The 70,018-nt window shown below is 53.6% G+C and overlaps 1 protein-coding gene across 4 annotated transcripts; it reads right to left on the bottom strand.

Annotated features, from left to right (window-relative positions):
- Window positions 1-22,716: 22,716 nt before the first annotated feature.
- Window positions 22,717-55,566, bottom strand: CYTH4 (cytohesin 4). Of its 4 annotated transcripts, none has more exons than XM_057486389.1 (13): window positions 55,431-55,566; window positions 48,013-48,095; window positions 46,759-46,823; window positions 45,691-45,757; window positions 44,127-44,245; window positions 43,009-43,089; window positions 41,541-41,653; window positions 39,491-39,639; window positions 33,826-33,937; window positions 32,425-32,501; window positions 31,993-32,064; window positions 31,334-31,495; window positions 22,717-24,418 (listed from the first exon to the last, which is right to left on the bottom strand). In XM_057486389.1, exons 1-12 carry the CDS (start codon window positions 55,447-55,449, stop codon window positions 31,337-31,339), a joined length of 1,116 nt encoding a protein of 371 aa, XP_057342372.1. In that variant the 5' UTR covers window positions 55,450-55,566; the 3' UTR covers window positions 22,717-24,418; window positions 31,334-31,336. The 4 variants fall into 4 exon arrangements, with proteins under 4 accessions (XP_057342372.1, XP_036747256.1, XP_057342371.1 ...); XM_036891361.2 differs by lacking the exon at window positions 22,717-24,418 and adding an exon at window positions 27,670-28,428 and having other exon boundaries at window positions 31,341-31,495; XM_036891365.2 differs by lacking the exon at window positions 22,717-24,418 and adding an exon at window positions 30,314-30,435 and having other exon boundaries at window positions 31,341-31,495.
- Between the last annotated feature and the right edge of the window lie 14,452 nt (window positions 55,567-70,018).

Genomic DNA, 70,018 nt, shown 5'->3' on the forward strand with positions numbered 1-70,018 from the left:
CAGAAGATTGGAGACTGACGAAAATTAGGCTTGGGGTGGATTAATGATTGTGCATTGAGCATTGACTCCCCTATACAGAAATTTATTGTGGTTAACAACTATTTGATCAATAAATATGAGAGATGCCCTCACAAAAAATATATATATATATATAAACACACTTCCAATTGTAAAATAAATAAGTAACCGGGATGTAATGTATAGCATAAGGAATATAGTCAAAATATTGTAACAACTTGGTATGGTGATAGCTGGTACCTAGAATTATCATGTATATAAATGTTGAATCACTGTGTTGTACACCTGAAACTAATGTAATGTAATACTGTGTGTCAACTACCCTTCAATAAAAAAAATATATATATATATATATATATATATATACATAAAATTTACCATCTTAACCTTTTGTAAATGTGCTGTTGTCTGGCACTAAGCAGATTCACAATGTTGCACAACGATCACCACCAGCCATCTCCAGAACTCTCCATCTTCCAAATTGCTCACTAGACACTAACTCCTTATTCTCTCCTCCCTCCCTTGAGCTCCTGGCAACCACTATTCTACATTCTGTCTCTATGAATTTGCCTATTCTAGGTGCCTCACATAAGTGCAATTAAACAATATTTGTCCTTTTGTGTCTGACTTATCTCATTTAGCATAATCGATGACCTTTTCTAACAGATGAGTAAACTGAGGCACAGAGTGACCACAGGGCTTTGCCCAAGCTGTGTGACTCATCCCTCATCCTTCCCACCACCTCTTTTCTGTTCCCACACCCTGTGTGTGTCCCAGTTCGCTTGGCACTCCCCTGTGTCACTGAGGAAGAGAAAGAGGAGCTATGAGTCCCGGGGTCCCAGGACGCTGAGTGACTCCAAGTGCCAGGCTCACACCTGGGGAGCCACCATCCGGGAACCACCCAGCTCTACCTGGGAGGGGCCAGGGGTCGGGCCAGTCCAGGGCTTGATGGGGAACGTGCCAGGGACAGTCAGGCCCCTTGTAAGTCCCAGGGTCTCTTCTGAGGCTGACCTGGTGACCAGACCCTACGGGTGGCTTGGGGCTATGCTAACATCAGCCCTCCCCAGGGTAAGGGAGGGGACAGGCTAGCAGCTAACAGCACAGCCTGAGGGGCTGCCTGGGGCAAAGAAAGGCCTGATCCTGGTCTGGCCTCTGGGTAACCCACACTTCCTGGCATAGTCTCTGGGCCTCCCTTCTGAGCCTCCCAGGCTTAGTGTGTGTGTTCTTAGAGAAGGCCAGGGTGGCCAGGGAGCTTTTAGGAATTACAAAACACATTTAGGCTTCATGAGCTTGGGAGTACAAGCAGGTCAGGCATCTGGTGAGGGAAGGGAAGGTGGAAAGATTGCCACCAGGCCTCACTCACCTTGGTCTGACACTTAAGGCTTTTTGCTATCTGGCCCAGCCCCTGTGTTCATCTGCTGTCCCGTCCAGCGGGACCTAGTTATTTGTGGGGACGAGGGGGATCCGACCTGAAAGAAAATGGGGGCGAGAGAAGAGCGAAGGCAAGACAGTATTCTGATCAAGCCCTCAAATTTTATTGTAAGACGGGGGTACATATATACTAATGTTCAGGGGCAGAGTGGGCCATAGGATACTTGTAAGCAGGGGATTGGCTGCACAGCAGGGATGGCGCAGCGAGTTATTCTGATTGGCATATGATAATGGGGAAGGAGGGGGAGAAGAGTATCTCTTGGCGCGCGCGGGCTTTCTTGTTGGCGCGCGCGGGCTCGCAGCTAATCTCCAGGAAGTGAAGCAGGAACCTCATGAACTGTGGCCATCTTGTTGTCTTTGTGTGGCTCCCAACATCTCCTCCCTTTCTATTTATTTCAGAAAGGTGGGCCTTAATCGAGTGAGGGAATAGAGGCCTGGCTCCTCCAGCAGGGTAACATTTCGCAAATGCTCTCGGTATCTTTTAGGGAGGAGAGGCAGAGCTGAAAGCCAAATTGATCTTAATGTATCAAGGCTTTATGTACATATGGATACCAACCTCTATGCAAGCCAGGCATATTCTCAGGGAGGACCAGAGAGGTTCTAGGAAGAACCCTCCCTTGCGGTACTTTGTCTCGCACTCATCTCGATGCCCATACCCTCATAGTTAGGGGTCTGTCTGGTTCTGGCCGACCAGCATATGGGCCACATTAATTACGATGCCAGAATTGATGGTACCATGGTTGAGGCGTCTGTAAGGTTGAGAACTGGAGGCCGGGAGCACTGGTTGGTTCGGTGTCAGACTCTTCATCACAGGCTGTAAGTCTGTGATAATGAACAGCAACCGCTGGCTTGACGAGCTGGTCAACCTGCTCTCGAATAAAGGCTGTTAGTTTTCTTAAGGCCCAAGGGCCAAGAGACACTAAAAGGAGGAGTCCTGCCAAGGGTCCAAGGATGGTGGGGATCAGAGTTGTGAGCCATGGGGACTTAGTGAACCAGGACTCAAAGGGACCTTGGCTAGCTTCTCGCTCTCTCTCTGGTCTAGCTTTTCTCTAAGCTTTGACATTGAATCTCTTATTATTCCGGAGTGGTCTGCATAAAAACAGCATTCTTCTCTTAAAGCTGCACACAGTCCTCCATCTTTTAGGAGCAGTAGATCTAGCCCCCGTCTATTCTGCAAGACGACTTCAGAAAGGGAAGTCAGAGATTCTTCAAGTTTGGTAATAGATTGTTCTATGGTTTTTAGATCGTCGTCAATGGCGGTTCTCAGCCCTTCATAGTTTTGGTTCCCCTGGATGATGGCAGCTGTCCCTGTTCCTACTCCTGCTGCAATTCCTACTCCCACTAATGTGGCTAGGGTCAACGAGACTAATTCTCTCTTGTACCTATTTTTAGGGTCGAACTCAGTGACAAATGAGGGATCATCATGATATATAAGTCTCGGCACTAGTTGAACCATAACACAGAAATCATGGGAGAAATTGAAAACAGAGGTGGAAACACACGGTGTTAGTCCAGTGTTACAAGCCCACCATCCTTGACGGGGAGGGACTAGATATCTAGATTCACTCGAGGTAACTATGGGTATGGTGTTATTACACAGACTCTTATGGGTTGAGGGAATTGTTCCTAAACATGTAGCTTTTCCAGTTACCTCAGTCAGGGTTAACTTCTGCATGCCCCAGCTACAGGCTTCGTGGCTGGTCGTATTGTTAAAATTGCCTAACAATCCTAGTCCTTCATAGTAAGGAGGTGAAGAGGAAAAGCATAACCAACAGGATTTGGTAGTATTTGGGTTGGTGGTATTTAGAACTCGGAAAGCTCCTTCAAGGAGGTTGAGAAGGCGCTGTCCGGTGCTAGGAAGGAAGGCGGTTTGGTTAAGAGTGGAGACGAGGGAAGGGGTGGCAGCGTCTGCAGGTGGGGCTAGGGTCGGCGCAGGTGGGGCTGGGAGACGCGGCTGGTCTCGCAAGACAGCGTTGGGTCCTACTGGGGCAGCTGGAAGGGTCTCGACTTTGAGCTTGATAGTAAATATGAGGCCTTTATCATATCCATATTGATAGTATCTGAGCCCCCACTGTCGTCCGGTGACCCAAGCCCCCCAATCATATTGGCGCCCTTTATCACTGAATGTGATATTTAAGGGGTTACATAGCCCTGTCTGCTCACAGTTGGGGGATGTGTGGTTCCGGACTACGGTAAGGAGGTCCCAACTGGACACGGGGTTCCAATAAACATTACCCGTAGTTTCACAGCCCCAAGAGCTACAGTAAAAGGATTCTAAGCCCCCACACTGCCGGGCTTGTTGACGGGTTCGTCCGTCACGGGGGCAGACATAGAAGGTAGTGGTTTTTATTCTATTGCGTGCTCGAGGATAACTACACCCGCTGTCACCATAGGAAACTTGGCTCTGGGCTGCAGAATAATCGTGGTCGGGTGGTCGAATTATGTGGGCCTGTCTCCAAGGTATATTAGGTATGTCCCAGGTCTCTAATCCAGCAACTAGGGCGCAAACATCAGGGTGCAGGGACGGCCACCAGGTCTTGGGGGGGGCAGTCTTAGAAACAGACCACACTGCCTCTCCTGTCTGAGAAAAAACTTGCCATGTCAGCACTTTGGGTTCATGGGGGTTAGGGTTCTGGAAGGTGGGACGTAACTGGGTCAGGAGAATGAGAATTGTTAGTGACATGATCAATACTATACAAGCGAACCTTTAAGAGGATTATTAGTCTGAGTTAATCGCCAGTCTGCGTCTGACGGGGGGTTTTTCCTCTAGATGTGGAGCGTATCTCTAGGAAGAGATGTCGTTTTCTTCTATATCTGTGGGAGTGGTCAGGAGGATAGTGAAAGGTCTCTTCTACTGTGGCTCAAGGTTTCTTGCCTGGTGCTTCTTCACAGAGACTAGGTCTCTTGCTTGGAACTGGTGAGACACTGAGAGGTCTTTTGGCCTTGCTTCCTGAAATTAAACAGAAAGGGAAGGCTTCTCAGGGGTTAATATGCCCTGGACTGGAATTATTATTGTTTTTGCCTCTATTTGTGTCTAGGAGTTTAATGAGCCTATCTGGGAGCCATCGGGCATTTTGTGCCTTAGCATCATATATACAAGCATGTCCTTTCCCCCATATGAGCACAGGGTCAGGCCCGTGCCATGTGTTGGTCATCGGATCTCTCCACATAGCCTGTGCATAATTATCTGCCGTGGAGGGATGCCAAAGGCGATCAGCAGCGGTTTTACCCGCGGAGTCATAAGTAAGGAAATTAAGAACAAACAGTGCATGATTTAGGAGTGTCTTTGCATTACCTGTTTTCGGATAGAGTACTTCTCCCCCCGACTGAAGTTTGAATAACATGTTTTTAAGGGTTAAGTGGGCTCTTTCAACAATGCCTTGGCCTTGGGGATTATAGGGAATTCCTGTTATGTGCTTAATACCTAACTGCGCACAGAACTGTTTAAAGCTAGAGCTGGCGTATCCAGGCCCATTGTCAGTTTTTAAGATTTTAGGTGGTGGTAGATATGCCAGGCATGAGAGAACATGGGTAATAACATTTTTAGTTGCCTCTCCCGTTTGCAAGGATGCACATAGGAAACCACTACATGTGTCAATAGACACATGGATATATTTTAATTTACCAAAGGGAGGGTAATGAGTGACATCCATTTGCCATATCTCTCCTGGAACCAACCCCCGGGGGTTGATTCCGTTATGAGGCTCTGGGAGGAGAGTTAGACATCCTTGACATTGCCGAACTATTTGGCGGGCCTGTTCTCGGGTGATTGAAAATTTGAGTCTAAGAGTATGAGCATTGAGATGATGTAGTTCATGAGCCCGTTGGGCTGCAGCCAAGGGTGAGTCTGACGTGACAGAGGCTACTAATTGAGTCGCCAGATCAACTCTGTCATTGCCTTTGGCAAGCGGCCCTGGAAGGCCAGTGTGAGCGCGTATGTGCCCGATGAAAAAAGGGGCATCGCGGTTTAGAATTAATTTTTGCAATTTTGCGAATAGGGGGGAAGCATTTGTAGAGGGACGTATGTAAGGCACTGTCTCTAATAGGGGAACAGAGGTTGCTACATAGGCACTGTCAGTGTAAAGGTTAAAGGGGGCATCTATTAAAAGCTCAAAAACTTTGATTATTGCAGTTAGTTCAACAAGTTGTGCAGAAGAGAGGTCTGTCTGTATTCGAGTAACTTGCCCATTAATACTGAAAGCGGCTATACCGGAGGAGGACCCATCAGAGAACACCATTACGGCCCCAGCAATTGGCGTGGTTTTAGTCCTCTTGGGAAAGACAACCGGGGTCTTTTGAAGGAACTGGACTAATCTGTCTGCAGGGTAATGATTGTCTATTGTCCCTTGGAAGGAGGTGCAGCTAATTGCCCAATCATCATCATGTTGAATAAGCCATTGTAATTGAGATGTATTGTATGGGAGGGTTATAACTTCAGGGTCTCTCCCAAACAACTTGAGAGCTGCCTCTCGGCCTAAACGTAAGAGGGCAGCAACTAATTGAGGATAGGTAGCTAAGACTCTAGGGGGGGAGGCTGGCAAATGAACCCAAAATAGTGGATGGTTTTGCCAAAGGACTCCTGTAGGGGAGAAGGGGGTAGGGAAAATGAGCAGCCACAAACTTAGATGTGGAGAGAAGTAGCTAATGGTCTGTTCAGAAATAGCCCGCTCTACAATGGTTAATGCCCTTTGTGCTTCTGATGAAAGCGAGCGGGGGGAGGAAGGATCAGGGTCTCCACGTAGGACATCAAACAAGGGCTTTAACTCTCCGGTGGTCAGCTTTAGATAAGGCCTGAGCCAGTTGATGTCTCCTAGCAGACGCTGAAAATCATTAAGAGTGTTTAAGGAGCTTCTCTTTAACTGAATTTTTTGAGTGAGGATTTTATTAGAAAATAATTCAAAGCCTAAAAAAAGTTGGGGGGGGTGGACCTGGACTTTTTCTGGGGAAATTTGTAGTCCTCGATCTCGGAGGGCAGTGACTAGCTGTTGACTGGCCGCATAGAGCTGTTGCTGGTCAGGACCGGCAAGAAGAATATCATCCATATAATGGATAATATACAAAGTGGGGAAGAGCAACCTAAAGGGGTCTATAGTCTGGGCTACAAACTTTTGGCACAGAGTGGGACTGTTGGCCATTCCTTGTGGGAGAACTCTCCACTGAAACCGGGGAGAAGGCCCTACACAATTGGTAATGGGTATACTAAAGGCAAAACGTTTGCAATCATCAGGATGCAAAGGTATGGAGAAAAAGCAATCTTTTAGATCAATTACTAATTTGACATACCCTTTAGGGATGGCTATTGGAGAGGGAATTCCCGGTTGTAATGCGCCCATAGAGACCATAGTCTTATTAACCGCCCTGAGGTCTTGTAGGAGCCTCCACTTGCCTGATTTCTTTTGGATTACAAAGATTGGGGTGTTCCAAGGGGATGTAGAAGGTTCAATATGTCCAGCAGCCAGCTGTTCCTGCACTAACTCTATGGCTGCATTTAATTTTGTAGTGGTAAGGGGCCATTGATCGATCCAGACAGGAACATCACTTTTCCAAGTAATCTTGTCTGCCTGGAGTGCAGGAGGAGCAACGGCCCTTACGAAAAATGTTTTTCAAACCCTAAACCTGAGCGGTCTATCTTAGGCGTGGCCAGTATCGGGTTGGGATCTCCCTGTTTTAGTTTGCCCAACCCCTGACCAGGGAGGTAACCCTGTGAAAGCATCTGCTGTGTTACAACTTCATTAGGGCTACACATGATGACCTTCATTTGAGAGAGGATATCTCTTCCCCAAAGATTTACCGGCAACCCAGGAACTACGAAGGGTTGAATAAATCCGGTATTTCCTTCTTCATCTTCCCAGTTTAATAACTGTGAGCTCTGTAAGGTATTTCTTGACTGCCCAATTCCTTGTAGATGGGTCAAGGAAGCTTGTAAGGGCCAGCTGGAGGGCCATGAAGCCTGAGATATGACCGTAGAGTCGGCCCCCGAATCTAAAATTCCTTCAAATACTTTTCCTTGGATCTTAAGTTTAAGAGTGGGGCGTTCTTTAGTAATAGCTTGGATCCAATATAAGTCTGAAGAACCTGGGGTAGAGGAGCCTCGCTGCTTATGAATAGCAGGGTGAGATGTACTTAAAGGGAGGGGGAGCGCCTGCGCAAGGCGCTGACCTTTCATAATGCTGACAGGGCACTGGGGGGCACTAGCAAGAATTTTTATTTCTCCAGTATAGTCATTGTCAACTAAGGAAGGGTGGACAATAAGGCCGTTTATTGTGGTGGAAGCTCGCCCTAAAATTAGAAAATAAGTATCTTTGGGAGGTGGGCCATAAATTCCTGTGGAAATAATTGTAATTCCCTCTTCAGGCGTTAATATTGTTGAGGAGGAGGCACAGAGGTCAAGTCCTGCACTCCCGGGTGTGGCCCGATAGAGGGCGGGAGTGCTACAGCTAGGCTGTTCCCCGAGGCCGGCTGAAATGGAATTGGCTGGGGGGCCCGGGGCTGGCCCCTCAGCCCGTTTCCCTGAAAAGGGGGGGTGAAAGGATTTGTGGTACTGTAAAAAGGATTTGTTGGATTGTTACGGCACTCTTTGGCCCAGTGCCGCCCCTTATGGCAGCGAGGGCAAATACCGGGGACTGACCCAACTCTAGGAGGAGGAGCTGTGGTAGGGCATTGGCGAGCGAAATGGCCTGGCTGTCCACATTTAAAGCAGTTACGCATAGGCGGTGCGCCCCTGGGGAAGGAAGGAGGATAAGAAACCGGGGGAGTTTGAACAGCGGCACCTACAGCTAAAAGGGCTTGGACTTTAGATGTAAAAGGATCGACATCTCTACACATTCTCAGCATTTCATCAAGAGTTTTGTCTCGAGTCTTACCGCGGAGGACGGCTCGACATGCCGAATTGGCGTTTTCATAGGCTAGCTGTTTTACAATCTTATCATTGGCAGCCGCGGAACCAAGGGTCCTTTCGGCGGCCTCTAACAGTCTGCTAACAAATTCGCTATAGTCTTCTTGCGAGCTTTGAGTGATCTTAGTTAGAGGAGTGTTAGCAGTCCTGGAAGCAGGAAGTGATATCCAAGCGCCCAAAGCGGCATCTTTCACTTGAGATAAAAGACCAAGGGGAAGGCGCTGCTGCCTGGTTTCAGAGATATATCTGCCCTGTCCCGTAAGCTTATCAAAAGTCTAGGACGCTGTTGGGGAATGAGGGTCTTTTACATTGGCAGCAGCGATGGTCTGACAGCGGTCAGCAAAATCTGCCTTCCAAGTTAAAAACTGACCACGGGTAAGCACAGCCTGGACTATACGCAGCCATTCACCTGGGAGTAAATGTCCTCTTCGAGACAGCGAATCAAGAACAGAAAGGGTAAAAGGGGCATTGGGGCCATAAGCTTTAACGGCCGCGTTCAGCTCTTTTAAGCTTTTGAAATGGATTTTGTGAAATTCTCTAGGGCCATCAGCAGGCTCGGCCGGCTCTGGCTCAGCCTGCTCCTCTCCCTCACTTTCTATTTCCTGAGCAGCAGGGGCGTCTTCGCCGTCGCTTTCAAGATCGCCCTCCTCCGGGCTATGTGTTGTGGAGGTGGGGCCAGAGCGGGCGGAGGCCCGGGTAAGAACAGGAAAGAGCAGTTTTTTAGGTTGTTTTTTAGGTTTTGTGGCTGTAAGCGGTTTCTTAGAGAGGCCCCTTTGCGAATATAATGCGGGACGAACTGGTTGGGAGACAACTAATTTTTGGAGATGGCAAGTTATTCTTTGTTCTACTATCTGTGCTATTAGGTCTTCAGTGCTGGTAGGGGGGCTAACAGGACCGGGAGCCGGAGGGGGTAGCGGAGGGGCCGACGGGGGCAAAAAGGCCGGGGCGCAAACATTGGGAGGCTGAATAGAGGGAGTGTAAGAGGCTCTTTTCAAAACTGGGGGTGTGTAAGAAGGGGGGTTAAGCGACGGGGCGGCAAGAGGCCAATCTGGGTTGTGATACTTGGCCGCTTCGTCTTCTAGTTCAGCCGCGTCTTTCGGATCTAAAGGCTCGCCATTTTGGCTCTTAGTCACGACTGGAAAAACCTTTTGTGTATCGACAAAGTCCGAATCTCGAGGGAGAGGCGGATAAATGCAACATTTGGGAGGGGTATCATGGAGGGCACCGAGCAAAGATGGTGTCGGGCTAGGGGAGGGGGATTTAGCTGATTTTGGGGCAGGGGGATCACTCGAAAGAGACGATTTTGAGGCCGCCCGAGATAGGGGGCGGAGGCAATATTCTGCCACTGACAAGAGTTGACGTTTATCAGGGTCAGTATTTTCAACAATATCTCTGATAAGACCCCAATAGGAAAATACTGAAACAGGAACAGAGTCAGGGCCGTTTTTGATAAGATAATCATTTAAATCTCTACCTACTTTCTGCCATTTTTTAGGATGAATTTCGGGGCCATTAATGATAAACCACGGACAGACTTCATCAACAAAAATAAAAAACTTTACCAAGTCTTTCTTTTTAACTCGAACTCCTCTCTCCCTAAGTGAACTTTTTAGGTCTCTTATGAAGACCGCTTCTTTACTTAATTTAGTTCCCATTTTCTTGTAAGGCGGCCGGTACTCACCAGGGACGACGACCTCCGTGAGCGGCGAAAGGCGTCTCCTATTGTTTCATCAAGAAGGGGTCTGGCCAGACGATATCTTACTCGGGGGTCCGCCTGCGAAGGATCCGCGCCTCGAGCCCCACGTTGGGCGCCACTTGTCCCGTCCAGCGGGACCTAGTTATTTGTGGGGACGAGGGGGATCCGACCTGAAAGAAAATGGGGGCGAGAGAAGAGCGAAGGCAAGACAGTATTCTGATCAAGCCCTCAAATTTTATTGTAAGACGGGGGTAGATATACACCAGTGTTCAGGGGCAGAGTGGGCCATAGGATACTTGTAAGCAGGGGATTGGCTGCATAGCAGGGATGGCGCAGCGAGTTACATTCTGATTGGTATATGATAATGGGGAAGGAGGGGGAGAAGAGTATCTCTTGGCGCGCGCGGGCTTTCTTGTTGGCGCGCGCGGGCTCGCAGCTAATCTCCAGGAAGTGAAGCAGGAACCTCATGAACTGTGGCCATCTTGTTGTCTTTGTGTGGCTCCCAACAATCTGCAAAACCAGCCATCCACTCATCCTTCCATAGATTCATTCATTCTTCCATCCAAGAAGTATTGACTGAGGATGGCTATGCCCACACCCAGGCAGAGTGTCAGGCACTGGGGACACAGGCACAGCTGTGCAAAAGACACATGTACCCTCCTCGCCTGCAGTTCCTGAGCCTGCAGTCCAGTGGCAAAACCCAATATTTAGCAAACAATTAGATTATATGTGATCACAGGCGTGCCCAGGGCTTTGAGGGGGAAGTCAGGGCCTTGTGAGGGACTAAGAATCAAGCTAGATTAAGACTGGGAGATGGAGGAGGGCTTCCCTGAGAGGCTGCTGAGTGGGGGGATGGGTGGGCCAGCTGGGCAAAAAGCCCTAGGAAGAGTGTCCCAGGCAGAGGGCACTGCAGCGTGTAAAATGGCCCAGGGGTGCAAAAGAGCCTGGTGAGATCAGGAACCGGAGGAGGGGAGGGAGCAGCAAGCCTAGCAGACAGTGGAGGGCACTGGGGCTGGGGCCTGGACGCTCAGAATCTCATAGGGGATGGGTTACACAGGGGAGCAGGTGGGTTAGAAGGGGACGTGGAGGGCAGATGCCCTCAGGGGACAGAGGAAGGAGGTGTATCATTGGAGTCTAAGGACCACGGAACCACGACAAGCATTTCCAGTGGGAGCTGGAGCCTTGGACGGTGGAGCCATGCCCAGGGCAGACAGAGAGAGGAGAAGTACCCTGGCTTCTCCCTAACTCCCGCCCTCCAGGCTCCCAGCAGGGTCTCCCACTGGCCAAATCCAGCTGGAAGCTGATTGATATGGGGAGCCCAGGAAACCTGGTTTGTGTGTCCTTGAGCCTCAGTTTCTTCATCTGTTAAAAGGGTCAATCACACTGCCCTTGCAGGTCTGTGGTAAAGGCAGAAGGTAAAGTAGGGGGCCTGTTTCTCTGCTGGGCACTGGTGACACTGAGTGTGGCCTGGAGCGTTTGGTCCTCTTCTGCCTGAAGTTTGACCTGCAGAATCTGCTGTCATTCCTCTGCTCCTTCAGCGGTCACTGTCACAGTGGTCCTGGAGACTTAGAGATGTGTCAGACCCCAGCCTCTATGTCCTCAGGTCGGTTTGGGGCTGGGCTATGGTGGCAGACCACACAGGCTGCCCTCACAAAAGGTGGGCAGGTGAACACTTTGAGCTCCTGGATGGAGAAGAGCACATGGGGGACAGGGTTGGTGGGTGATGCTGTGGTACCTTCAGAATGGTCTCCTGGGGTAGGAGGCTGCACCTTGAAGGTCATCTCAGGCACAGGACCCATATGGCACATTCCAGGAGCCAGGCTAGTGTGGGAATGGGGACTGTATAGACAGGACTGCATGGAGCGAGGCCCAGTGGGACCAGGCCTGCAGGGCCTAGAACACAAAGGTGAGTGGTTTGACTCAAGGCTATGGGAGTCACTGATGGTTTTGTAAAGAGAGAGAGAGAGACCAGGTAGATGTGTGCTGGGCAACACCTGTTAAGACCCAGCCCAGTGTCAGGCCCCTAAAGACCTGCACTGTGGGTGGTGGCCTGGAGGGAGTGAGGCTGGAGAAGGGGGACCAGTGAGGAGGGTGCTTCTAGGGGGTATGAAGACTGAGTCCTGTGGGTTCCCAGCCAGCCCCACCCCCTGGGCCAACTAAATGGGGCAGCTAGGGCCATGCCTCTGGGAGCAGCCTGGGAGATGCTGCCGCCTGCTTTCTGGAACAGTCCCCAGGTCCTGGACCAGCTCCACCCTGCCCTGCATTGCGGCCACGTCCCACACCTCACACTGGCCCCAGGCACCAGTTACTAGTTTCCATCTCTGGGCACATTCTTGCCCAGAACCTGGCATGGAGAGCTGGAGGTGGGCGGGGGCAGGGGTGGAAGGCTGTCGATGAGAAGACGGAGGGCCAGGGGGCCAGCGGCTCTGCAGTGTGCAGTGATGGCTCCTCGTGATGCTGTGACAGGCTGTGTGCACGCTGGGGCCATGTCTTGAAAGGGGGTGTACAGGGGATTCTAGTGGTCCACTGGGGCTGCACCCCTGTTTTTATGACTTCCTCAAACCTGTCATCATTCATCAAAGGTTAAATTGGGACCCTGCAGGCCCCAAAAGGGGGTGGGCGTCCCTGAAGTCAGGCTGGGAATCCTCTCACAAGGGGAATCCTGCGGGCTGGTGGGAGGCGCTCCCTATGCTTTCTCGTGGCCACACTGCAGCCTCGCTCCCCTGTCACTCGTCCTCACCGCAAACCCCGCCCCCGGCCCCCCTCAGCACGGAGGTAGGTGGGGGAGGGGCAGAAAAGCTTCAGGCAGGGAAGGGCTGCAGGGAGCGGAAGAGGAAGAGGAAGGGAAGGAAGCCAGAAGTGGGGGGGAGCAAAGGGGCTGGAAATTGCTGCGGGCCAGAGAGCTAGCGCTCCAGCAATGACGATCAAAATGCGACAGTTTACTGAGACTTCTGTGTGTCTGCTTCACACTATCTCAATGATCCGAACATCTCCAGGAACTAGTGTCACTTCTCAAGTTCTGTTTTGCAAATGTTTGCATTTTACTTAATTTATCCGTTGGAATTGCTAATGCATTTATATATTTCAATGTTTAAAATACAAGAATGTGCAATGCCGGGTCTCCCTCTCCTGGTCCCTTTCCCGCAGGGACGGGCTCACCCACCCCCCACCCCTGGTGGCTGCAAGCTTCGCCGGCTGCGACTTCCCTTCCTTTCCAAGGTGTCTGTGCAAAGACAAGCCAACACATGAAGAAGAAAGCAAATATATACACACACATTTCCCTCCTTTTAACCCATTAAACGTGGCATTCCAACACCTGATTCTAATTTTTTTCCCACTTAAATCTATTTCACAGCGGGGGCCACTTCTAAGGTTCGTCGAGAGGTTAAGAGATTCATCAGGGGTCGCACAACAAGGACGGAGGGGTGGGCAGCGACCGCGGTAAGCCGAGTGGACGGATTTCGGGGAAGAGGCGGGAGCAGGAGAGGAGCTCTCGGGGAGCGAGCAGCGAGCGGACGCGCCACGGGGCTGCGGGTCCGGGGAGCGCGGGGCCGCATCAGCGGCGGGAGCGGCAGACGCGGAGGCGTTCGGGCGGGCGGGCTCCGTCTCTGGCCGCCTCCGCTCCGGCGGGTGCAGGCGGGAGGGCTGCCGGCGCCTGCCTGGAAGTCCTCCTCCGCGCCCGTCTCAGTTCTCTAGGGGCGGGTCAGGTCCTGGCCCTCCGCGCCCCTCCAGGTCCAGCCTCTCAGTCGGGTCTGGGAACCTGGCCGTCTGACCTCGGACGGCGCCTGGGAAATGGGTGTTAGTGTGCGCGCGGGGGGTCAGGAGGCGGATGACGGGAAGTGGACGAGGTGACAAAGGGCCTTTCGTCCATGGAGGCTCTGAGGCCACTCTGCGGTGCCCGCACCCCCACTGGTGTCTCCCCACTCAGTGCACCCGCGATCCTTGCCCCCACTTCCCTGGCTGGGAGGCGGGGCGGCTCCCAGCCCCCCGCGCGTCCGCTTCCCAGCGGCTCTTGGGCCCAGGCTGCAGGTCGGTGTCAGGGCAGCCTCCGCGTCTCAGAGCTTTAGCGAGGCCCTCGCGGCGTCCGGCTGGGGAGCTCTGGGCCTGGGGCGCGCGCTGCCCCACCAGGTCCCTTGTGCACCTCCCGGTCCTTGATCGCTACCGCCGTCGACCTCGGGTTCGAATCCCGACAGTGCAGTTTCTCCCTACTTGCTCTGCGAGGGGCACCCCTGAATCTCGCTTTGTTCACTTTGGGTGGAGAGTAAGGGAACTCCTCTTAGGATGGTTGAGAAGATAGAAAAGAGTAATCCATGTCTCTTGCTTAGCTCAGTGTCTGGACTTAGTAAATGGTCACTAAATGTCCGCCAGAGTGACGATGGAGATGATGATGGAGATTCCACCTGGCCTGGCTGGAGGATTCTTCGGCAGAAGGGACTTGGGGCGACCTCATGCAAATTCCCAGCTCCCTCTATGTTCCTGATGCTGAAGGTCTATAACCAACAGTGGAGAGGGCATATGGTTCCCAAGTGGAAATTTGGGGGTTTTGGCTCTGACCTGCTTAGCAACCTTTATTCTCCGCGGCAGTGGGTGCCACACCTGGGTGTCCCGTCCCCCCTTTCATTCTTTGCCTTTACCCCCTGTCTTCGAAATGTCTAAGCCGGAAGGGCCGTTAGGTCATCTGGCCCAACCCTCTGGCTTGCTGGGTGACCCCGATGGAGACACTTACCTTTTGTGGGCTCACATTCACATCTGTCAGCTGAGGGGGTTGCACTAGCCTGGCAGTTCCCAAACCCCAGCCACTTGTTAGAGTCATCTGAAGAGCTATTAAAAAAAATGTCAGCTCCTGGACCCCTTTTCAAACCTGGTGAACCAGCACCTCTGGGATATGAGCTGGGGAATCTTCAGCCAGCCGAGTCCTGGCCCCAGACCTGGGTAGGGAGCCACAGATCAAAGGGCCTCTAGCTCTTGACTCAGAGCTCCTCCCCAGGTCCCTCCTGGGACAGATGGGAGGACCCTGAGACCCATCTGGGGGATGGTCATATGTCCCCCTCCCAGCCTTGTCTTTCTCCGGGCCCACTGCCCAGCCTTCTGCCCATTCTCTTGGGCTGAGATGAAGCATCAAGGAGCAAACTGGCCCGGGACTGGTGGAGGCTTGAGGGAGAGGACAGCTGAGACCCTGCCTTATGAATGTCCGTGGGTCCTCGCCATCTGGGGCTGGGGGCGCTGCCTCACTTTTTTGAGCCCACAATTGTAGGAATCTCTTGAGCGCTCCTTTAACACTGCAGGTGCTCACAGGGCCCCCTTCCCCCAGGGTACCTGGGAAGTGGTGGGGGAGGGGCAGACCCAAGGGCAGAAAGTGGCTCCTGTGTCTTGGCCTTGAGGAATTTGTGTTCTGGGCCTGGCTCCTCTTAGGAGGGAGGGTTTGAGAGAGGAACTGATTGAAATGTACTTTTCGTTTCGGGAAATTAAAGTCCTCAATTTGAGAGCATGGTGGCAATTAGTGTTTAATCATGGGAGGTAGGGTAGAGCATAGGGAAACAGTCCCAGCTCACAACCGGGTGGGCTGATGATCAGCCTTGCTTCTTCCTGGGGCCACTGAGGCTCATCCCTCCCCTTCTCAGGGCAGATTAAAGGTGTAATTTGATGAATCAATTTGTTTTCTGAAGGAGCAAAGAGGGAAGAAATATGATCAGAGTAGGAATCAAGTTGCTCCATCCTGTCCTACAGGAGTCATTAGGAAGGAGGGCAGGGAGAAAAGGCAGATCTGAAAGACGAGGCCCTGGTGTCTTCTTTCAGGTACTGCACCGAAATAATGCCCTTTGAAGTCTTACAGTCCCTCAAATCCTGGTTCTGGCATTTACCAGCTCTGTGACCTTGAGAAGTCCCCATCACCTCTCTGGGTCTCCATTTCCTCACCTCCAAGAGGGGAATGACACTGCAGGGTGACTGGACTGACATTTGTAAATGTGCCCCATGCAGCATCTGGCACATAGTAGCTGCTCAGTAGAGGTGACAGGAGAGTGAATGCTGGGTTTAGAGTCTGGCTGGCAGGGAGAAGAAGGCAGCTGGAGTCAGGTTGGGTGGGGCTGGGACAGTTGACCCCTGCGGAGCTGGGCCAACGGGCTCTCTGTGCAGCATCCTTTGGGTCCCAGCAGATGGCACACTAGTTGGGGACTTCTAGGCAGAGGGCAAGAACTCTATACATTGGGCAGCAGGATCAGTTGAATGGTGCAGGATCCCAGCCTGAGGAGCCAAAATAACCTTTTCCTTCCTCCCAGAAGTCTCCCATCACCCTAAACCAGGCTGGGTCCCCCAGCCCATCTCAGCATCTCTTTGACTTCCTGTCTGTAGCCCTGTGAGTGCCGATGGGACTGTATGTGTCGGTGGGCGCCTATGTGCCAGGTACAGAGCAGGTCCTCAGTGCTGAGCACTATGGAGACCCAGGCAGCAGTGGCACGGGGTAACAGGCTTTGGCTGCGGCTGGACTGGCCGGGAGACACTGGGCTACCGCAGAGGGGGCTCATGTCTCAATCAGACAGAATAGGGTTCAAATCCTGCCTCTTCCTGGCTGTGTCTGGGGGCAAGTTGCTGACTTCCACTAAATCTTTGTAACTTACATTTTCCTGGACTGGTTATTAATAATAGCAGCATTTGCCTCCTGCCTTCTCCCAGCGAGGGTGACCTAGAAGAGCTTTTGTTCAGCTCCAGTGATGGTTTTGGGCATTGAGAAGGCACGAGGCCCCTCCCTCCATTTACTGAGCCACATACCAGGCCCTGTGCTAAAGTCTCTATGCCCTTTGACTCCACTACAGCCCCATAAAACAGGGTTAAAAATTCCCATTTTCTAAACAGAGAAACTAAGGCTCAGAGAAGTTACCTGGTTCGCTCAGGCTCACTGGCGAGGAGCCCGCTGTCCAGCGGGGGCTCTGACTCAGTCTGGCTGGGACTGTGGGAGGAGGAGGGACTGGGGCAGGAGGTTGCAGCTGGGTGTGAGCGGGCAGGTGGGTGGGCAAGCCCATAGATCTTGGCTAATGGTCCCTGGTAGGTCTGGTGCGAATGGGCACTGTGTCACGCTCAGCTGAGGTGGGAAGGCCGGTGTTGGCTGTTATGGGGCCAGGAGCATCTCTGCCTCCGCTCTGGCCAGGAATAAGAGGGTAGGAGGTAGGGGCTCAGGGAGGGGATATGTGCCCACTTCCACTGGCTCTCCAGCTGGGCCTCAGCTTTCCTTCTGCCCAATCAGATCCCCACCCCTGAGGTCTCTTTGAGCACCGAGGACAGTAATGTACGGGGATGAATGTAAAAATCAGGAGGCCGGCTGGAGCGGTTACTCTCCCCTGCAAGAAGATGCTCCCTCTTTGGGGAATCTCAGAGTCTTGAGGATTCAGACAGGTGCCCCCATATGATGCCAAGGCTATTGCCCCCAAGAACAGTCCTAGGTGAGGGACATGCGTAGCCTGGCCTGAGTGGGTGGGTGGGTGGCACTGGCTCAGCCAAGAAGTGCCTGCCTCTGATTGGAGGGATGGTTTCCCTGGCAACCGATTGATTGCCCGAGCTGCAGAGACTCAAGGGGAATGAGCAATGGGCCTTTCTCCCAAGCTAGACAGCTCAGGCTTGGGTTGGGAGGTCAAGGCAGGGGAGATCCCTACAATACCTCTCAGAGCTGGGAGACCCACTAGGCAGGAGGATTTCTCAGCTCAGCCCAGGAGCTGCCGCTGGGAGCTCCCGGTGTGCATCCCGAGTGGTCAATGGGATGGGAGGAGAGGGGCGGCTAGCATTTATGAAGTACTGACTCCATGAAAATGAAGCTCCCCAGACTCAAACCTGGCCCTGCAGAATCCCAAGCTGAGCTTAACCACTAGGCTATGAAGCTTTGTATGATGGTTGTGCAGAGTAAGCACATCTATGGGGGCCCATCATGCACCCTTGGACCACCGGAATGTAACCCCAGTAGCATTAAGTCCTGAGTGTGAGGGAGACATGGTCATTGCTGAGGGAGGTCGGGGCTGGTGTGGCTGAGGGCCAGAAGAGTCTGGGGACATAGACTGGGATGAATTAGGGCTGGGATTATGAAGTGTTTAGAGTGAGCAAATAAAGGCATTCCTGGTGGGAGCAATGGCTTAGACAAACCCTGGGAGGTGAGATGCGCAGGGTGTACGCAGGAGTCAGACCCTCCACCTGTGATGCGGGCTTGAGTAAGCTGGGAGGAGTGGCAGTGGTCTGGTTCGTTAGCCCCAGAAGTTTGTGCTGGCTGCACCCTGCCCCTATCTTATCGCCTTCCCACTCCCCTTTCCTGCCTCCTCTCTGGGTCTGGAGATAGGTTGGTCTTAACTCTGCCTCCCCTTGGCTGGGGCCTGGGTAGGTCTTCGGCTCGCTCTAGCCATGCAGGACCCACCTGCCAAAAGAGGAAGTTGGCACAGGCGAGGCTGCCCCCGGGACCCAAGGGTCAGTGGCTCCCACCTCCCCTCTCCCTGCTCACACTCCCCTCTGGGATTCCTTCTTTCTCTCCAACTCTTCTCAGACTGCTTTCTCCTCTCCCCTGGCCTGGGGCAACCCCTAACTCTCTGGCAGTCTTTTTCTGGTGCCAGGGGTGATTTTGTCCTGATCCCTGCCCCAGCCTTATCTCCATCCTAAAGCCAATGCCTGCTCCAGTCACACGTTTCCTGTCCCAGCCCTGCTCCTTCCCAGTGGCAGCTTTAGCCCCAGCCCGACCCCATCCGGTCTCCTACTCCACGCTCTTGCACGCCCCTAACTGCTCTGCCCTCTGCTATCCAGCCCCTGCCCCAGCTTCATGCAGAACTCCCAGCCTCTGTCCCTCTCCCACTCTGCTTCAGTCCTGCCTGCCCCCTGTCCCTTGTCCAGCCTAGTCTTCATTCTGAGCCCTGTCCTAGCCTCAGACTCTCAGGTGGCTTGCTTGGGTGCTGCCCTCATTGTCATTCTGTACACAGCAGCATTAGTCGCTGGCTGCAGGCACTGTAACGGGTAAGGGAAAGAGCAAGGAAGAGAGAAGTCAGGCTGCGTGTTGGGGGAGCTCTAGGTCTGCTCCCTGAACCTTCTCTCTGGGCAGGAGGACCCCAGCCAGGACTGGAAATAGCTCTTTATTGAACACCTACTGTGTGCCAGAAACTTAAGACAGCAGCATCTCTAAACTCCAAGTAGCTCTTACATGGCAGGTGCTATTTTGCATTTTACTCTTAAGAGGTGAAATGAAGTCCCCATAGTAGACATTGGCAGGATTCACCCTGGACCCGGTCCTCCTGCTCAGAGCCCCTGCTCTCTGTCTTTTGCTGTGGAATTTGGAGAATGTGACAGTCGTTGGCCCCCTACTTCAGGTACCCTCAGGTCCCCGATGCAGTTTGAGACAAGGCCTGGAGGTGGATCAGAGCTACTTCATATAGGGCTTGAAAACTCGAAGACCAGGCTGTGTAGCTGGCCATTATAGATGAGAACTGGGGAGCCCCTGAAAGTTGTTGAGCAAGACCAGATCTCATCTGAGTTTTAATTCCTTCCTTTCTTCATTGATTCATTTTTTTAAAAACTTACTAAGTGCCTTCTGTGGGCCATAGCTTTGCTGGGACTGGTGATACAGAAATACCATCACACTCTTGGCCCTCAGGAGGCTCACAGGCCCCCCAGGAGCATGCATATTCATACATTCATATTCATGCAGATTCATAATGGCTCTGAAGTCCCACGGATACCAGGATAGCCTTGTGTACTGGAGGCAGTGGAAGTGGGTGAGAGAACTGGAAAGGATCCATACAGTGGCGGCCTGAACTGAGTCTTGGGGGTGGAGTAGAGGATACCAGGCCCGAAGGACTGGAGATAAGAAGATTCCAGGGAAGAGGGAATGGACCAGCCACCACCTGGAGGCTTGCACTAGCCTCGAGTTTAGGGAAGCACTGGGTGTTTGAGAAGATTAAAGAACGGTGTTGGCTCAGTACCTGGTATGCTGCCCTGGGGAGCATGGCTTGAATGGAGAGGGGCATGGGGAGCTGGGGGAAAGTATGACATAGGCTTGCCACCCTGTCTGCAGGGTGGAGGATGCAATGGAGAGAGTTTGAGGGCAACAGGGTGACCTGGCAGGAGATGATGAAGGTCAGAGCAGAAGGAATGGAGAAAAGGGGAAAGACTGTGAGGTATCCATTCAGGCATCCATCTAGACAATGTTTGCTGATCACCTATTGTGTGCCAGGGACTATGCTGGGCACTAGAGGTGGAACCAGCCAGGCCTGGTCACTGACTGCTTAGGGGCCTGGGGTTCAGTTGGGTGAACCTGGTGTGGAGACAAGCAGGATTAGGGAGTGGATGATGGACACTTTTGAGTTCAAGGTGTACTCATCCACATGGTTGTGATTCAGGATGGGGGAAGCAGCAAGGGGCAGAGGCTGAGAGAAAATGAAAAGCATTTCCAATGAGGAGTACAAAGGAGCTAATTTTGGGGTGCTTTGCTGGTCTTTTCATTTATTCCTCCTTTCATATTATTCCCATTTGTCCATGTGAAGAAACTGAGGCTCAGAGACTTTGTCACTTGTCCCATTACTGCAGGGGTGGACAAATTTTTCTAGAAAGGTAGAAAATATTTTTGGCTGTCAGGGCTACACCTCTCTGTCAAAACTATTCAATTCCACCATTGTAGTGGAAAAGCAACTGAATTCAGTACCTAAAACTAATGGATATGTCTGCGTTCTAATAAAACTACATGTATGAACATTTAGATTTGAATTTCATATAATTTTCATGTGTCAGGAAATATTATTCTTTTTATTTCTTTTTTAATATTCAAAAATTTTAAACCCTTGCTGAGCTCTGGCTTGTACCAAAACAGTTGGTGAAAGTGGACAGGATTTGGCTGGTGGGCTGAAATTTGCACAACCCCGAATGGGAAAGTGGTAGAGCTGGGGTTTGAACCCAGTTCAGCAAGCCGGTGGGCTTCCAAGACCAGATCAGCTCCGCGTGCTGTGCACAGCCTCGGCCTCCCTCCTGCAGGCTCTGGTCAGTCTGTCCCCCCCCCCCACCGGGGTCTGACCTTGCTGGGAGCAGCGGCTCCCAAGCTGCCTGTCCTGGGAAGGAGGCAGTGAGTGAGGTGGGCCATGAGCTCTGGATCCCCTAACCAGCCACTCAACCAGCTGGGAGACCTGAAACCTCTCCAGGCCTCAGTGCCCCCATCTGTTAAGTGGGGCTGAGCAGAGGACTCACTGTTAGGATCGCTGCAGGCCGCAGGGAAAACGTGCTCCCCCCTGCCCCCCACCCGCGCCCGCTGCCTCAGTTTCTTCCACTCCTTTTTGAGCTTCTTTTGCACTTGGGTGCGGCGTCTCCCCGCCTCCCCCTCCCGCCGCCCCCCTTCTTAACTCCGGAACGCCGACCTGGGTGTCTCCAAGTTACCTCTGGCGCCAAAGGTTTCTCGAAAGCTTTTAAGAATGAAGCTCCCTCCGGGAGCGCGGAGGTGGTCGGGAGGGGGCGCCAGTCCCCGGGAGCTGCCCCGGTGGGCGGCGGCGCTCCCCGCCCTTTCGGAAGCCCGGTGGCTGATGATCATGGAAATCAGGCCGCAGCCGCACGCCCTGCGGAGCAGGAGCGCGGTCGGGCAGCCTGGGGGCAGGTAGGGGTGGGGTGTCGCTGCTCCCTCGTCCCCCTGGCACAGGCGGGGCCCATCCCAGCCCGCGAGCCCTGGAGGCGCTTTACCCGCGTTAGGGTCCCAGCACTGAGCTGCAGCTGGAGGGTCCCGGGTCGTTCAGAAGAACCTTGGACGCACGAGAGCTTTGAGGGGCCGACTGTCATTTTCTCTGAGACCCGGGGACTTGGGCCCCGCGGTGGAGGATATTTTCAGTCCGAACAGAGGAAGGGTCTGTAGAGTCTGTAGAGCTCACGCCCCTGGAACAGAATTGGGACAAGCCCATATATTGGGCGCACTTTGCACCCAGCAGAAGCCCGCTGTAGCTGTTGATCGATTTAAAATTTTCTGTTGATGTGGGCATCATCACTCTCATTTTATAGATGAGAAAATAGACTCAGAGAGGCAAAGATCACACGGCAAACACCTGAGAGATCAGAACCGGAGGCTGTCTAACACCTGCGGTCCATTCTTACTCCCTCGGCCATTCTGTCTCCAGCTGGAGGCTGGGCCACTGAACTTCCAGTGGTCCCATCCAACCCCGAACAGTCCCATGCCTCCCTGGAGGAGGCCTCTGCTGATGCGGAAATAGACAGCATGGCTGTATCTGGGGCCCAGCTGAGGGTGAGGGGTGGTGGGTGGTGCTGAGAGGCCTCTGGTTTCCGACTCTGCCTGGTGCCCTTAGGGAGGGTGTGAGTGAGCCAGCAGCTCCCCCCAGCCTCCACCCCGCCGCTGCCAGGGTGCACCAAATCCCATCATTCAAAATCCAATTCTTTTATATATTTTTTACATTCTGGAGAAAGGAGACTATCTTAGCTTAAAAGTGATAGAGGAACTAAAAATGAGATATCAGATGGACTTGGCCACTCTGTAAGCCAGAAAAATGACCCCAGTAAGAAAGGCAAGCAGCAGCCTTGGAAAATTTTTTGTAGCAAACAAGGCTGGCCTCGGGGTTTGTTATCTTTGCTATATAAGGAGCCAGAGAAACTGGCAGGTAACTGGGCAAAGGGCAGGAGCAGACAATTTACACTGAAAAGGAAACACGGATGCTTAACCACCACAGGGGAAAACTTCATTCCCACTCGGAGGCATAAAATGCATGAAAACTTAAATAAATGCATTTCCATTCAAATTAACAAATATTTTAAAACACAAAGTTATTTAATCTACTGCTGAATAACTAAAACTACCTTTAACTGAACACTTGTGACATGCCTTTCAGAGCTCTAGAAATGTTTGCTGCATTAATCTTCACAATGGCTCCAATTCACAGATGAGGAAACTGAGGCTACGAGGGGTTAATTATGTAATCTGGCCAGGGTTACACAGTTGTTGAGCGGCTGAGCGGAATCACCTGTCAGGTTACAAAGCAGTGGCCGTTTAACCACTAGGCCAGTGGTTCACAAAATGTGATCCCAGACCAGGAGTATCTGCATTGCCTGGGAACTTGTTAGAAATGCAAATGATTAGGCTTCACCTCACACCTACTGAATCAGAAATTCTGCAGGTGGGGCCCAGCAATCTGTATTTTAACAAGCTCTCTGGGTGATTCGGATCTAGGATTTGAGAGCTACTGCTCTAGGCTCTAGGTGAGTGTTCAGAAGTGGGTATTTGCTCATGCCCTAGAAGGTGAGTCATGTTGGCCCAGGCTTTTGAAATATGAACAGGTAGCAGGTATTCTGCACTGGAAAAATGTCCAGTAATTGCACTTCTGACGAGCCATATGGACAAAGTTTTATTCACGAGGATGTTTTAGACTATGCATTTATAAGCACATAAAACTGGGAACAATCTAAGTCTCCAAGAACAGGGGATTAAGGAGAAAAACCATGACTTGGCAACTAGATAGTCTGTTGTACAGTCATAGAGGAGTGTGTTTGTGAAGAATATATAACTGGGAAACAGCTTGTTCTGTTTGCCCAGGATATTCTCAGGTTTGGGTGTGACAGTCCTGCAATCCAGGAAGCCCCTTGGTCCTGACAAATGAGGACAATTGGTCAACCTAGATGTAACTGGCATAAATGCTGCAGTCCAAGTATTTCTGTTCTCTGTTCTGATGGGCAGGTGACAGGATGGTACTTTCCTGCCCCTAGAAGCTAGGTGGCCATGTGACTTGCTCTGGTCAATGAAATGTGGGTGGGAGTGATGTATCCCATCCAGACAACACTCCTGGTGGCCTGTGTCAGGATGGCGCCTGCTCAGCCTGGGTCCCTGAGTGACTGATAAGCAGAGAACTCTGTCCAGCCTTCCACTGAGCACACAGGTGAGAGCAAGGCATAAACTCTTGGTGTGAAGCCACTGAGATTTTGGGGTTGTTTGTTACTACAGCATAACCTAGTTTGTCCTGACTGGTGCACATGGGGAAATATCAATTCCTACTGTTAAGGAAGACGGATGTTCCCAACTTGTACATGCAGCAGCAAGGCAGAGGTGTTACACATACAGCGTACAGGTGTGCTGGAAATCCGAAATTTTTAGAATGTCAGTGGAGGAGTTCGTGATCTGAGTTTTTCTCTTCTTGATCGTTGCATTTTCCTGTGTTCTATAATGAGCATGTTTTATTATTTTTTAATAGGGGACATTTTATTCAAAAAATAATTTCTTTGGGTCAAAGCAGGTCCTCTCTGGGCTCTCAGTCATTAAGTGAAAATCCCTTGGAGGAGGCAGGAGGAGAAGAGGGTTAAGCTTTGGCTTCAAAGGATCAAAGGGACTGTAAAGGTCATAGAGTTAATCCTCCCTTCTGCTGCAGACTCCCTGCTGGTTCCCGGGTCTTCCCGCCTGAACAATTCAATGGAAACAAGTTGATCAGATGCCACTTCCTGGCTGTGTGACTTTTGGCAAGTCACAACCTGCTGAGTCTCATCTGTTAAATGGGAATAATCCTGTCGACCTCATGTGCTACTGGGAGGATCAGATGAGATCAGGTGGGCTACATAAATGTTGGCGCCTTTTGCCTCTGTCTTCCTCTTGGAGTCTCCATGATGGGTGACCCCGTACGACATGCCCCTTAACCTCTGTGAGTCGCTTCCCTCATGAAGAAGGATGATTTTTACAAGCCAAGGCACTCCAAGGTGGGGCTGGAAGTTCCTGTGCAGGAGTGGAGGTGGGGAAAAGAAAGGGGCTTGTGAGCCTCTTGGGGTCTGGCAGTGGGACCAAAGTTTATGTTCTCACTTGAGCTGGGCAGGCCCAGACCATTGAAGCCAGCTCTTCAAAAGCCAAAACTGAGTACTTAAGATCAAGACAAAAGCAGCTGCCGGGTCTCCTTTGTAGGTTCTGGGGCTAGCACACTTATTTTCTGGAACCTTTGCATGGAGTCCTGAGGGAGCCCTGGGGGCTGGGATAGTCAGGGAGGACTTCCTGTAGGAGGGCTTCTGCTGGTCCTGGAAGGATGGGATGGGCAGTCCCTGGTACGTGTGGTGGTTCTGCCCAGAGCCCTTGATCTCATTGAGACCCTATCAAGCATATAATAATGGCAGCTAATATCTGTGGAGCACACCTGGTGGACCAGGCCCCATTGCATTCATGATTATCCCATATACCATCAGTCTGGAGTGGGACTTGGGGAGGCTCACGCAGGGGAAGAGTTCACCGGAATTCGATGGTAGTGGGGCCTGGTGCTCAATCTGCTCTGGATAAAACAGCTGCCCTTTGCTTCTCCAGGATTAAGAAGACATGGATCACATCCCTTCCAGCCGACAGGGCCATCTGGATGTCCCCTCTTCCTTGCTGGACCTTTGTGAATATGTCCAATTTCTAGGGTTAGCATATGTCTTGGGGTCCCTGAGCAGGCCTAGCATCCTGTTTTCCTGGCATCCCCTAATCCAGCCTTCTAGTACTCTCAGAAGGGTCCCATTTTGAATGATTTCGTGGCCACTCTAAATCTATATAGGTCTTAAGTCAGGTGGCCATGGTTCCATGCTGACTCAGGCCCTTCTCTCTGGGCCCTGGGCCCCCATGAACTTCAGAGCCCTTATCTGTGAAGTGGGGTTAATAATGTCCACCTTGGAGAGTGTTGGGAGGTTGCAAAGCATGTTGGCAGAGGCCCTGGTGCTAGTTGTGCTCCACAATTGGCGGCCTTGGCCATGACATGTTGATGCTGGCATCGTTGGGGTGGGGTTGGGGCAGGGTGTCTGGATCAAGTCTGGAGCACTGGGTCTTTGTGGGCTGGTTTTGAGGCTCACTTGCTGCTAAGAACTCACAGGACAACGTAAAGGAGACCTCCGTAATGCTGCCCTTGGGGCCAAAGGCAACAGAGGCCTCAGCCCCTGCTTGCACTGGGGATCCAGGAGAAGCCCTTCAAGCCTTTCCCACTTCCTCCAGCCACCATGTGCCTCCTTAATCCATCCCACAAGCAGCCAGAGGGACTACCCACAGAGCCTCCAGCCACATCTCTCTCCTGCTGTGTCTCTCTCCCCAGCTTCCGGTGCCTTCCAGACAGTCTAACTGCCAGGCTGGCCAGTCTGGTCCCAGTTTCTGTTCAACTCCAAGTCCCCTTGTTCAGGCACAGACCCCCTTCTATGCCCGCTGAATAGCTCACTGCCCCCCACATGTGCCACACTGCTATGTGGGGGCTCTGTGCATTTCCCTGTGTAGTTCCTCCCTCCACTGCCTGGCAGATGTCCTCCGTACCCCAAAGTCCCCCCTCCCCTGCTCCTCCCTCCCTGCACCGCAGGCCCCCTTCCCAAACCTCCTCCTGCAGCCCCCAGTGCTTTGCAACACGGGGAGGTCAGTGCTCCCTCTTCTGTCTGCTCTGCCTCTGGCCTCGGACTGATTCATCCATGTTTTTTCTGGAGCCCAGTGCCAGCCTGGAACCTGGTACCGGAAGAGCATCCTCTCCCCCAACGAGGCCCTGTGGAATCTGGCTTTTCTCCTAGAGGAAAGTTGGATTTGAAAGAGGAGGCTGTGCCCTCAGCTGTCTGGAAGAAGCCAAATACGGTGGGAATGACACTGCCAGACAGGGATGGGGAGGAAGGGCACCAGGTGGGGTCCTTCCTTTCTGGGGAATGTGGGTCCAGAGAGCATCAGACACTTGTCCAAGGTCATGCAGCAATTTGGAGCAAGGTCAGGGCTTCAACCCAGATGTCTCACTTCTGCAGCCATTCTGGGAGGTCTGGCAGGGTTTGGGGTATGCAGTCTGGAGTGGCTGGGTCTCTGCTGCCCCTCAGGACAGGTCCTCAGGACACTCAGGGGTGGTTTCTCCATCACAAGGAAGGACAGGCTGGGGGCTGGAGGCTGGCAGCCCGGGTGGGAGGAGGCCTGTCTTTGATTCTTTGATGCTCACACTTTGTGGACCCCTGGGGAATGCCTGAGCCTGCAAACATATTTAGCTCCTCTCATTGTCCTTAATAGATCAATTTCTGCAGGTCTCTCACACCTGCCGCTGGACTCCTGGCTGCTGAGCCCCCATCTCCTGCCCTTTGGCATCCGGGTGCCGGCTCTGGGTTACCAGGCCGGAAGTGCTTCTGCTGCCCAGGCATGGGGCAGGGGACCCCTTGCCTTCTCCTACTCTCTCATGGGGTGAACTGTGCCAAGCTTATCCTCCCTTATTCTGCGATGGCCTCTGTTTAGAAGTCGTGTTATCGGACCCCAGTCAGCTTCATGACCAGGGGCACTGAGGCTTCAGATACACAGGGGATTATGGCATCGTGCGTACAGCTAAGCCAGGGCCTAGGCGCCCTCAGTCTTGCATCCTCTTGGCCCACTGAGGTCTGTGTTCAGGACTCAAGGGAGTCCCAGAACTACCATGCCATGTCGTGCATCCTTGTCTTGGCTCATCCTGGCCCCACCGGCTGGAAGAGCCACGTTCCCACTCAGCTTGTTTTTCATGGACACCTCCTCCGAGAAATCTTCCCCGATCTTCACCCCATCACCTTGAATCTTTCCTCCTCCAATGGCCCCATCCTGTTTTGTATCTCCATGAAAGCATGTACACAGTTTGCCTTATAATAATAATAATAATGATAATAATAATAATAATATGTAATGGTAGTTGACATAACCCTGAGTAGGTACCCAACACTGTTCTAATTTTGCATATATTTAATTATTCCCATTTTATAGCTGGGAAATCTGAGGCTCAGAGGGTTTAGGCAACTTGCTTAAGACACAGGATAGAGTTGGGTCTTGAACCCAGGCCCTCTGAGTGGCTCGCACTACTGCCCCCTGTGGCCCTTCACAGTAAGTGGCTTCTGTGGCACCTTCTCATTTGCCACCCACCTCGGCCACACACACCGGTCTCGGCTCACCCCAGGGCACGGACTGCATTATTGCCATGTCTGGGACTCCCTTGCACAGGGGGGGTCCCCATTAAAGGTTCGTGTCATTAACTCACCTGGCCTAACCCTTCTCAGGAAGGGTTCTCAGAGGAGCTGTGCTTGAGTGCCAACCCCCAGGTTGAGGAAGATGGCATCGAGAGCGGGTAAGCCACTAGTTCAGGGTCCCACAGCCAGAAAGCGAGGAGGGGGCCAGGGTTCCCTGATTCCCAGGCTGAGCAGGGGCCAGTGCCCAGCATGAGAGGGAAGGGAGGCTGTGCTCGTCTGTCCCATGGGTGTCTGTTGGGCTGCTTGAGCCTGCGTTCATCTGTTTCAAGCCCACAGGCCCTAGCCGACCGGATGCTTTCTCGTCCAGGACACCCAAGCCAAGGCTCTACCCTGCAAGGGCCTCCAGCCTGCAGGGTCTCCAGCCGGCTCACCTTGGAACCTCTCATGCGCGTGTGGTGGGAGCCCCCTGCTGCCCAGAGCGAGGAGTGGCGGGATGGTGGGAAGCTGGGCAGAGGCCACCCTGGGGAGAGCAACGGGGACTGGGCCAGCGAGTCAGAGCCTCCTGCCTGACCTGGATTGCGATGTGGCCCTCCCACCTCTTTGGCCACGCTCCCCGCACCCCGTAGCAGCACCTTGTCCTCACAGTTCTCTCTGCCTTCAGACATTTGCACCTGCTGATGTGGAGGCCCAGAGTCTTCTCAGTTGACTTCAGCCTAACCAAGAATTATTGTGCACCTCCTGTGTGCCAGGCACTGAGCAGTGATGGGTCTGCCTGTGAGGAGTTCAGTCAGTGTGTGTGTGTGTGTGTGTGTGTGTGTGTGTGTGTGTGTGTAGGGGGTGGGGGCAGGGGGCAGGGGGCAGACATGAGGTGAGCTCATTGCAATGTCAGGTGTGTGTCCTTTACCCAACCTGGGGGTTGGCACTCAAGCACAGCTCCTCTGAGAAGCCTCTGGATCGCCCCTCCACCCCCTGTGCCCATGCACACTTCCTCGGAGTCAGGACCGAGCAGCAGCTTTGTGGTGCTGAGATCCCTGTCTCCCAGGGTGTGCGAGTGCCAGTAATGACGCTGCCCCGAAGAGAGTCTGAGCTTCCCCCCTCGTCTGGGAGCCACCTTGCTCTGGCTTGCCCACTCAGACTGGCAGGGGGTGGAGGCGACCCCAGATCCTGCTTTCCTGCCAGGGAGTTTCCCTCCAGGAGCCTCCCAGGGCCTGTGAGCCGGTGAGAAGGGCTTCTGAGAAGAAGTCTGTTTGTGGAAATCTCCTCTGGGCTGGGGCCTCCCCGGAGGAAGGGCCTCCTGCCTGTGCGCTGGGAAGTCAGTTCAACTCTTGATGGCGCTGGTGCAGAGGGTGTCGGGGTGCGGCGGCCCAGCTGGGGCAGCCCCTTACCACCATGCCACTCTGGGTCAGTGGTCTAGCAGGGAAGCTGTGGCTGAGACTACGCCACCAGCTCCTGTGTCACTCGTTGGCATGGCTGCTGCCTCTAGGTATCCATAGTTCACAAAACTCTCTCTTCTTGGCTTCTTGGCTGTACCGCCGGTCCTGCTGGAGTACATCTGTCTGGGATGTTTTCTGTCACTGAGTCTACCTGCCCCTCTTCCCAAAGGGCCCTCCTTGAGGATGGAGCCCACTCTGCTCTCAGCTTCTCAGGCCAGAGCCCCCTCCAGCTCAGTAAACAAGGGCCGACATCTCCAGCCAGACGCTCCCTAGGGAGACCCGTACACTCCTGTCCGTCGTCCGAGAGGAGGCAGGGGCCAGCTCCTGCACCGCTGGGGCCCGCACTGCCGCTGTGCCTGCTGTCGCCTTGGTGGGGCGGGGCACAGAGACAGAGGGGCCAGGCCGTTTCTATCCACACACCGCAGTTTTCCACAAACCAGAGGAGTGTGACGTGGCAGAAGTTGAGGCTGAGCCGGTGGGTCTGGGCTCCTCTCCGGGGCTCCTGGCATCCCCCGGTGGTCCCGTCCGTGGGTCTGAGCTGTGTCTGTGTGTCCCTCAGGCAGGGAGAGCCAAGCCCAGGCTGAGGACAGGCAAGGGGCTGCCGAGAAATCCCCTGAGTGGGAGGAGGTGTTGCCGTGGCCGAGGGCAGGAGGCACTCAGGCCCTCGAGGGCCCCTCCTGCGGTGAGGGCTGACGCATTTCAGAGTGGGAACAGACACTTAGCGGGCCCAGAGGAAGGACAGGGTGCCGGGTCTGGGCTGGTTTCCCTTCAGCTGCTTTCCTCAGCCGTTACGGCAGTGGACTTGGGCGGGGCGCCAGGGGTCTTCCCTGGCAGTGGCTGGGTGCTGAGCACCAGGGTCTTCAGGGCTCTGAGCCCACCCACCCTCCTGAACCCTGCCTCCCCACCCCTGTCCTCTCGAAGTAAATGGGGGAGGGGGCCCTGGGTGGGAAGTGGGTCTCCAGGGACCACCGGTCATGGGGTTCCTGGGACGCCTGTTCCCTCGCACCACCTCCCGGGAAGCTCACTGCTTGCTGGCAATCTTCTTCTTCCGGGCAGAGACCAGGTCGTAGAAGGGGACTCGGGTGATGCTGGCTCTAGAATGAGAGGAGGTGAGGATTTCAGGGCTGGGCTGGCTCACAGGGGCTCTCGTCTCCCGGGGCTCGCCGTAGGGATGTAGCTCTCCCGTGGAGGGGTCGGCCTGCCCTGCTGCAGGGGAAGGCGGAAGACCCCGACAGGGACTCAGCCAGGCCTGGCTGGCCTGACCCAGAGCCCTGTGGGCGGGGCCGGAGAGCTGAGGGCCTTGGGAATTCTGCCCCCAAATGTCTCTGCACTTCTCCCTCCACTGCCCATTGTGACATCTTAAAGCCAGCCTCTCCACTCCAGCCTTTCTCACGTGGCCACACTCCTTCTCTGTTTACCAGTCTGTGGCTCCCCAGTGCCCCCAGGAGGACCCCAGGCTTGTTGCCATGGTGACCAAGGCCTTGCCGTCCTCAGCAGCCTCATCTCCCACTACCTCATCCCTGCACAGCCAGGCCCCCGGCTGCCCAGCACCAGCCACCCGGGACTCCGGGGTGCCGTCCAGGCGGGACGCACAGTGGCTTCTCGTCTTTGCCTGCCCTGGCCCTCCCCTCTGGAAAGCCCTTCCCTCCACCACGTCTTTCCAGGGCCGCTTCAGATCTTGATGCTAACAGAGCACCATTCACGGGCATTTACCAAGTAAGTGCCAGGTGCTGGGCACTTAGCTTTACACGCCACATCTCAAGTGATCCTCCCTCAGCCCCAGGACGTTGGTCTCCCTTCCCTGTGTCCCCGGGGCTGCCCCTGTGCTGGCGTGGAGGCAGTGCTCATAGAATATGGGTGGAAGGGACTCACACGAGGGAAACAGGAGGGAGATTCTGGAGTCAGCCCCCTTTACAGACAAGGAAACAAGACCCAGAGAGGAGCAGGGGCTTCTGGAAGGTGACAGGAGGTTCACTCCGCTGGCCCAGCCACCTCTTACCGGATGGCCTCGATCCACTGGTCCCGCTCCTCAGCACTGGGGGCTGAGATCCGGTAAGACTCGTGCTTGCCCTCCACCACCTTGCCATCGCCGTCTGTCTTGCAGGCTTTTATCTTCTGGCCCCGGCAGCTGGGGTTGTAGAGCTCCAGGCAAAACTGTGGGGAGGGAGCCCCGTGAGGGCAGGGCAGGAGACAGAGGAGAGGGCGGCTGCACTGGGAGGCTCAGAGAGGCCTGGACCCGTGGGCGGGACCAGCGCAGGGACCGGCAGCAGAACCCATGCCGCCCCAGCCTGCTTCCTGTGAGAGGCACATGGACAGGAGCTGCGACTCCCCACTCGGACAACTTACCAGGTGCCAGCCTCCACCTAAACCCACCGTATTCCCTAAAATCCCCAGTTGACAGAAACTGAGGCTCAGAAAGGAGCAAGGTCAGCCAGGTCAGAGGCAGGCTCTGAGAGACAATGAGACCAGGCCCTTTTGATGCCCAGGAGTGGGGCCAGGCAGTGCTGAGTGGCACGGAAGGGGTCACAGCACAGCAGGGTCCAGCCCAGCCACCTTCTCCTCCCACCCTGTTTGGAAACATCCCCACCCCCTTTCCCCCACCCCCACCCCTGCCCAGCAGCAGCTTCTCAGGCCACCACCCTGACACCTACTGGCTTCTTGGGGTCATCCACCTTCTGCACTGAGAGGTTCTCCAGGGGTATGATTCCCCGTGGCTCCTTGTCCTGCAGGGGAGCAGGAGGGGGGTCACAATCAGCAGGAGGAGCCTTGAGGTTGAAGGCAGGGAGTGAACATGTGGGGCAGGGTGCACCCATCTTCCCAGACAGCCCAGCCCTGGATGGGGCAGGGGGGCAGCATGAGGAGAGCCCCAGCTGAGAGGAGACTCCACTTGAAGGTCCAGCTCTGCCTTGGACCTTGGCCCAGCCCCTCCTCCTCTTTGCAGCTGTTTTCCCATCTGTAAAATGGGTGTGCAGGTGGACTCAATGATCTCAAAGAGGCCCCAAGCTCTCTCAGTCCAGTGCTTACTGGGAGTCCAGAAGGGGGCTCGGGGTGGGGCAGGTAAGGCTCAGGAGGCCCCTGCTCACCGTGGTGAACTCGAAGTAGTAGAGGCAGCTGTCAGTCAGGATGAACCAGCGCCTCTTCCATGTCTTCACGCGACCCCCTGCAAGAGGTCAGTAGCGCATCAACCCGTGCTTCTCCTCCCTGGGCCACTGAAGGGCAGGGCCTCCAATGCTTTCCTCTGGCCCCAGCTGAGACCCCTACCGCATAGCCTGCCACATTTCTCTCAGCTCTATCCCTTCCTCACTCAAATACCTTAGCAGCTCCCACCAACCCCAGGCTTCCCCTGAGCTGTTTGCCGCCCATTCTAGGCTCCACCACCATCAGGCCCCAGGAATAATGGCTGGCCATTCCCTGCACTTTCCTGCTGCCCTCTCCCCTCCTTTCATTCTTGGCTTGCTGCCTTCCTGGCACTGTGCTAGGCTCTTCATCTGTCATTTACCAGGAAACATTATAGAGGTTTATGGAAAGTATTCACTGATCAATTCTTGTAACAATCTATGAGGAAGGGAGCATCATTAACCCATTTTATAGATGAGGAGACTGAGGCACAGAGAGGCTAAGTTATCAGCTCAAGGTCCTGCGGCAGAGTTGAGATTCCACCTGGTGTCCTAGCTCCAGAGCCCAAGTGCTTGGCCAATTTGCTACACATTTAGCCCTACCAGAGATCACTAGCCCCATTTCACAGCTGTGGGAATTGAGGCTAAAGAACCTGACCACCAGCACATGAGTAGAGGAACTGGGATCTGTGACTTAGGGCCTCCCTGGGGCTCAGAATAGTCAGGTGGGCAAGAGCAGAAGGCTTGGCTGGGCTGTGGGTGTGGAGAGAGGGCCGCTTGGGGGGGCACCAGGCCAAGTCCCCTGCCCCAGCACACGGTGTCTGTCCTCACCTGCTTTGGAAGGCCACTGTCCCTGGCTGTGCTGCCCCTGCTGGGGAGGCATCCAGGAATATGCGTGGGGGCAGGGGCGGACGACTGGGCCTGTGGTTCCCCCTCAGATCCAGCAGCTGCAGTGCACACCCACCCCAGCTCCCCTCTGCAGGCCCAAGGCCCTGCCCCTGGTCACGTTGAGAGGAGGCTCCCCAGATCCGCATCCTGTCCCGCTCCCTCCCCCATCACCCAACCCTCTGCCCACCAAAATCTACTGCTCAGCTGGCGGTGTGGCCTCAGGCAGGTGCCCTAGCCTCACGGGGCATGGGAAGCTCTCTGAGAAGGGGCACAGACCTGCAGTTGAAGGGTCTGTCTGTAGATCTCTCAGCCCCTCATCCCCACTCTCCCCTTCTTTCCAGGACAGACAGATGGAGGGGTGAGGCAGGCAGCGGGTGGCACCGGGGGCCAGGAGATCTGGGAATCCTTCCTGATCCCACACCTGAGCTGCATGTGAATGCGTGTGCATGTGTCAGCCATGTGCATGGGTGTGCATCTCACCCAGCTTGAGCAGCCAGCCCTCAAGGTCAGGGTTGAAGAAGGTGTGAGTGAGGTCATTGCCGTCGTCCTCAGGGATGGAGAAGGGCTCACTCTTGATGCTGTCGAAGAGGTTCTAAGCGGGGAGAAGCAGAGAAAGGCTGGGCTGTGCAGTGCTTCCCAGCCCAGGGCCTGAGCCCTGGCTGGCCCCCCGCGTGTCGTGCCTCCCCTCTGCTGGTGGAGCAAGTTGGGGTGAGTGCTTCAGAGGGGCTGTGCCTCCTGCCTCACCCACTGCCCCCACACCGTCAGTATTTCCATATTAGTTTGCTTGCTGGGGTTGATCTCCCCCTCCAGGTCAGGAGCTCCTCCAGGGAGGGCCTGGCGGTCACACCCTGGGGCCTCCCTCAGGGCCCGGCCCTAAGCAGGTTGGTAACTCTTTGCTTACCCACTGGATGATGGTCCCCAACTCCCCACCCCTCCCTGGAACTCTAGCCAGGGGCACAAAGTAAGAGATCTGGCTTTGTGGTCAGGCTGTCTGGGTTAAAAATCCCAGCTCAGTCATTCCATGGCTGTGTGACCCTAGGCACGTCCCTCAACCTCTTTGAGCTGCTATGTCCTCATCTGAAATATGGAGAGAACAATGCATTCTGTGGGAAGGAAATGGACTCTAGAGGGGTCAGAGCCCCTCCCCCAAGTCCATGGGAGGATGTAAAGGAGGGAGAAATACAGTTCAGGCCTTCAAGACCCAACCACCCAGCGCTGCTCTTAACAGGTCAGATGAGTGAGTCAGAGACTGTGACCCCCGTGTCTGAGGGTTGGAGACAAGGATGCTCAGCAGGGACCTATACACACCCCCACATGTTCACCTGTGTGTGTGCACACACGCAGGCTCTGGAGCACAGCAGTCAGGGTCAAGGCCTTCTTAGGCAACACCCGTGGGGGGAGGGGCCCCCTCTTTTGCTCGGTTGCTGTAGCAGAGACTTCCAGGTGCTTCCTGGTCGGGGACCACGGAGGAGCTACTGGGAGTTGGGGGTCTGACTGCCTGTGTTAAGAAGCCCAGCTGGAGAGACTCAAGGTGGGATGCTGACCTTGACTCTCAAGGGCAGAGACCTGTTCTGGGTGGGCTTCGATGGTGGGGGTGGGCATTCGCAGAAAGCAGAACTCAGTTCTCCATGGAGGACTTTCTAGCAGTTAGAATTGCTGAAATACGGAAGAAACAACCTTATAGGGTAGTGAGTTCTTTTCTACTGGCGGTGTGCAAGCCAGGGCTGAGACACCGCTGTGGGCGGGTTGTGGATCTCAGGGATGGGTGATCCCTGTGTGTTTTGAACCCCTGCCACAGGGCACTGGATTCTGTGAACAGATTTCCAAGTGTTTGGAAAAACATTCTAAACTGTCTATTTCTGCTTATTAAAACCAGACACGATGCTGGCTCTCCATCTCTAAGATAATTAAATCATTTCCTTGTGTTATCATTTCACAAGTACTGTCTGATTCCCCCAAAGGTTGGAAGCAGGTTTTCCTGGGCTTCATGCAAGTGTCTGACTGACTGCGGGCCCCAGAGTCCCTGCCTCAGCCTGGCTGTAACGGGCTGGGTGTGGGGGGAGCAGGGATGCGTGCTGATTTGGGAGCCTCTGCTGCTTCTAGAGCAGCAGGGAAGTCCTGTTGCGCCCCTGCCCAGGCCCAAGTGGGGCTCGCTGGTTGCACAAGGGCCTAGTCAGCAAAGCCGTCAGCACAGACAGATATTTGGAAGGCCCAGAAGGTGGGCAGGGTGGCAGACAGGGGCCTCATTCTCCACAACACCCGCAGGAGGCCCCCAGCAGCTTCTGCAGGTGCTGTATCAGTCTGCACATTCTGCCCCCACAGACAGCTCAGTTCACCCACATTTCCTGTCCCTTACAAACACCAGACCCCACCCCCCTGCCCTGTAAGAAAACACCCCTGCATGGCAACCGCCAAACCGCTGGGCCTGGCTGGGTGGACATGATGAGAAGGACAACAGCTACCGTCCGCAGTTCTGCCGGTCTTGCATCCATCCCTCCCCACCCCATCTGTTTACCTCTTGTGAGTCACCAACACCCCCCACCCCCACTTTCTGTCCAGGCTGCTCAGGGGGTTGACACCACTGCTCCCAACTCAGAAGCTCCAGGAGGTGGGTGAATGACTCTCACCCGGCTAAGCAGAGCATTTTATCTTTATCTACAGTGACTGGCTCAGGAAGGGACATGTGACCCAGGCCGGTTAATAAGTCTTAATTCTGGGACTCTAGTTTAACCTGATAAGCAAGATGGAACCCTGAAGCTGCCCAGGCCACCTCTGCCACAACTTGGGTACAGCCTGTTGAAAACAGAAGTTGATTTTGAGGGGGAGGTTGCTGAGACATGGACAGACTAGACTGGATCCTGACCTCACTGACCACCTGGGTCTAGCTGGGACTGAAGCTGACAGATCCGAAGCCAGATTGATCCCTGCACTTTTCTGTTTTCTTCCATCTGGTTTCTGCAGAAAGAAGGGCTCTGGGGTCAGACAGACAGGGATTCAAATGTGAGCCCCTTACAAGCTGTGAGACCCCTGGCCGGCTACCTTCCTTGGAGCTCAGTTTCCTTTGCTGTAAACTGGGGATGGGATCCACTGCCTAAGGTTGTTGGGAGGACTTGATGAGAACATGAAGGGCCTAGAACTGGGCCTGGTGCACAGTCAGTTCTCATGGTGATGCTTGGACAAGGACCCAGGAGGTCCCGGGCTGCCTGCAGCAGAAGGTGTCTGAACTGGGAGACCGTTTCCTGTCTGGGCCTCAGTTTCTCCACTTGTAACACCAGAGGGTGGAGAGCTGTCCTTCTTGTCCTCTTTTCTTCCCCTCGTCCACCCTAGCTTCCTCTCCAGGCAGCTGTCAAGGTGAGTACTTCCCCTCTCAGCATTTCTCAGGTGCGTGCCACATGCCAGGTGCTTGAAACGCATTATCTCTGCTCAGGAGAACATCATGAGGGCAGTGTCATAAGCCCACTTGGCAGATGAAGAAACTGAGGCTCACACTCAAGGTCACACGGTACCATGAGGGTAGAGCTGGGGTTTTATCTCCCATCCTCTAAGTCTATGACCTTTGCCCTGAATCTCTTAGGCCTTCTGCCCCATCCCCATTAGGATGGCCAGGGAAAGATGGGTTTAGCCCACCTGTCCCCCACCTACCCTCCCTCTCCGAAGCCTTTCCCAGCCGTGTATCCTCGTGGTCTGCATGCCCTGGGGGAGATCTCTCTTCAGGTAATATATCTGTATCAATTTAATTTCATAAATCAGGCCACGCTTTCAGAAGCGTTACATGTCCTCAGCAGGACCCAAGCTAGAGTAGCTTCACGGAGAATTTTTCTGCCAAGTGGCAAACCTTGAATGTCTGAAAATGCTAAAAGCCAAGTCCTTACTTTACACATGGGGAAGATGGGGCCCAGAGAGAAGGTGAGGAGAACCCCAGTCCAGAGCAGCTATCTATGGAAGCCTTGAATAGCAAGGACCAGGCCTGGATGGTTCTTTTTGTGCCCCAGGAAGCTGCTGGAATAATTAGCCACTCCAACTACACCATGCACTTTACTAAATACCTTATATTTCTCCACATAATCCTATGAGCTGGGAGCTGAGAGAGGTCAAGCAACTTACCTAAGGTCACACAACCAGAAAGTGGGGGAGCCAGGACTTGGAAATGGCTGTAACTCCAACCCTCTGCTCTTTTCCCTGCTCCGTGTCTGCCTCTCTTGGCTGCCAAGGAGAATAATAAATGCTTCCCAGACCTCCTAGGCAGAGTTTGAAGCTAAATTGAGATAATAGACCCAAAAGCCCTATGAGAAGAAAGTCACAAGCTCTATACAAATGCAGGGCATTGTTATTAACAAAAGACTTGAACTGGGTAAAATACCAAAGGAGAGAAATGCGGAAGAAGGCTCACTGGGGGCCGAAGCAGTAATGTGGCACCTGGGAGCTCCAGCAAGACTGGTGCTGGCATGTCGTTAACTCATTACCTGCCAGACTAGATGTGCACGGCTTCCTGCCAGGATGCCCCAGTGCGATGAGTTACCAATGCTCAAATGCCTTTTGTGTTCTGGCATTTTACTAAGGGCTGGGGTTTTTTAATTATTGCTAATTATTCTTAATAGTGACATAGCCACCAGCTGGTACTATGTACCTGGCACAGGCTATGCCCTTTACATCTTAAAAAATTAGTACTCTCAGCAGCTCTGTGAGACTGTCACCACCGTTGCTGCTCTCCTGGTAGAGGGCATGGCGGTTCGGATCAGAGAGGGCGAGTCACTGCCCTAGGCCATGCAGCAGGCAAATGAGGGAGATGGGATTTGAGCTGAGCTCTAACCAACTCTCAAGCCCTCATTCTAAGGCCATGTCCCTTCTCTGCCACCCCCATGGTGAACCTTCTCCTTTGGGGGCCAAAGAGGGTGGGGAGCTGAGGGTGTGGCAGCTCTCAAACACTGAGGGGCACTGCAATCATTCCAGACCCAGGCTCCCCCAGACTTCTGTAGCAGGAGGTGCACAAATGCTCTGGTGGGAGGGTGGGGTTCACACCCTCCCCTCTCCTCCTGCCAAGCTCTAACCCACAGGGGACTGAAGCTCCATGGAGCTCTGGGGTGTCTTTAGTCCTAGAAAAGAACTGTCAGTTCATTTTTGCTGAGCCAGACTTTCAATCTCACTCCTGTGTTTACAAAACTGCTCCTAGCTCCGTGTTGCTCATAGGAAACAGGCAAACTGCAAGGCTGTCATTCAAAGCCCTGGGTACTGTGGTCTCACCTTGCTGCCAGTCACTGCCTATACCTAACCATACCCTAGTCACCACTCTGACACCCCTCTTTTTCCCAACCAGGCCAGGCCTGGGTTTTGGCCAATTCCTCTTTCTGGAATGACTGTTCCCTGATTCTTCCCTGAGAAAACTCTCATTCAACCTTTAAGACCCAATTCAAAAGTCACTTCCTCTGTGAAGTCTTCCAGGATGGTGCCCTTCCCCTGCCCCCAGGAGGGTGATAATAGCGTTCTCTGTTTCTCCATAGCTATGTTTCTATAGTTAACACAGCATGACTATGTTGTGTTGGTTGTAATTCACATATGTATCATCTTCCCACCAGACCCTGAACTTGGTCTGGGCACGGCCTGTGGTTGATTTATCCCCGGGTGCCCTGTGCCTGGCACAGGGCCTGGTGCAGTGTGGTAGGTGTGGAGGCTCTTTGGTGGGGAGATGGGAGGCCTGGGTTCTGGTTGGCTCCAGCTGACATGCAGCCTTGTGGAAGATGTGTTTCCTTCTCTCTGAAGATGGAGGGGTTTGAGCACAGTCTGGGGATTTTTAGCTCTGACACGCGGAGTCTAAGAATCTGGGATTCCAAGAAATAGGCCTGGGCTGCATGAGGAGCCCTTTCTGGAAGGTGCAAATGATGGGTGCCTAGAGTTCCCTAAAGGGTGATGTTTGGGAGGACCTCCTGAGGGGCCTATCTCGGATATCCTCCTTAAGATGGGGGCCACCTGGGAGGCCCATCTCAGGACCAGTCTGTTTTGTGGGGGGTCACCCACTTGGGCGGTCCATCTCGGCAGAGCCCCATTGGATTCTGGTCTATCCCAGAGGAGCCCCTCTCCAGCCGTCCACCCGAGGACAGATCCCCCCCAGATGCCAGGGACCGGGTGGGTGGGGCCTTGCCCCTCTTACCCGCAGCTGCTCCTCCGGCAGGTCGCTGCCGCCATTGATGCCCCGGTTCATGGACACAAAGCGCTCGAAGGGTGGCCTGTCGCGGACATTGGGGTTGTGGAGGCTGGTGTTGAGCATGATGATGGAGAAGGACAGGACATAGCAGGTGTCTGTGGGAAGGGACAGCAAGTCAGAGTCCTGGCCCCGGTCTTTCTCCCTCTGCCCCGACTCCTAGGGGCCACGGACTGGCTGTCTCAATGGCCTGAAGGTCCACCTCGTCCTCCTTGCTTGGCATTTGAGGTCTGGCCTTACCTCCCTATCTCAGCGGACTTCCCGCTCCCCACAAACTTCAGCTGCCACGTTTCCCTTGTGCCTTCCCACCCCTGTGCTTTTGCTCCTGCTGGGCCGCCTGCCAGGCGTGCCCTCCCCTCCCTTTCTACCCATGGAAACCCGTCCCTTCCAGCTCCAGCGCCAGCCAGCCTCCCTGCCGAGCCCTTCCTGCCCTCCTGCCCACTCTGTTCTCTGCCTCCTCGGAACTCAGAGAACATTTATTGTTGGCAGCGCTGTTCAGGCGCCATCACGTGCTGCTTGGTAACCTTGCTGGCATCGTGGGGCTCCTGGGGCTGGAGCTCCTGTTCCCTTATTCGGACTGTCACGTGCTCGAAAGCGAGGCTGCTGAGCATTTGGGAGGGAGGTGACTGCTACTCTGTGGTGTTTTTAGTTCCTGGGTCCAGAGCCAGGGAAGTTCAGCTAGGTCCTCAACTCTCCAGTTGACCTTGGGAAACTACCTGCTTTCCCTGAGCCTCAGCTTCCCCATCTGTGACATGAGGAGATTCAATTTTGAAGTAGCTTTAAGTTCTAGACAGCTTTAAGTTCTAGATTATTCTACCTCTGCAACACTGCCACTTGAAAGGGCTCGCGACTTTGGGCACACCACCACTGATGCTGTGGGGCTTGCCCTGTGCTAATCTCCTTAGGCCCCCATGACAAGCCTACGAGGCAGGGACCGTTACCCTTCCCATTTCACAGACTAGGAGACCGGGGCACAGCAAGGTTAAGTTCCATGCCCAAGGTCATAAAATTAAGTAGTTAGATTGTGATTCAAATCTGTTGCTTTAAAATTCCTTCCTTCTTACAAATATTTATTGAGTATGCATGAAGGGCTGTGGACTGGGGATTCATTGGTGAATGAGTCTGATATGGTCCCCACCCTTGTGGGACATTTAGATTCATGCAGCTAACAGATAATAAATGAGCACACATCCAATTTATGTATCACTCCAAGGAGGGCCAGTGCTCTGCAGGGCTTGTCCACGGACACACAGCCAAGAAGTGGTGTATCCGTGGATGCATCACTTTGTTTCTCTGAGTCTATATTCTCTGTGGGGACGAGAATGCTACTGAACTCATGGGGTGGATGTGAGGATTAAATGACTTTGCATAGGTAACACAACTAGCTCGTGAAGAATGCTCAGTTAATGGAATTGATTATTGCTATTATGGTAACTTGAGATCTAGAGAAGAGGCCAGGGCAAATCTGCCATGAGGATTTCTCACCCACGCCCCTGGGAGTGGGGGTACGGAGGACTGAACTTTGTTGATATCTGTGCCCCCTACATCATACCCAGGCTGTTTCATGCTTCTGGGCCTTTGCTCAAACTAAAACTCCTGCCACAAAGGCCCTTTCTCCCCTTGACCTCCTGGAAAACTCCTATTCATCCTTTAAAACCTCACTCAGACCCCACTGCCTCTGAGAAGCTATCCTAGATATGCTGATTCCCTCACTCCTGCCCTCAGACAGGTACTGCTGCCTCAGCACCCTGTGCCACCCTCGTTCCTGCCTCCTCTCCTGGGGATCATGCCTGAGATAGCTCTGTCTGACAAGCACACAGCAGAGTGCCTGGCACAGAGCTGGTGCTTAGTGAAGGTTCCTGAGGGATCTGGGCTCCCAGGGTCTGTGTCCTTGGGGGAAACCTGAGGGGATGGGGTAGCCATGGTGCCTCAGGAGGCAGATCTGTGCCTGGTAATGCTGACGGGCCCTAGGACCTGGGGTCCCATCCCACACCGGTACCTGTGGACTGGAAGACACCGGGGTTGCAGAGGCAGTAGCGGGAGGCAAAGGTCTCCATCATCCGGTCGATCTTCTGGGCCTCTCCTGGCAGCCGGAAGCTCCAGAGAAACTGTCTGGGGGAGGAACAGGGCTGTGGGTGTCCGGGTGGGAGGCCCTCAGGGAGGTGCAGGTAAGCTGCTCTGCCTCTCCCAGCCTTAGTCTCTTTATCCTGTAAAGGGGAGAATCTGCGCCTGTCACCTAGGCTCATGGGGAGGGATGAGTGGAATCTGTCCTTGTGAGGACCAAACCTGCTGGAAGGAGCCAAGAAGTGCCCTTTCTTCTGGAATACGGGAGCTGAGCCCATCGAGGCCCAGCACCATTTGTGGCACAGTCTGTTTTGACTCATCAGGGGTCCTCTGCCTGCCTCGGTTCCGGCCACTGGGCCCTGGGATCGGGCGGAGAGGGCCTGGGTGACGCTTTCCCTCGGCTGGGCCTCCCTTCTTGGAAGCTAAGCCTCCAGCTCTGGAAGTTGGTGGTTTCCACAGCTTCAGAGTAAGTTCGCTGAGGGTCAGGGCTGTGACTGTTCCCCTCACCTCTCCCACTGGGCATCACCCAAGCCCGGGCACCCAGGAAGTGCTCAGAAAAGGCTTGTTGAATGAATGGAAGGATGAACAAATGAATAAGTGAATGAATGAATCAATGAATGAATATTGAAGACTCCCAACCACCTACCCATCTCCCTTAAAGAGCAGGGTTGTTAGAGAGAAGGCTGCACTGCTTGGAGGGTGGTGGCGTCTTTCTTCTCTGCCCCACAAACTCCTAATCATCCTTCAAAGCCCAGATCAAATGCCCCAACTCAGGGGCTGGGCATTAACCACAGCAGCAACACTTACTAGGCACTTACTATGGACGAATTCTAAGCACTTTCTCATTTTAGTCCTTAAACTCAGTGAGATTGGTACTATTATTATGCCCATATTACAGATGAAGAACCTGAGGCCCAGACAGGCTTTTGTGACTTGCTCAAGGGGGGAGTAGCAGAACTGGGATACGAACTGGACAGTCTGGCTCCAGAGTCTGTGCTCCTAACCCATATACTGCAACAACAATAATATCCTAAGTAGAAAATCATAAGTAATAAAAAAATACGACATACTAAGCTGTATCAATAAAATAAATAAAACAAGTACTAACCCCAAAAGCAGTGGGAACGGCAGTAGTAACAGTGGTTACCATGATAAATATTACTAAAATAGTGTGCTGGTGTAGTCGTGCCAGTGGCAGTAGTAGTGGCCAGGCGCTGTTCCAGGCAGTCCACGGCTACTGTCTCTTTAACCTCAGCTCGGCGAGGCGGGCACTGTCATTAATTAATTGTGACTCCTTGCCCCTGATGCTTTGCTAAGGTTTTGGCCATATGGGTCCTGATGCCCCCAACTACTCCTGCCCCCCTCCATATGCTGTGCCAGGCCCTTGCCCCCAGACCCCTCACCTGAGGGCCTGGACGAGGTTGAGGTTGGCAAACTCGTGGCAGTCCACGAAGGCCTGGAGGACCTTCAGATTGGTGGGATCCCTGGGGAAAGGGCAGAAGGGAGGATGGAACACACTTGGGGACTTGCTGGCACCACCTCCTGGAGGGGGTTGAGTTAGAGGGAGGCAAGCAGGGGAGAGACGTCCTCCTTCTGGATCCAGCCACCGTCTGGTCTGTTCACATCTGTCTGACCCACATGACCACCCCCTACCCTGACGTGCACACCCACGTCCTCCCCGCCACGGCTCACCAGCACAGTCCTCACCCGGGAGGGGTGCTGTGGCTTTGGAGCAGCCCTGAGTCAAATCCTTCCTCGGTCAGTTCCTGCCTGGGTGACCCCACTCAAACCCCTTGACCTCCTCAAGCCCCAGTGTCCTCATCTGTGAAATGGAGAGAAGCATGCCTACCCCCATCTCTTCCCTCTGCCCAGCTCTTCAATCAGGAAGTGCTGCCTTTCCTGCCCCCTGCGTTCCTGTTTGTGCAGCAGACGGAGCATGTCCTCTGGGGAGCCTGGGAGAGGGGTCGCTCACTCTCTGGCCCAGCTCTGCCCTTGTCCTTTATAGTTTGCTTCCCACCCCACAGGGTGGTGGATGGGTGTATGACACTGCTGACCTGGGATCTCACCAGCCTGCTGTTCCTTCAGTATGCTTTTACCCTGGGACCTTTGCATGTGCCGTTCCCTTTGTTTGGGAACGGCAGAAACCTCCATTTCCTGCTTTATTTGTATTCCAAAGAATTTACAATTTTCCAACATATTTTGGGATCTGTTTTCCCCATTAGAATATACCTCCCTGAGGGCAAGAAATTTCTGTCTTCTTCACTGGTGTAAATCCAGGGATTAGAACACTGCCTGGCACACAGTAGATACTAAAAAAATTTATTTGTTGAATAAATGAAGAAAGGGAGGCAGGCTTTGGTTCAGAATCTGGAAGGGAGTGATCAGTTAATGCCCTCAAGCCCAGTTATGACTTTCCTAACATAATCACTCCTCACTCATTTGCAGACACACACACACATACACCCCTGTGCATACCTGCACACCCTCGTTCCCTGCCTCGCTGAGGCCCCACCCCCCTTACCTCTCCCCCAGGTAGGTGCCGATGGCTGTCTTGTTGAGGCCCTCACCCTTGTACAGGAACTGGGCGATGTCCTGGACGTCAGCGCTCAGCAGCTTATGCTCAGTGAGATACTGGATGCCCTGGAGGTGGTACAGAGCCCATGAGCAGCCCCTGCACAGCAGCCGGCCTGGGAGGAGGAAGGGAGGGAGCCTCCATGGCCAGAAGCCCTGGGACCTGGCATTTGGCACTGGCACAGCCTGTTCGGGGAAGTTGTGTCCCTCCTTAATAGAAGCTGCCTTTGTGAGGTAGTGAGTTCTCCATTCCTGGAGGCATGCAAAGAGAGATGAGCTCCTGCAATGAACCAGGTTCATGCCAGATGCTCCCCAGAGTCGGCTTCAGTCTGATGCTCTTTGATCATATGCTTCAATGATTCTATAAATTTATAATTTTAAGATTCAATGATTCAGTCATTCCTTTTGTCCCCTTAAAATTCATATTATTTTAAAACTGTGTTTCATTTTTTCTCACAATAATCTGTGTCCATTGTATAAAAATTAGAAAAAGAACAGCTGCATTGAAAAGAGGAAATTATCCAAGTCCCATCTCTCCGAGGTAGACAGTTTCCATTGTGATGCCTTTCCGGCCCTTCTATATGAAAGTGGGAGTGACCCCACCCACCCCGCTGAAACCTGCTCTTCTGATTGGATAATACCACAAATACCTCTCCCCGCTACCCAGGCACTTAGAGTCTGCACTGCTAGTTGTAGGAGTTTGAGGGGTTGGTCCCGCTTTCCTGTGACGGTTCCTTTGTGTCCCCGTTCCTCCTGGAGAAGAGGTTGCTGGAAGGTGGGGGCAGATTGTGGGGGGGCCTAAGAGACAAGCAGAGGGTCATGGGGATCCTTCAGTGGCCCCTCCCAGGTGATCGGGTGGGGGGGGAGTGTGAGTTAGTGTGTGTGTTCTGTGTGCATGGAGGCAGGAGCCCGATTTCTGCAGCTGTAGGAGGTGACTGGGTGTGTGTGACACTGGGCCTGCGATGGGGAAGAGAGGCAGCCTTCTAGGCCAGAGCAGTTCCCCACCTCTGCGTGTCAGCCTGTGGCTTCCTCCTGTCTCTGTTTCCGTGTAAAAGGGGCCTGCTGCCGCCTGGGGTGGGAGGTGGGGGCTGGGGCTGCTCCGCGGCCAGTGGGGGTGGGGTGGGGGATAGGAGTGGGGACAGTAGTCTCTGAGCTCTGGGCTCTGAGTGCCAGCGCTCCTGGACTGGCTCCCCCAGTCTGGTGGCTGGAGGACACTTCTGAAGACTGAGCCCCAGAATCTAAGGCCTCACTGCCCGAAGCCCTACTCGCACAGGAGGAAACCAGCCCAGAGCCCAGGCTCCTGGCTCCCTGCTCAGGCCCAGGGCTGCGATACTGTGGCATGACCGAACCCCCAGCCACGACAGGCCGTAGGGGCATTGGTCAAGATGCTGAGCCCTGCTGGACCTCAGTTTCCTTATCTGTAAGGGTCAGTTAAAGGGAACACGAGGACATTGTGCAGGCGCCCGGCATGCAGCTCCCCCGGCCCCATGACCCAGGACCCGACAGCTGCCCACCTTCATGGGATCCATGTTGAATTTCTTGCGCCCAATGCATAGCTCCTTCTCCTTCTGGGCCATCCGGCTGTGGACATGGAGATGTCAGCCTGGACTGCCCCAGGGCCCTGGACGCCTCCCCCCAGTCAAGGATGCCCTCCTCAGCTAGAATCCTGCGGTGAATCCTGCTCCCCCACTTGCTGGCTAAGCTGCTTAGGGTGAGTCACTTCTCTCCAGGACCCAGTTTCCTCATCTGTATAGTGGGGGTGACAGCACCGCCTGCCTCCTCCCATTGTTGAGATGTTGAAGCACTGAAGAGACCTGGTGGTAGGTGGTGCTCTGTAGATGTTCCATTGTTACTGTTGGGGCTGGAACAGGGAATCTGGAGACACAGGGCTATGCCTGTGTGCCTGTGCGTTTGTGGGTGGGGCCTGGAAAGGTAGACGCCAGAGCATCAGAGACCTAAGGGGTGCCAGGGGCAGGGGTGATTTCCATGGACATGGAATGTTGGAGTCAGTGCCCCCGGGCCCCAGGGCAATATGTAGGCACCAACCTTATTATTGCACAAGTGGGGAAACTGAGACCCAAAGAGAGGAGGGGACCAGACCCAGGGTACAGAGCTAGTGGGAGCCTTCCCATCGGCAGGGTGGGTGGGTGACGGGCTGAGGGGGACCAGCCTTGGCCGTATCACAGGCCAGGCTGCAGGAGGCCCTTGGCTTTCTCATCCTTGCCTGGTGCCTGAGTCTGTCTTCTCTCTGGTCCATCCCGGGATGCTCCTAGGCCAGCGATTGGTCAGGGGTGGGTCAGGTGGGTTGGGGGAGACTTTGGGTGTTGGGGGTGGGAAGATGGTTCTCTTTCAAGATGGGGTTGTCTGGAAGCAAGGACTGGACTGGGACACGGGACGGAGTCTCAGGGCGCCCCTGTTCCTATCTCACCATCACTGCCTCCTCCCCTGGGGGAGGTGAAATCCCCGATTTCACCAGGACCCGGGCCCAGTGTAGCCTTGCTCATTCACGCTCGTTCATGGAGTAAGACATCCTCGGGAAGCTGCCACACAGCTTCCCACGGTCCCCGGGCCAGGCCCCTCACCTCTCCTCTGCAATTTCAAAGCAGTCAATTTGGGCAAACACATCTGCGATCTCATCCTTCAGCTTCTGCGGGGTAGGGGAGAGCACAGGGAGGGGCAGTCAGGGGGAGGAGGCCGGGACAGACAGGGTTTTACCACCTCTGCCCTCCCACGCAAGCACTCCTGCTTCTGGTGTGACTCCCAAGCTTCCCTGTCTTGAGCCACCACTGAAGGACCCAGCCCCCTTCCCCAGAGGCCTCACACCCTCCAAATCCCAAGCCAAACCCAATGCCTCTGTTTCCCCAGTTCTCCATGAGCTCCTGTTTTGGGGAAGGCAGTCCCCAAGTCCCTGCCCTTCGCCCACTCGAGTTTTGGCCTTCTCATTTCCCCCCCTCTGCAGCTGTGGAGTCTCCTGCCCTCAAGCTAAGCCCACATCCATCAGCTGCCGTTGTTCTGAAGCACAGCTTGGAGACTGTCCTGCCCCTGCTCAAACTCCTCTGTGGCTCCCTACTGCCTCCCCAGTCAGAAGGCACAAATTCCCAGCCGATGATCAGGCCCCAGCTCCTTTCTTGCTTCCTCTTTCTATCCGTTCACTCTGTCATTTGCCCTTGACTCTCTGCCCACCATGTGCCAAGTACTATGGCTACACCAGGGTGTAAGACCATGAAGGCCCTCTTCTCAGGAACTTTGTGAGTCCCGTGGAATTTATAGAAGAGGACACAGGGAGTCTCATCTGCTCCTGGGTGCCTCCTGCAGGGCTGAGACAAGAAAGGCTTGTGGGGGAGTCGAGGAAAGCACCTCTCTGTGCCTCTGCTGCTGGGCAGCCGAGGAAAGACAGCAGCTCGTCCAGCATCCCCGTGGAGGAGAGCAGCATGGGCATCTGAGCCCCCAAAGGGCGCCATGCCCCCTCTCACCTCCCCTGAGATCTGTGGGAAGGGGGCGGCCCTGGGGGCTTGTCTGGGGACCTGGCAGCCTAGGGCCCAAGCTGATATCTGAGCCCAGCCAGCTCCCACCCATGTGATCTTGACTGAGTCACCAAGTGGCTTCCCCACAGAGAAACGGAGGCTCACTCACGAGCATTAACTGAGTGCTGACTCTGCTCTGACTGTTGGGCTGGGGAGACAGCGGTGGACAGCACAGGAGCAGGTGGGGAGGTGTGCGCCTATGCGTGTTTGCCTGTGGGTGTGTGTGCTTTGATGATGTGTCAGCCTGAGCATGTGTGTGGACATGAGCGTGTGTACTTGTTTGTGAGTGTGAGTGTGTGAATGTGCACATACCTGGATGTCCTCCAGAAGCTGCTTCCGGTGCCATTTGATCTGCTGCAGCTCCTCGGCCTCGCCGCTGCTCAGCTCCCCTGGGTCTGGAGAGAGAGAACCAGTGGTGACTGATTCGCTGCCCTCCCCTCCATCACTCGGCTCCAGCCACACCGGCTAGCTCTCACTTCCCCAGGGCCCTCTTCCCTCCAGCAACCTTGCTTGCTGGCCCTTTTCACTCGGGCCTTGGCTCAGATGTCACCTCCTCCAAGAAGCCTTCCCTGACCACCCTGTCTAAAACACAGTCCCTCCCAACTGCGTACCCAGCTTTATGTTTCTTCTGTCCCTCTGGCTACAGACTACTGAAATCCTCTTGTTTATTTGCATCATTTCTGTTCTATTCATTACGCTCTCAGTTCTGTGAGAGCAGGAACTTCAACAGTTTTGCTCACAGCTGCATCCTCAGCACCCAGAAAGAGCCTGACACCCAGCAGGTACTCCATAAAATACTTGCTGAAGACATTCATCCTTCCCTGGAACTTTAATTTACTCCTTCACCAGATCATATGGCTATCGTTTATTCACTTATTTAGTTGCACAACCAAGAAGTGGTGGATCATTTTGCCTGGCATCCCATTGGTCAGATGTAGTCACATGGCAGCACCTAGCTGCAAGGGGGGTTAGGAAATGAGCCGTTAGTAGGTGATCCTGATAGCCTCACTATGTAAGATGGGGAGACTGGATTTTGGTGGATATTTCACAGACCCAGACACTGAGGCTAGGGAGGTGAGGTGGCCTAACCAGTGTCCCACAGGGACAAATTGCTGAGCAAGGGCAGACTTAGATTGGTCTGACTACAAAGCCTGGGTTCTTCCCTCAACACCTGGAAACGAGTTAAAGGGGATACACGTGCGCTGGTGTTCTGGGCAAGGTGCTATGACGATCCCTATACCCCCCCCACCCCCCACCCCCGGTCAGCTGGCCCACTTTTATCCCTCATTGTGCTTCCTGTTCCGCCCACAGCACAGTCCTGGACAGCACAGCTCCATGGACTACTTACTACTTAGAGGGAAGAGTCCTCCTCCTGGTCCCAGGGCCTCCACAGTTTCCCTGGCCGCTCCAGCCAGCCTTTCGCCACCATCCTCAACAAGAGCCTGCCAGTCCAGCCTGCCAGCTGCTCACTGCCCCCGAATTGTCTAGCTGCCATTCGTCCTTCCCCACCTTTGCCTATGCAGTTCCTCCACCCTGGGTCGCCTCCTCCTGTCTGCCTGTCCAGATCCTCCCTGACTCTCAAGTCCTCGCTTCAGGAGATATCTGATCCCATTTCTTACAGGTTTTGCAAGGACAGACATTACCTCTCCTAAATGAAAGCAGAGAGAATGTCAAGGCTCCCTTTCCCTCCTTCCCTCTCCCACTGACTGAGCAGCCATCAAGGGCTTTGAGATGGAAGCTGAGCTGGCGGGTGCCAAGCCACGCGGAGCCTGGGTCCCGGGCAGCCGCGTGGAGAAGAGCCATCACAGTCACTGCCGTCAGCTACCCACCTGGACTTCTCTATGAGACAGACAGACGTTTTGCGAATGTCTCCGTCACTGTTATTCTGAGTCTGTTTTACACAACAGCCAAACCTGAAACTTAACTAATAGAGTGTCCTTATCTGTGAAACATGAGCCAGAATCCTTACCGAGAGGGTGGTTGTCAGGATAAAAAGAGCCGAATTTAGTCAAACACCCAGCAAGTTTCTGACATACAGTAAGGGTCCAACACATGTATGACGGATGCTATGTTGTGCCATCCAGCTCTCCCCTTCGGGACCAGGGCACCCATTCTCTCTGCCACTGGAGGTGGTGGTGCTGAGGATGGCCTGCTGCTGGCTCACAGCTGGGTCCCTTCCTAGGCACGTACCTCAGCCTCATGGGTCTGCCTCACCCAAGGGTCTGTCCCTGCCAGAGGGAAGCCACTGCATAAAAAGCCAAGACCCTTTGCCTAATCTCTGGACCCGAGCCAGTTTTCCCACCCAGACCCTACTGACTGAAGAAGAGGCTGGGTCTCCAGACATAAGGGTCCTGCAACCCTGTGGCGTTTGCATATGGTAACGATTCCCCTGGTCAAGCAGTCAAGGTGGGCCTGTTTAGTCCTAAAGTCAAGTGATTCCAACAATAGTCCTTTGTAAGTGGTTCAGCCTGGAACAGAGGTGAGCAGAACCAGAAGCTCTAGTAAGCCCCAGAGGCAAGTGGCCCAGACCCCCATATCTTCAACCACTGTTGAACCAGGACCCTCAGCTCACGCCATGTCTGCCTGGGTAGTTCCCTTGTGACCTATGACCGTCTTCCTAGGGACCAGCTAGGGAGTTTCCTTTTCTGTCCCCCAAATTCTGAGCTCTGCAGGTCTAGAGAGCCTGTTTTCCAGAAGGGTTGGGGAGAGGCAGCACTTACACCACAGGGCGAAGCAAGAGTCTCATTAACCTTTAAGCTCAAAAACATCTCCTCCAGGCCAGCAGCTCCATATAAATCATGTCATTTAATCCTCACAACTCTTTAACTGGATCTTTTTCAGTTTAAGATATGGAGGCTCAGAGAGGTGAAGTGACTTGCCCCAGGTCACACAGCCGGGAAACAGAAGTGCTAGGATCAGAATCCTGGTTTGCCAGTGCCCAAGCCTCTATCCCAGGAGAGGTGGACTCTGTGTGCTATTGGGAACATGCAGCTATGGAAGGCAGGAGGGGCGTCTACAGGAAGACGTGAGCAGAGACAGAAGACATAGCTGCATAGGCAGAACTAGAGGCTGGGACCCGGAACCCCTGTCAGAAGCAGGAGGATGACTGAGTTCTGTGGTGGAAAAACCCAATCACCTCTTGTTGACTCTGGGGTAAAAGATCAGCCTTTTTATTTAGTTTGTTGCCTTCCATTGTTTCCCTATTGGCAAGGGCTTGTGTCCTGAAGGCCTGCTTCTGGCCTTGGGCCCACCTGCTGGCGGAGGCCACAGGGATTCTAGACGGGCTGCTTGTCTGAGAGAAGCCACAGAATTTAGCGTTTCTATGGATCATCCCCAGTGTGGATGGTCAGGGGTGGGTGAAGGGACTCCCATGGCCCAGTCCTAGGCAAGCTTCTCCTCTCTCTTCCTGTGGTCTCCTCTCTGCTCATAGGCCAAGGAACCACACGTGCACCCTCAGCCCCACCCCTGCCCTGGGCTTTAGGCCCTCCATCCCCCTGTGCACTGGCCATCAGCTCTCGTCATTGCCACCGAAATGAAACTCCTAGAATTTCCCTTCAAACTGGCACTCTGCCTGAGTTAGTGGGCTCTGGGAAGGGCCACCAGCTGCCCTGCCTGGGGCCCCAGGAGGCACTGTGGCACGCACTTCTCTCGCCCCTGTGTCCTTTCCATCACCAAGCCTTGGCTATCCACTTTTGGCTTCTGCAGCCCCACCCTCTCCCAGACCATGGGCTCTTCTCTGGATGGCTGCAGGGCCACCTGATGTTGCTCTGCCTCTGCTCTGCCCCTCCATTCCAGTCTCCCTTGGCATCCCGTCATCCTGGGTGCCAGTCCTCATGTCACTCTGCACCCTCCCGTGCCCCAGGTTGACGCCTCACACATGCCCTTCATCTGTTCCCATGTGCTCTTTCCTTCCACAGGCCTTTGCGCATGCTGTTCCCTATGTCTGGAATGCTCTTCCCCCTCCTCTCTGCCTAGTAGTTCTTCCCCATCCTTTCGCTCTCCTCTCAGTTGCCCTCCTGTGCTCCATCTGGGCACCATCCTCTGCCTCACCTCCTTCCCTTCCCTGTAGCAGTCCTGGGATCTGCGTGAGCAGCTCTGGAATCTTGCTCACTAACAAGCCAAACCTTTGGCTAAGCAAGCTCTGCTGATGGAGCACTTACTGCATGCCTGGCTCTGTGCTCCAGACTCTGTCCACTGTCATTTGACCCCAATGACAGCTCTGGAGGACGTATTTCTCTATAGCTGAGGCATCTGAAGCTCAGAGAGGTTAAGTGGCCTGCTCAAGGTGACACAGCTGGAAGATAGTGGAGCTGGGATTCACATCTGGGCCCATCCGGGGCTCTGAGGACACGACCCTGATGTTGGCCTTCTGAAGCCAGGTATCTCCATGCACATCATCAAAACCCCACCAGATGATAATCCTGGGTGTCCTGGCCTGGGAATGTGATCATGGCTACATGTTTGCAAATGAAGACAAGATGCAGAACGATGCCTATAGTCTGAGCCCCTTTCCCTAGTCAGGTAAGAAATAAAACATAGCCAACATTGTAGAGATGGGGAAACTGAGGCACAAGAATGGATGGAAACTTTCCAGGGGAGTGGAACGATGTGGGACAGTGAGGGGGTTGTTTGCACTTTTTCTTTATTCTGAGCCTCTGAGTGGTGTGACAGGTGCATTAATGAGCCCTTGTGGTCCACTGTCCTCCTCTGTCAGGATCTTGACCCCAACCAGTGGCAAGTGGACAAGTGCGCCTGAACCCATGGGACAGTGCTGATGGTCCCTGGACTGCTGCACCACCACGTGGTGCACAGTGGCCTCCTGAACCTTCACCCATTTGTTTAACAATAGGGGATTTCAGAGCTGGGGACACTGAGGTTCAGGGAGCATAACAAGGGCACAGCCTGAGAGTGGCCACTTCTGATTCCAAGCCTGGTGATGGTGACGTTTCAGGCACTGGTGAGGCTCATGGGAGACAAATTTTAATAATAATGACAATAATGCTAAAACACAGAAACTAGTGGAATGGTAATGACAGCGACTGCCACAGGCTCTGTTCACCCCTCAGTTGGCTACGTGCTTTTCTCACCTCCCTTGCGAAGGCTGCCTTGGGATACCTACCCCACCCAAGCCGCGGCTGTGGCTGCCCTCTGCCCTCTGTGCCCGGGCCAGCTGCGTGTGCCCTGGTGCCGCCCCGACCGGCTCCCCAGCTCCTCTCCACTTCCCCTTTGTCCTTCCTCTTTCCCATCATATTTTTAGAAATCTTTCTGCTTGCAGCCCTGCTCCCAGGACAGCTGGCCTCGCTTCCTCTTTCCAGGGCAGGAGGAGGGTGCTATCCTGGGGCCCGGAGGGGCACTGGGGCAGGAGAAGGTGTCCTGCAGAGCTGCTCCCGCCCCAGCCCCCAAGATCCTGCAGGCTCATTAAGCATATGGTGTGGCTTCCTCCCCCCGGCCCAGCTGCCTCTATTTTTAACAGCACCCATCCTCGCTGCACCAGCCCAGGGCTCTCTTTGGTCACGTTGGGGCTTTGCTGTTTTGACCTCGCACCTTCCCAGCAGGCTGTGGGGAGGGGGCCTCACCTATTTCTGTGTGTTACAAACCCATGACTGGAGGAGGGGAGGCAGCCCTTGGGGGACCTTTGCCACCATCCTGTCCATTGTACAGGTGGGAAGACTGAGGCCCACAGAAGGAAGTGGTCCATCATGACCATGGCAGGCTGGTGCAGAGCCGGGACCTGAGCTAGGTCGGGCTGACTCCAAATCCCCGTCGTTCCCCACTTCCCCACGTCAGGTGGGATGACGATGCCCATGTAGACAATGAATCCGAGCTCAGAGAGGGGAACTCACCCAGCTGTGGAGGAGCTATAAGATGCAGTCTGGGTAACAGAGGAGTGACCTACCCTCCCTCCTTCCCTATGCCTCCTCCAGTAGGAAGTCTTCTCAGATATGTGTCATCCCCTCCCCCCCAGAGTCGCATCTTCCTACGCTCCAGGTCTGTGACCGTGTGCACATCTGCCCTGGGTCACTGTCCTGCAGCGTCTCTCTCCCCCTCCCCAACATCCCAGACCATTAGCTCCCCAAGGGCTGGGCCACTGCTGTCCCCAGCACTACACGTCACAGATCGCACGCACTGAAGGACTGTTTATAAAATGCATGAATTCATTAATCAGTTGATTAATTAATTCATAGATGAACCAATCAATGGAGATCTCAAGTCTCCCAACAGACTGCCTGAGTAGACTCCCTTCAATCCGTTTCCTCCCAGAGCAGCGGAAAGCAGGGCGCTGACTCCCCTCCGGCCCTGACCCCGACGGCGCCCTCTTCCCTTCCCCAGCCCAGGCCGGCTGGGCTCTGTCCCCTCTCACGTTCTTCTCCCTGTCCTGGCCGCCTGACTGTGGGCCATCAGTGCTCCCCGGCCCTCCTCTGTGAGGCTCAGGTTCTTCATTACAGGGATGACTAGCCCGTTCGACAGGACATCAGTGTGTGAAGCCCCCAAGGAGCAGGGCAGTGACGGTGGAAAGGCAGGGTGTGTATGTGTGTGCGTGCGTGCGTGCGTGCGTGTGTGTGTGTGTGTGTGTGTGTGTGTGTGTGTGTGGCGGGAGGGCATTGCTCCACTGTCCCAAAGCATCTGAGGAACCTCGAGCAGGCACTGCTCCTCTCCGGGCCTTCTCTCGCCTTCTAGTCGCCTGCCCCAAAAAGGTGCTCACAGTCCCTTCAGTCTGTGAGCCACCTGCCCCCTAAAAGCCCCCAGGAGGAGCAGGGGGTCAGGGAGAGAGCTCTGGACAGGGACCCGGGAGGAGGAGCCCCACCTGCCTCTGCAAGACGGCTTCTCCCTCTTGGCCTCTCACTGCGTCTGTAAACAGGCTGCAAAAAGCATGGGTGGTTCTTGGTAACCCCAGTGCCCATGGGGCAGGGCAGGCCCAGTGGGGGGGATCAGGCTGCTCAGGGTTAGGTTTTGCCTGAAGAAAGGGTTCTGTTGCTAACACGGTTGACGTTATTCGGACCTGGGCACTGGACAGCTCCCGACAGCCCTTGTCCTCTGGAATTCCAGGCAATGCTGGGGGCATTCCAAGATGCAGGGCCCAAAGACCCGGCCCTTCTTTGCCTCCTAGAAACACAGTGCCCTCCTGTTCTTTCCCCGACCAGCTGTGCAGACTCCCTCAGAATCCTGCTTACTGGGGAGGGTCTCCGCCATGGTCCTCTCCTACTTGCTCCTTGTCCCTTCCACTGGCTCTGGGTGGTGTCCCCAGCCTCCCCAAAGGCTACCCTCACCCCTCGAAGGCTAAACAGGGACTTCAGGCCCTGGTGCCACCCAGACAGGTCTTACTGTCACCAACACCGTCATCTACACAAGCAACCTTTCCCTGTCTTACCTCTGGGCCTTTGCACTGGCTGTTCCTCCTGGAATATTCCTTTCCCAGAAACCCACATGGATCATCCTGCCTGTCACCGCCTGACATATCACCTTAATATATTTCTGTCTGTCTCCTCCATAGAGCGTAAGCTCCCGAAGGTAGAGGCAGTTCCTGCTTTGTCCACTGTACACTCTGCACTTGGAACGCAGGTTGGCACCTAGCCTGAGCTCATAATTTGTTGCGTGCTTCTGCATTTTCCACCTGTGTTAAATCTATTTACACACCAATTCCTTGCAGGATCCTGTGAGCCTGGCACTATTATCCCCATTTTATAGAAGAGGAAAACCAAGGCCCAGAGAGGTTGGCTCCAGGTGCTTACCTGGGTGGCACAAGTCCATTCTGAAGCCTTGGGGAAGGGTGGCCTATGCACCCGTTGCCTGCGGACCCAGCTGCTGCTCAGGCTGATGGGCAGGGATGTGTCACTCACTTCAGCTAAAACATGCTCCTTCCGGCTTGCCCCGCCCAGCCCCGTGTGGGGAGGAAGTCCTGTCCCACCAAGGTTTGGTGGGTTGGCTCTTAACGAAGCAGCACTTCCTAAAAACCAGCAGAATTTCGAGTAGCAGGGACTTCTTTGCATTTTGGGTGTGAGCAAGGGAGGGATAGAGGCACAAGAGACAGAGGAAGGAGTAGGGGGAAAAGAGAAAGACAGTGAGACGGAGAGAAACATGCACGCACACACGGGCACACAGTGGAGATGGCCGCTGGAGGACAGAACCTGCTCTGGGGAAAAATGGGCACTTAGGCAGCATCCTCCCCAGATAAGAGCTGAGTGTCCCTCAACTTGGACAGCCCACGGTGGGCCCCATAGATTCCACCCATAAGCTCTCTTTTATGATGTCTCCCTTGAGAAAAGAAAATCTGATTCAGTGCTAGGAAGGGTTTTGCTTCCTTTCAATGAAATGTCTGGCTTTTTCCTGTCCAGTAACTGGGAAACATGTTCAGTTTCTCTTTTCCCTTGAGCTGCTAGGAAACTCATGTAAAATCTGAAGCTCCTTTGCAGCTGTTCTATTGTAGCCTATGGACTCTGGGGCCAGACTCAGTTGTGTGACTCTCAGCAATGCCACTCAGGACCTGTATGAAGCTGGACAAGTCACTTATTGCAATGAGCCTCTGTTTGCTTACCTATAAAAGGGGAATAATCCACTCGCTTCAGGGTTATGGAAAGATGGAGGGAGATAATGTGCGTGATGTGTGTAGATGCTGGGGACATAACAGGCACTCAATAAACTCTATCTTCTTTCCCTGTTTTAATTTTCTTCTTTGGCTAAAATGCACAAGTTTATTGCTTATGCCTTTTTAGGTGGGTTGACTCCTTTGTGGAAAAAAAAAATATGGTGTAAAGAAATAGCTATAAAAGAAATGCTCATTCCTTGAAACTTTGTGGCATTTATTAGTTTATTCCTCTGTTTCCATCTAATGGTGTGGAGGCCCCTTGAGGACAGGGTCACCTCTGTGTCCCCATGCCTGGTAGGTGCTGGGACATAGAGGGTGCTCTGATGTGCGATGAATGAATGAATGAGTGAAAGGAACATAGGGGAGATGGTGTAGCTGATGCAAAAGTTGGCTGCAATTTCCAACACTCCCTTACCCACACACCTTTGCACTGTGACCCTGCCTCTCTCCCCATCAAGAGGGGGAGTCTATTTGTCCTTTCCTTGAATCTGGACTGGGCCGTGTCTTTCCTTGACCTCTAGAATGTGGCAGAAATGACATTACATGGCTTTCGAGGCTAGGCCTGGAGAAGCCTTATAGCTCCTACTCTTGCTCTTGGACCCCTGGCCAGTAGCCATGAGAACCAGGCTGGGGTAGCCTGCTGGAGGGTGGGAGACCACATGGCTGTCCTGACTGCCACCAGGTTGCGCTTCATGAGTGAGCCCAGGCAGCACGAGAGGAACGGCTAAGCTGAGCCCAATCCAAACCGCTGTCCCGTAGAACCGTGAGGAATAGCAAATGTTAGTTGTTTTAAGCTACCGACTTTTGGGGTGGTTTGTTATGCAGCAGAAGCTCACCGATGCAGATGGAATCCAATGCTTCATCTCTTTGAAGGAAAAGTTGAAGCTCATTACTTTAACGTGCTTGACCGAGTTGGAACTTGAGTTCGTGGCCAGCTGAGGCCTAGAAGCCAGGCCTGGTAACCGCCAGTCTAGTGTTCTCAGGACCCTTTGAACCTGCCCCTCCCCACCACTTGGTGCCTGACATAACTCAAGGCTATTTTCTAGGAAACTTGTTGAAATCATCACCATAGTCAATGAGATTTTTCTCAGCAGATCTGGGCCTGAGACACAAAAAACCATTTCTTGGGTCACTTCAAAAATAGAAATGGGGAGAAAGGTGTAATTCTCTGTACAGAGGCATTAACACAGCAGGAGTGAGGCTGCTATCTTTTAAAAGGCCTGCATGTAAGTTTGGCCCTTGGCTGGTGTCTGGGAACTTGGATTTCAGGAGGGTACTTGCCGTTCCCTGATAAGGATGGCTCCCTGGGCCTGAACCATTTGTACGGACAATGCAGTTTACGCTGAACACCTGCTTCCCTCCTGGGAGTCTGGATTTCAGTGTGACCAGCCCCAGGAAAAACCTTGGGCCCGGAGTCTCTAACAGGCATCCCTGGCAGACCACACTTCCCATGTGGTGTCACAACTTGTGGCTGGAGGAATTCAGTGCCTCCTGTGTGGCTCCCCTGGGAGGGGCCTCCTGGGATCTCTCCCCTATTTTCCCCTGGACTGTACCCCAGCACTTTGGCTGGTTTGACTTTGTACCCTTTTGCTGTAATAGATCATAGCTATAGGCAAGACTATGTGCTGAGTTCTGTGACTCTGCCTGGTGAGTTGTTGAACCTGAAGATGATGGTCTTGGGGGACCTCTGACATAAACCCCAATGCTGCAGTCAGTCCCAATGGGTGTACTTTGCCCAGAGCCACCGTATGGCATGTGGGACTTCCCTTTTTGTCTTAAGGGCTGGTTGAATGGCTCAGTTATTATTATCTCATTCCCTAAGACTCAACTCAGATACCACTTCCTCTGTGAAGGCTTCTGTGACCTCCCTTCCCTCTATCCCTAAAGCCCTGATTACGTCTAGTAGCTTATACGCAGGTAACGTGGGAGGGAGGGACCCTCTCATTGTGGGTGGCAAAGGGTTTGGTAGAATCAATAGTAGGGGGGCCAAAGAAACCTGGATTCAAATCCTGACTCAGCACTGGCTAGTTATGTGAACGTCTCCCCTCTGAGCCTTGTTTTTTACCATCTGCAAAATGAGGACAGATAAGATTAGGTTTGCTTACATGAAACAGAAAACCTAAATAACAATGGTTTAAGGATATTGAGGTGTATTTATCTCTTAATGAGAAAGAAGCCTGAGATAAGTAATACAGGACTGCTTTCATAGAAACCTGATAATCAGGGACCCACGCTCCTTCTAACTTTCTGCTTCTATCCTCAGGGTCTCCTCATTGTCCAAAATGGCTGCCCAACCTCCAGCCACTGTGCTTGAATTTCAGGTAGGAAGAAGGATGAAGGTAGGAGGGGCTCCCCTAAAAGGGCTTGAAGCTCATTCTGGCCTCAGGTCAACTCTTCCCCCCCAAATTGGGCTCTGCTTCCTCCACATGCACTAGGTGACAACACACAGTTGTCCTCAAACACAGGGTCTGGGAGATTCTCAAACAACCTCCCCTACCATTTATGGAGTGCTCACTACATGCCACGTACTGTGCCAAGTGTTTGTACATCATCCATTTAGTCCTTTCCACAGCTGAACAAAGTGTATTACAATTCTTGTTTTTTAGATGTTGAAACTGAATTCAGAGAGGTTAAGTCATCTGCCCAAAGTCACAAAGCCAGGAGTAGGCAAGCTCAGATTCCAGCCCTGCGCCGTCTGACTTGATTTCTACCCTGAACTTATGAAGCATCACTTCAAACATTTAGAAAGAAATTCAGTGGCCTGCCCACCCCTCAGGGGAGAGATAGGAAAGGGTCAACACTTGAATCAAATTGTAGACAATTGTATGGGCAGTGCTTTCTGTTTTCCAAAAATGTCAGAATTCGTCATCTGGACACAGCTGGCTTCAGGGCTAGAAGAGAGCTGGAAGGAGCTTACAGGTGGTCTCACACAACGACCTCATTTACACCTGGGTAACCAAGAGGGGATGAGGGGACCTGACAGAGCGAGTAAGGGGCACAGCCTACCCTTGAGCATTTTGGGCTGCACAGCTGGAGCCCAATCATCCATTCACTCGCTGAATGTTTATCTAAGGCTTACCATATGCTGTGTGCTGTTCTTGGCATTGGCACAAGACAGGCAAAATTCATGGTCCTTGTGGGGTACCTGGGTGAGTTAGCTGGGCCAGGTGGGGTGGGGCAAGTGGTGGGCAGGGTGTGTGTCTGGGAAGAATCATCTGAGAGCCATCCCCTTCCTAGTTTTCTCTCATTGTTCCTCATGAGTCCGAATGGGTGTCAGCCTCTGTCTGGCAGACAGAGCAGCCCTCCATCCTGGGCCTGCTGAAAGTCTGGCCTGTGAGACCTGGACTGCAAGCAGGGCTTCAGAAGCCCAGGGGCTCTCTAAACTCGCCCAGTTTCCCCCAGACCTGTGACTCTACGAGAATTACTGGGAGCCTCGAGCAATGGGACAGAAGGATGCAGCTCAGGGGAAGGTCTGTGAATCAGTAAGCTAAAGGCAGGGATGGGGGTCCAGGAGAGTGGAACACACTTTGATGTTCAAGTTCACATCCAGAAATTGCCCTCCATGGGATAATTGCGCACATGTGGCGAGGAGTGAGCACATGAAAGCTCCTTCATTCATCACTGGTAACTGGGGAATTTGGTAAGAGTGAAATGCCCATCAGGGGCTGAATGGTTAATAAATTATGCTGCATCCAGATGATGGGCCAGTGTGAGTCGTTAAGAAGAATAATGATGATGTGGAAATCAGGCATATTTTGGGTTTAAGTAAGCATAATTCAGTTTGGCTTAAACTGGAATTTACTGGCTCAATTCCTGGAGTCGGGCGGGGTGGGCTTTGGGTGTATGGATACCAGAAACTCAAAATGTCCTTGTTTCTCTTTCTCTCTCATTCCCTCACTCATTCTCTCAGTCTGTCTTATCTGTTTCTTTCTTTGGCTTCAGATGGATTTCCTCCACGGGGCAGTCAGCCTGGCCAAAGGTGACTTCAGGCTCATATTAAATCACCTTTGATTTCAGAAGGATGGCCTACCAAAAAATTTTCAGGGAAAACTTTGATTGGTTGGGCCTGGGTCACATGCCTATCTCTGGGCCAATCACTGCAACAACATGGGGGGAATGCCATGATTGGTCAAGCCTGGGTCACATGCCTACCCCTCTGGTCAGAAGGGAGGTAAGAGGGGAGGGGCAGCCCACCAGAACTACCAGGAGCGGGGCAGTTCCATTAAGAAAGGAAAACTGGATGGATGCAAACAACAGGTGCCCACTTTGGCTATTTTTGGGGTAAGTTTTTGACTTTTTAGTTTCTTGATTTTAGACACATGATCCTAGACTATACGGACTGATATGGAAGATCATCCTCAACGTATAGCTGAGTGTGTCTTTACATACGACATGGGGGTCAGAGGCACTCTGGAGCCAGACTGCCTGGGTTCAAAGCCCAACTTTGCCACTTTCTCACGGTGGTCTTGAGCACTTGACACAACTTCTTTGAGCCACAGTTTCCTCATCTATAAAGTGGGCACAATAATAATGCCTACGTCATATCAATACCATAAGAAGTAAACAAGTTAACCCACATCAAGACTGTGTGAGTGGTGGTTGGCATGTAGTGGGTGTTTACTGTTGTTAGCTATTGTAGACACCCGAACCGAGGCTGGCAACCTCCATGCCCACAGGGGTGAGGTGAGGAAGTGAATGAGGAAGTGGACCTACTTGGGGACACTACAGGGAATGGCAGGGACTGTGACAAAATGGAGAGGCTTGTCCTATATAAAATGGGCAGCTGGTCCTCATTTCTAGCTGACTGTTGCAAGGAAGAGACAGGATCCCAGGGTGGCCAGATCACAGTTTTCCAAGGATATATGGATTTAGAAATTTTTGTGTGATATTAATGTCAATTAGTTTTTGAAAAAATTGCAAAATGTTGAGCTGGAAAACATGGTGAAAGCCAACAAAACAGGTGATTCTTGCTCATGGCTACCCATTTGAGGCCTCAGGTATAAACGTGTGATGAAGAAGGTTCGGAAATGTTAACAGACATTGTCTCTATGTTGTGGAGTTTAAGGTGATTTGAACTTTCTTTGTATTTTCTATGTATTTAAGTGTTTTATTCAACATCAACAACAGAAGAAATGGCGAAAGCTTCAGAAAGCAGGGTGGAGGGCACCTGGGAAAAGAAGATGGAAAGGATAGCAGCCAGATGGGGGTGCCTGGGGCAGCCCAGAAAGGCAGTCTCTGCCTGTGGATGGGGGTGGGTCTTGACCCCAAGCAGGGGCCGAGCAGGGTGGGACCAAAGCTGCATTCTTAGCAACAGCCTAGGCAGGTGGACTCCTCCCTTGTCTGAGAAGCCCTGGGCTTGGGTTCAGATTCTGCCTGTGTGGCTGGGGGCATGTGACCTTACCTCCTCAGTCAGTCAGCTCCCTTATCTGCAAAGGGAAGGTAAGAAGGCCTCCTTCTTTCCTGTGTGGATGAGGAGATGTGAAAGCAACGCATGTAAAGACCATAGCCCCAGATTCAGGGTTGTGGCCATGCCACACAGTTCAGACTTGGGGCCCTGCTCTGCTGGAGATCTGTGTGCTTCCTGGATCCTTGGGGGGTTTCAACCCCAGCATGGGACGCCCAAGCTGGGATTTCAAGGGGAGGGGAGATTTCAGGTGAGAGCTGCCGCCTCACGCTGAGTAGGCGGCCAAGAGCTCCTAGAGCACACTTTGTGCCAAGCCAAGGGCTAGGTGCTGGGGACAGAAACCTAAACAGCCACCAACACTTGGGGCTAAGCCCTGGGGGCGGAGAGCCATGGCTAATTCAGTGAGGGCCACACAAAGCAGAAATGCATGTCCTGAGTCTGTGAGATTTTTGTACAAAGAAGGAAAGAGTCCTGTGGAAGGTCAGGCAGGAGTTTGTGCTTTGGAGGTGATGGGAAAGGTGCTCCAGGTTGAAGGAACAGCTCAAGCAAAGACTCCGGGGCTTGAGAGGGACGGAGGGTGGGACTTGGGATGAATCTAGGCCTGGACCTAGTTCTGCCTGGGGTCTCTCCCCACCTGCCTCCTCCTCCTAGGCCTCCACCACCCACCCAACTGCTCCCTGACCCCGACTTCCCCTGTCTAGCCCAGGCAGCAGTAGTTTGGGGACAACAGGTTCTGCTGGGGACAGTACTACACACTTGCACATCAGGTGTGCACCCAGGTGGTCCCTGGCTCCGCCTTCCTGCCACGCTCACTGGAGTAGGGGCCTGGAAGAAGCAGGAGGTCTCCAGTGGGCCCAGGTGGCTGTGTCATGGGGCGCGATGGTGCTGAAGTCTGAAACGAGCCAGAGGTGATGTCTCCCTGTGTCACACCTTCCCCCGGTCACCAAATGGCCTCAGCACTTCCAGGTGTTGCTGACCTACCTGACCATGTGCACCAGAGCTCTGCAGTCCCTTTGGCCAGGGTGGACTCATGCAAAGAATCCTGGGAAACAGAGCACCTGACATTTGCAGCATCCAGTGGGAGGCAGGCTTCCCCAGCCAGGGAGATGGGATGGAGGGGGCTGCTGGTGGAAACAGGGCACTGGCCTGTGAGGCCCTGGAGGGAGATGCCACCGTAGGGACCCTGGGGGAGAGTCAGAGACAAAGGAGGAAACCCGAGATGAAGGCCTTTTGAAGAAGTGGCCTAGAGTCCTCCTGGGTGCAAGCGAGGCACAGGTCTCTGGACATCCAGTGTGTTAGCAATCAGGCAGTTGGGGGTGGGGGGGTGACGGGGAGGCAGGGAGGTGGGTGGTGCGGAAAGAGCAGGAGGTGGGGTCTGTTGGGGCAGAGGGGGTGGGCGAGGAGCGTGTTTTTAGAAAGAGAGTGACTTTACTTGAGTCATGCCACCAGAGACCCTGTATGTTTGTGACTGGAAGGGGTCCCTGGCAGGGGGAGAGGGGGACCCAGAGTGGAGGGGCAGCCCAAGGGGAAAGGCTGGAGGATTCCCCCAATCCGAGGGCATCTCCAGGAAACTGAGGCTCAGAGGGTTGCCGCCAACAGGCAGGATTCCGGCCCGAGTTTAGCTCTGACAGTTGCATTCTGGGCTTAGGGCTGAGTCATTTTTCTGGGACATCAGTTCTAGTGATTTTAGAAGCCACTTCTCAAGAGTTTTTGTCAGTCCTTCAAAAGATTGAAGTGTGTTACTTCAGTATTTAAACTTGTGTCGGGTTGGGTCTACTACTGTGGAGTGTCACTTTTTTGCTCAAAAGTGTAATTGGAGAGCTTTCAAAAAATGATCTGTTTACCTATGTTACCCTGGGCCCCCTGATCCTCTTCCCACCATTTCCCGTGTTCATGGGAACACGGGCCCTGCAGCCTGGGGAAAGGCCGGGGCGACCCCGCCGCACGTCCTGGGTGAGGGTCGTGGCCTGTGGGGTGGCCCCACCATCAGGGCAGCGCCCCACTATTAGGGCACTGACCTCAGGGCAGTGATGGGGTTCTCTGGGACTCCTGCTCTGAAAACTGACTGGTTAGAATCATTTCTGTGGATTCAGAGGGCGGTGCTGGGTATTTTATAAGGTGACCTGGGATTGTGGTTTTACTCGGGTGGGTGAGGGCAGTGGAGCGGGAGATGACTGCCATTGAAAAGAGATACCGTTGGTTACTCACAGCTCCCGAGGGGAGGGGGCATGGCTGCCGAAGGGCCCCAGCAGGGAGCACCAGGGCCAGACAGGAGGCAGGAGAGCTTTTACTGTGGTCATCCCGGAAGGAGGGGTGAGGCAAGGTGAGCCGCTGAGCAGGCTTAGGACTGGCTAGTGGGAATCATTCTGGCAGCCTCTGGACTGTAGGGTGGTTCCTAGTTGTCTGGTATGTAGCCCTGGGATGATGAGGGCAGAAGGCGATTGGCTCCTGGAGTGTAAAGCCAGACAAAGGGAGCAAGTGGGGTAGACTTAGGATTTGCATCTGAAAGGCAGGCCAGTTATTTACTCTCCAGAAACTGGCTAACCCTGGTTATCTTGATGACAGAGCATGAAGAATTCAGAAGACAAGGAAATGTGGTTAGTATATCATTGATACATTGCATTGTTTGATTCCATGCTGTATCCCCAAGCACTGAGAACAGATGCGGCACACAGTAGGTGTTCAATGCATGCTTCTGGAAGGAATGAATGTGACACCGTTGCCCGTGAGGCTCTGGCTGTGTTGAGGAAGGGCTGATGTGCATTGCAGCCAGGAAGACTGGCCTCTTCCTGGTGTCATCATGTAGCTCAGAGGGTTCTGGTGGGTCACCCGGCTTGGAACCTCAGTGCCTCTACTGATGAACTGTGGCAGCATCCCCCTGGCTCAGGATTCTCATCTGTAAAATGCGGACACTGCAGATTAGCGGGCGGAGTGGTAAAGGGTCTGGCCTGGAGAGGGGCCTCCACGGAGGCATCCACTGAGACCTTTGTCAGTCCCTCCACTGCTTGTCTGGTTTTCAAAGTGCTCTAGCATCTTGCAGACAGTAGGACCTTACTTGATTGTCTATTTCTTGAGATTTAGCAAAGACTGTCTTACTCAGGGGACCCCAATCCTGGATGTGCACCTGCATAACTGGGGGCCTGTTAAGATACAGACTCCCAGGTCACTGACTCCTGAGTCCATCCTTTGATGGAGAGAACTGAAATAATTATTTTAAACATATTCCCAGTTGCCTGTGACCCCAGCAAGGGTGATGTTGTCCTCTTCTGCCTGTAAAAATGTCAGGATACACTTTGGGCTTCAGAGCCCTGGGGTTCAGCCTTTAGCAAAGAAGTTATTACAGGAAACAAAGAAACCACTTCTGTATTTGCTGTTGAAGGCATGACGTCACTTTACATCAAGAGTACACAAGTGCTTTCTTCTAGCATGGTGTTAAGAAAACCCAACTACCCAGAGAACTGGCACGTTTCCCCTTTTCCAGTAAGGAGAACCGAGTAACTTGCCCTGTTTCCCTTTTTGCCTCAGCTTCCAGGAAGCTCAGGCAAATCTGAAGCTCAGCTGCACCAACCCATCATTTGGCATATTTGCCTTCTCCTTTTCTCCTTGGTTCTAATTCTCTACTTTCATATTCCTAGCTTTTTGTAAAAATGGGCAATGGTCTGGGAGATAGATTCTCAATATAAAAGAAAGGAAGGAAGGAAGGAAGAAAGATAGAATAAAATTCTCAGGCAAAATATAAGTACAGTAGTCAGGGGAGCCCAAACTGAAAGTTTTGGCCACCAGGCTGCTATGTGCCCTTGAACCACATACACTGTGATTCTCTCTGACCTCCTGGCCATTTTGCAGTCTCCTCTGCAGCCTCCTTTTTCTCTGCCTGTTGAAATTGTTCCTTCAATAAATACTTATGCAGTGCCCTACCTGTTCTATGTAACAAATCACCCAAAAACTCCTCTTCAAAGAAACAACATTTATTTTCCTGCAAATCTGCAGTCTAGGCAGGGCTCAGTGGGCACAGTGCGTCTCTGCTCCACTTGCTGTCGCTTGGTGTCACCAAGACTGGACCTGGAGTATCTGAAGGCTTGTTCTCTTGCATCTTGGTGGTGGGTCTGGGGCTTGAACACCTGGAGCTCCTTGGGCATCTCTCTCTCTTGCTCAGTGTGGACCCTCTATGTGGTCCCTGCAGCATGGTGGCTTGGGCATAGCTGCTGGCCTTGGAGGCCGAGGTGCATGTCCCAAGACAGAGAGCCCGATGGGAACTGTCGCTTTTATGAGCTGCCCTCGGAAGTGTTACAGCATCACTTCCACACACAGGGTCACAGTGTAAGAAGAGCATATCGGATGGGAGATGTTGGTGTGGCCATCTTTCCAAAAAACCACCTGCCATTCTCATGCCAAGCAACGTGCCAGGCCTTGGGGACATGGACACTGTGGTGTGTAGGATGCTGGGGTTCCCCCAGGGCCTGTCCCAGGGCCTCTTTATCACTCAAGGCCCATATCCCCACAATGCACCCCAAATCCTTACCTTCCACACAGTGCTCTCCTCTGACCCCTGCCCCACATTTCTGGTTTGCTACCTGACAGGTCCATCCGGGTGTCTCAGGGGGCCCTCAGCCCCATGGGCCCCACACTGGCCCTTGTTTCCCTGCTGTGTTTGCCAGCTTAGCAAAACCAGCACTGTCCCCCTGAGTAACCTCAGAGGGACCCTGGGAATCAATTTTGACCCCTTCTCCTTGCTTCCTGCCTCGATGATCACTATCCCCCGGACTCGGATGTCCCAAATGAATCCCAAAGCGGCGGTGGGCTCCTCAGGCACCCTCACTGCCCGACCCAGCAACCCGGTTCTGGAGGTGATAGCATTTACTCCCAACGTGGCCCTGGGACAAAGTGACAGCTGAGCCCAGCAGCCATTTCTACCCATTTTCTAGTGTTAAACAGTGAGGTTGGTCATCCTCATGTGGGCAAGGTGATCTCTGTTAATCGGAACCTTCAGCCACCCAGAAGCCAGGTCCCTTGGCCAAGCTGGCCTGTGGAGTCACGTCCAGGGGTGGTGGAACAGAGCAGCCTGTGACTGCAGCGAGCTTGTGGTCCCCGGATCCCAGAACATTCTGCTGGAAGGGCCCCCCAGGGGTGTCTACAGTCTCTCCCCTATGGTCACGGAAGGGAAAACCTTGGCAGGGCCGAGGGGCTGGGGAGAGTTCCCGAGCTCCCTGCGTCCAGGGTTTTCATTCTCTTTTCCTGCTGTCCTTTCTGTCCCCTCAGCTGCCCCTCAGGCTCTGCTGCCAGCCCACACCAGGCTGCCAGCGTGTTGGGGAGGAGGCCGTGCCTGGTTTCTCGTGTAACCCTGGGCCCAGTGTCCTGAGACAGCCCTGGCGCAGACAGGGACACGACTTGCCCAAAGTCAGCACCAAGACAGAGAGGGGCAAAGGACTCCTGACCTCACCTGCTAGGCCTTTCTATCTGGGCCCAGCTGAGCCTGCAGGCCAGGGCATGGGGCATCCCAGGTGAGGGTCACACTGGGTTGGGGAGGCCACAGGATGGCACAGGGAGGACACATGGCTGGTGCTCAGGAAGAGCAGGCTTCCCCTGAGGCTCTGGTCCTTCCAGCTGTGTGATGGGAGCTTAGTTACTCAGCCATGCTGAGCCTTGGTCTCCAGCTCTGCAAAATGGGACTACGCTCATTTATTCCTTAGACATGCTCAGAATGCTGTCCGAGGGCCACTGGGGCTGTGGGCCCTGAGCATCCACTGAACGGGCAGAGCAGGCTGAGGAGCCAGGCAGACACGGCCAGGTCCTCCCTTGCACCACCTGCTGCGGCCCATAAGTACTTTCCACCCCTGGGCCTTGGTTTCCTTTCCTGCAAAAATGGGGATAACGATAACACCTCCCACAAGGGTGGGTGTTGAGAGATTTCATGCAAGATTCCACGCAGGCAGCTAGCACCTGGCACGGCCCTGGTCAGGGCTCGGAACCCCTGGGGGCCGAGTGGGAGGGCTGGTCTGGGTCTGTCTGCTCAGGGGGCTTGGGCAGGAGAGGGAGCGCACGGGGAGCCCTCGCTCACCTGCTTCTCCGCCCCCCGCCCCCAACCCCGTGTCCTCGGAGACTAAACCAGCCCGCAGGCTCCACCCTGTGGTGGCCATGGGGATGCCACTTCGAGAAGCCAGGGCCTGGGGGTCCCCTGTGTGCCAGAGACCTCAGGGGGCCCTTCACCCCAACACCCAGGGGCCTGTGGGGCGGCGATTGTAGCTGGGGCCAGGCTGGGGCTGGGAAGAGCGTGGTGGTTCCGTGTTTCTTCCCTGTCATTCTCCATGGCAGCTGCCTTGGTGTGGCGGGGGGTGGGGGTGGTCAAGGGCGGGGTCCTCCACCAGCTGGGGTGGACGAGGTCACACAAGTGCTGGATCACGTCCTGCCTTTATTTAAACTGTTTATATTTTGTTCGTCATGATTTATTGTATCAATTTTGATTTAGAAAATATCCATAAGGCATTACTTATCTTGATTAGTGAGTGGCTTCCTTTTTGATTCTGTGCCTGAGGTGAGCACCCCACTCGCCTCACCCCGGCCCAGGCAGGTGGGCGCGGCTGGGTTGCAGCCCCAGCGCCGGCAGAGCCTCTCGGGGAGTCCTGACTCTCCAGGGACTGGTCGTGCAGCCACCCTCCCAGTCTCCCTCCACTGTCCACTCCTCATCCATCCGTCCATCACCTGTCCATCTGTCCATAGTGGGTATTCACATCCTGCATTTAGATGGCCTGAGTTCGCACTCTGACTGCCCATTCTGGGCAACCTATTCAATCTGTACTTTCCACTTGACATAGTTTTACCTTTAAAAATTATTCATATAATACTTGAATACATTATTTAAAAAACCTATTGATCTCTAATCTTCACAACATTCAGTGAAATAGATGTGATCATCCCCATTTTACAGATGAGGGACTGAGGCCCAGAGGATAACGTTCTTGCCCAGGGTCCCACCATCTACAGGTGATAGTGATATGAGACCCGTGTCTGATGTCTGAGTCACAAGACCGTGTCCGTCTTTCCACATTACTGCCCCTCCTCGGGGTGGAGGGAGGTCCACCATGTTCTGTGGAGCCTGTCTGACAAGGCAGACAATCCTCTGATGATTCTACTGGCACGCGACGAGTCCTTGGAACAGGTATGAGAAGGTGATGATGGGTCCTGGGTGGGGAGAACCAGCAGAGGGGCTGCGGAGGCAGGGGCTGTGGGCGCTGGCTTGGATGAGAGGAGGCAGATGAAGGAAGGGCATAGGGGGGTGGGAAGCGCAGGAGCAACCTGCAGAGGTGGACCCCAGAGGGTGACCTCCAGGCACATCCATGTGCGGGAGCATGGCTGTCAGGGGAGGGGGTGTCCGCGTACAGCTGAGTGGGTGGCAGGGTGAGCCTCGAAAGAGAAATGCGGCCCACACTGGTTTCAGATGCCAGACCGTAGCTTATGTTTCTTATCTTACCTGACTGGTAATAGATAAGAAAGGAACCAGCCTTGGTAGGAAATCTCTCTTGTGCCAGACACTGCAGAAGGGTATCAGCATCCCTTGATTCAAGAGCTCTTCACCGCATCCCTTCCAGGTAGCTGTTGTGATCTTGCTTCCTAGACAAGTGAGATTGAGCCTCAGAGAGGTTCTGTAACTCCCCCCGGGTCACAGAGCCAGACTGGGGGGAACCAGAGGCCACTGCCAGCTTATACTTGCCTCTGAGAAAGTTTTCTTTGACTGTTATGTAAAAGAAGAACTTGATATATAGATTTAAAGCAGACAGACCCAGATGATTTTTGATAAGGGGGCCAAGACCAGTCAATGAGGAAAGGAAAGTCTTTCAACAAACGGCGACGGCCAAACTGGATATCCACGTGCCAGAGTGAGCCTGGCCCTTCACCTAACACCATATACAGAAATAGACTCGACATGCATCGAGGACCTAAATGTAAGAGCTAAAACAATGCAACTCTTAGAGGACAACAAGACAAATGTTTATGACATTGGGTTTGGCAATGAGGCAAAGAAACAAAAGAAAAAAATAGACAAACTGGACTTCATGAAAACTAAACACTTTGGTGCATCAAAACCCACTGTCATCAGAGGAAGAAGGCAACCCCCAGAATGGGAGAAATACCCACAAATCATGTAATTGACAGGGGATCATCAGAACATAGAGAAAGCACCTAAAACTCAGCAACAGAAAACCAAATAATTCAATTCATAAATGGGTAAATGGCTGGAGTAGACATTTCTCCAAAGAAGAAATACAAGTAGCCAATGAGCACATGAAAAGATGTTCAACAGCATTAATCATTTGGGAGATGTGAATCAGAAC

Source organism: Manis pentadactyla, chromosome 10, assembly GCF_030020395.1.
Source record: "Manis pentadactyla isolate mManPen7 chromosome 10, mManPen7.hap1, whole genome shotgun sequence".
NCBI classification, from domain to species: domain Eukaryota; kingdom Metazoa; phylum Chordata; class Mammalia; order Pholidota; family Manidae; genus Manis; species Manis pentadactyla.

Bases quoted from the DNA above. Each gene is read 5' to 3' on its own strand.
- CYTH4 (XM_036891361.2), bottom strand. The intron at 41,654-43,008 runs GTGAGGGGTCTG...TTCCTCCCCCAG, and splicing joins AACCTCGTCCAGGCCCTCAG to ACAGTTTCTCTGGAGCTTCC. The intron at 28,429-31,340 runs GTAAGAGGTGGC...TGCTCTCCCCAG, and splicing joins CAGTGGATCGAGGCCATCCG to GGTGGCCTCTGCCCAGCTTC.